Here is a 72,089-nt window from a genome sequence, read left to right on the forward strand (position 1 = left end):
GTGACCAAGAAGACTATTTTTCTGAGTTTTTGAAACTCCAAAATTACCAGGAAAACAAACTTGCTCCAAAATTTCAATCTCAACCTCAACTTTAGGGGCGACTTCTTCATCAACATTACCCTCAATGATGAATTTGGGGAAAAATCATGGGCCATTCTTATCAATCCATGCAATGGACCTTTGACAACCCACCCTCAAATCTATTTGCAATATTTGCAAAAAATCAACAAGATATGGTGAACTATCTATTACAACTTCTTGTAGTCTCTCTCCATGGAATCTTAAAAAAAAAATCCTCTCACAATAACAATCGACCCTCTACCAACTATCTCTCTCATGTGATGGAGTGAAGATACCACCAAATAGGTATTTGTCAGATGTGTCTTCCTCGAGTGAGGGAAATTCATGAAGAGAAGAGGAAAGTGAGACATGTAGTAGGTCTAAAAGAGGGAGATCAACTAGAGGTCAAAAGTTTAGAAGAAAATTCGATAAACACATGGAATTTTTTCTTGCTGAAGGGGGATCATGTTCTTATGATGATGAGAGAATAGGCGACATCAAGGTGCCCTTGAGGTACAAACATCTACAGAAACAATGGGTACCCAAGGAACTTCCTCCAATAAACACTGATTTTTGTGTTAATGAGAGGATATATCGTATAGCACCATCATCATTACATGGTTTGGGCCTATTTTCCATGGACGAAATAAAGGTATGTTACAACAAAGTTTCTGAATTGATGGAGTATGTCAAACCCTATTGTTAGATATTTGATTAGTCCTAAAGACACTGAGAGGGGGGGTGTATCAATGTTTAACTGGTAGATGAAAGATTTAAACTTATTTTCAACTTCACAACCCAAACTAATATACCGATAAGAAAATAATAATGCAGTAAAGAGAAACAAAAGAATAAGCATCAATGCACACCATAACACAAATATTTTTGGCGAGGAAACCTGGTAAGGGAAAAACCTCAATGGGATTTGTGACCCACAATATTTACTCACTGGCCAATATGAATAAATATTACTTAGTACAATAGGGGCATGCACATGCAGGAAGGCCAACTGCATAGAGCTCACTACTCAACAACAAAATGGAGCCCCATTGACTACAATTGAATGTTTAAATCCAATAACAATTTACTGCTCAAAATAGCATCTGCAATGCTGGATTCAATACTGGTTTAAGCTTTGTCTAATACCTCTGCCAAAACCTTGCTTCGCTCTGCTCTACTCTTATTCTCTCTCAAGATAAATACATCAAAGTGCATGAACAATTATTCGCTAGCATAACCTATCACATATTACTGCTTCCTTACATATCATATCCTATCATCTATATTGCTTACAAAATGACCTACAAGATCTCATACATAGATGAGTCCTTACAATACATCATGTCAGAGATACAAATAATATTACATTACAACACATTCCGCATAAACAATATTATTTCCAAGTCGGCTTGGACTGTCGGTATAATCTGTTGTCAGTGTAACTAGATGCTGGTGTGAGTAACCTTTGTAGTGATTGTCAGTGCCAGTAGGTGAAGTCAGTTTCCTGTAGAACCTGTGAACCATGTTACCAGTTGGTTTCCATCAATGAGAACATCAACCATTCTCATCTAAGTGTATAATGTCAACAATCTCCCCCTTTGGCATTGATGGCAACACTCATGAGAAAAATCCAAAAACTGATATCAAAAATTGAAGTCCAAAAACTGAGAGTACTCCCCCTAAGCAAGTGATCTCCTCCTGTATATTTTCTCATTACACTACTCCCCCTTTTACATCAATGACAATGACTGTCAAAAGAATCCAAAATCCAAAATTTACCAAGAAACTTGTAGCCGGTTATGTACAATCTGAAAAATGTCTGCCAAAACCAAGTTAAGACTTTGCAAAAACTTAGTGCTATCAGAAATTATTGTCTCTGGCTGTCAGATCATATCGGTGAGATAATGCATCTGTTTCTCCGGTGATCTGCCGCCTTGAATAGTTGCCTTAGATAGTTCATTCCAGTGTGTTAACAAATTGTCCAATCTAGGACCAAGTTTGATATTTAACTCCCAGATTTTCATTTTTAACCTTGCTTTCTCTCTTTCCAACTTCTCAATCTTTTCTTCATAAACAACCATCTCTTGATCCAAAACTTATGTGAGTTCTAAAGAACCAATCATATTATCAGCAATGTCATCAATCTCTTTTTGTGTTTTCTTTATTTGCTCATCAATATCTTTTGTTAGGTGGTGAGGTTTACATGCTTCCTTGTACAATTCCTTGTATTCCAGAATGGTGGAATTCAATGCCCATAACAATGAGTCAATCTATCATGTACAGTCCTTTATTGTTTTCTCAAAGAATTCACCCTTCTCCTTATTAACTATTTTCTGAATATTTTCTTCATTAATATTATCTATAGTTTGAATGTTAGAAGAAATGAATTTGGACAATGTGTCCAATTTACTTACAGACCCAACAATATGATCAACCTTGCACGTCGGTGCAATCATCTGCAAAATTGGTAAAGAATCATCAATAGCGTTAAATGCTAAGGCTTTGCATTCTATTATCTTCTTTATTGAATCTAGTAATACATCAGTAACGTTTGTTGGTCTGAAATCCATAGTAGAAGTGTTGGGAGGAATGGTGGGTTCTGCACTAACTTTCTTTTGTTCTCCAGATACCTGTTTTGTTACCTTAACCTTTTCTTTGTCCACTTTCTCTTCCTTATTTCCACTCTTTTCCTCATTCTTACTTACTGTCGGTTTTGATTGTGTATGTTATTGTTCCTTTTATGTTCTTGTCGGTATCTCAACATTCTGTTGAGTGTCAACAGTCTTGACCAGTGATTTAGGTTTCTCAATGTTTATAGCTTCTGATTTCTTTTCCTCATCAGTTTCCTTATCCATTACTATATTGATATCTTGAGTGTCAACATTCATAGTGAATAGAATGTCTGACTCCAGATCAATGTTATCTCCTTTTACTTCCTCTGATTTCTTTTCAGGCTCATTTACCATTTATGTTGATGCCTTTGATACTACCGGTGTGGTGTCCTATGCTGGTGGAGGTAAGTTGTCCTTAACCGTGATGTCAAGTACACTACCAACCTTACTTTTTCCCTTATCTGTTTTCTGATATACTTTTGTAAATGGTTTGTCAACTTTATGTCTATCTTTCTCTTCCTTCTTCTCCTTTTTAACAAAGAATATATCTAATTTATCAGTTGTTTCATCTGCTATCTCTTTTACTCTATCAGCCATAAGATTGACTTGTCGGTGACCACTCACAAAAACAATCTTGTTAGCTTCAGATATTAAATCATCTATATCTTGCTTGGAATTAACAGGATGCATAGCTAACAGTGCCTCGACCTTTATTTTCTTGTCTAACTCCATAATAGACATTCTTTTTGCTTCTAGTCTTAAGCATAAATCATTGGGAAGAACATCTATTACCTCAATAAGAACCTTCTTATATATATCAAGATACAAAATAATGCTTTCCTCAATGATGTCCTTATCAAAATCCTTAAAAGAATGATAAAATTTACTAATATTACTAAGATTTCATTAGGAATAATTTCATTAATCAACGCTGTCAGTGAAAGAGTATCCAGTTTCTTTTGTTCCAATTGCTTCAATGCAGCTGGTTCGATATACACGAATTATGCGTAGGTATGCACTATCAGCAAATTATATACAGCTAAAAGATAATAATCGAAGTAAAAGAGTGGCTATGTACATTGATGGAAAACCAAAAGCAATAGGGAATATTGCAGGGTTTATAAACAGTACATGACCAGGGTCAACTAATAGGCAACCCAATTGCATATTCGAGGCACGCGAGGGAAACCGTGTATTTGTATGTGCAATAAAATCAATAAGTGTAGGGGAAGAGTTGCTAAGCGATTACAATTTGAATCACATAGATATAAACAAAGTTACTATCATGGGGGTGGTACATACTATATACCATTTTTACCAACCTCCAATTAATGACTCCAATATACCATTTTATTATTAAGTTTTTTCGTAAGTCTATTGGTTTCATTTCGCTAATGTTTTTTTATATTTAATTTTTGTCACAACGCAACATTGATCATAGGGGGGAGGCTTTGACCCATAGCATAGATTGGGATGCATCTCTGGGCACTTCTACCCAACACGTAAACCTCATTGTAATTATACAAATTAGATACGAGCAAAATGTTATATTATTATGTTCTTTTCTTTAGGGTTTTGGATTAATTTTGATAATGTTACTAATATTCTTGTCACAGTTGGATGTTTGGGGAAAGACACCTAAAATAGCTGATAGCATCGATACAGAGGTGGACTCACTATTGTGCGATGATGACATCGCATATTCCACAAAACCTGCTAAAATGATAAGAAAGACGCAAAATAATAATAATAAAGAAATCCTTAAAATGTTATCCATAGTCCCTCAAACTGATGAGATAAAAGAGAGGGTGAAAAAATTGACTAAGAGATTACAAAATTTGCAATTAAGTTGTCATGAAATCTTTAATTATAACATAAGTTCATTCATGGTTTATATTTTATACTCTTTTATGTCATGAACTAAAATATGTACGTGTTGTTTTTACAAGATTTTTTGAGTCCTCGTGATGTTGTTGGCCATGATCAGGATACTCCAGGTAGTTCAGGTGGTGGCCATGTTCTTGTACATACACCACCTCATATTTTTACATGTTCATGTCCTTCTGTTAATGTGTTATTTCTCATATATTTAATGTATTACATATTTAATGTATTATTTAAGGTACTTTAGGTGTTGTCCATGTTCCTTTGCATACACCACTTCATCCAACCCCGTCATATGTGCCTATATTGTCGGTTGCAATGTCAACAACACACAACATGCAGGCATCGAGTAGTGCAATGGCCTATAGCTGCGTCGAACACAAGGCAGAGGGTGCAGCAGGACATGTACCTAGGGATGCAGAGGCCACTAGTGGTGATATTTTAGCAGTATTTCCTGGATCTTCCTGTATTACTAGTATGGGAATGTTGCCAGTCACATTTGTGGTGACTGATCATTTCATTCCCATAAAGATAGAGAAGGTTCTAGGTACTTTAAAATTATTATTATATATAGTCCAATTTTAATTTACTTATTGATCACTCTTTTTGGACTAATGATCCCATGATTTTTTTGCAGGCAATGATGTTTTTTATAAAAATCTAAATTATATTATATTGGAGATCTTTGGGCACACCATACATACACGGTGGAATGCCCAAAATCAATAATTAAAAGATGAACTCATAAAGCATTTAGTTGTGTTGTTCGAAAATGACACATTCAACAAAACCAAGGTCCTTCAAAATGATGGTAGATATCTAAAGTATGTGAGGGACCAATATAGGACACATTTAGAGAAGAACAAAAAGTATGAGCATCCACCCATGATTCCAAAGAGGGAGTCGAAGGACCTAGTTTCAGATGGAAAGGATAAAGTTGAAAAGAGAAAAAGGACATACACCACCAGGAGAAGGAAGGTATGTGATACTATCAACAATGTAATTATGTACCGGTTACTCTTTATTTTTACATAATCTAATTACATATTTCAAAATTTTCATAGGTTGCCCGAAACATCAAAGGCACCAAAGGCAAGACTAGAAAAACATGGGCAGCACAAACTTGGCTCTGGTGGTTACATGAAATTTGTCGCACGAATTGTAAGTATCAATAAATGAAATATCGCATCGAAATAATAAATTACAAACAATTTTTATTTAATCACACAATAGAAGCAAAATTCATGATATTATGCAAAAATGCAAGGCTCTGAATTCAATAGAGCACCCACAGAAGATGACATGAAGATTGCCTTCCAACAAGGCTATGGAGTCGTGGTTGAATGCCTAAGAGTCTTGAGTGGGCAAACACAAACTTCTAGTGCATGCGTCATGCAAGTAAATAACCTAAATGAAAATCATTTAAAATTGAATACTTGAGCAATAATCTATTCGATATTAATTTCCATCATAAAGTGACTATATTTGTTTTAAATAAGCAAGCAATGATAACAATGCACATGACATTGGAATGCAGTCTGTTGAGGGTAGAGCACAACATGAACATGATGAAGGTCGTGGTGTGCATCCCGGTACTAGAGGTATTCATGTGCTATACAAATTTTTTGTGTGTAATTATTAATACAATTAAACATCTTTAATTGCAATTGGTGTAGTAATTAATATAACCTTTTTTTTATTTTACTTTAGAGCTTGTAGAGCATGATCAAGCTAGACAAACATCAAGAACATGATGTGCCCCCATCAGGTAAAGAGGACCATTGTTATTCTTTTAAACGAATTTAATTACAATTGGTGTATTGATTAATGTAACCTTTCGTGTTTCAACTCTAGAGGATTTAGAGGGTGTTCATCATGTTGAGGATGAGGTTAGACAACATGATCAAGAAGATGATGTCGCCCCATTAGGTAAAGACCACCCCTATAATGTTCTTTTAATTAATGAAATACTTGTAACAATAATAAAAAACTTGTCAATTTAACCCATTTCTTTGTTATTGCAGCAAACCCCCCTTTGCATAGGCATCCAAGTCATGAGTATAGGACTAGACATACATTAAGATCACGAGAAGAGGGTACAACAACTGAAGAGGGGAAAAATGACAAAGAAAACAATGCTCCACTTATTATTTACTTAGCTTTAAAAAAAATGACTGTAATCATATTGTGTGTTAATGAAGTAATTTTATGTGTTAATGAATGTTATGTGTTAATAAATGTTAATGAATTCTATGTGTTAATAAATGTTAATGAATGTTATGCGATAATGAATGAATATTATATTTATTAATGGATGAAAGAATGAATGAATGTTATATGTTAATGGGGAATTTAGAGTGATGTTAGGGGGGGGAGGGGCCAAATGAGCTTCCACCTTCACGTGGTTGGCCCTGTTAAGTAGAGAATATTAAATTATTCATGAAACAAAGAGAAGCTCAATAAGGTAGTACACTTTTCAATATTTCATTATGCCCCATTGTTAATCTTATTGAATAATATGTATTGAATCTTAATTGCAGGGTCCAACAGAGCCAACACGAACAACGTCACAACAAGTTACTTAGTGGAGACCATAATAGGTAAGGTCCTTGATTAAGATTTCTGATTTTTGTTTATGTATCAGCTTGTTGTTTATCAAGCTTAATTCAACATGTAATCAGTTTGAAACTTTGATACAAATTGTATCAAATAGCATCAAATAACAAATGTATTGGCCATCATTCACCAATTATGTATCCTTCATCCTAATGTTGAGTATAATATTCATATGCCATTCATCCTTCCATCAAGTATCAACACCCTTATCTCTTATTCTTGTACATCATCTTGTGTGAGATCTTCTTCTACCCTAGGTTCCCTTTCTAAGTCTCAGTCTTCTATGACAGTGAAAGTGAAGGGTTTGAGTGGAGAGAGTGCAAGAGAAGGATAACTAAATTTTGGTGATTGCTTAGTAGGATGTGTGGGAAGTCCAAGAACATTTTCCCAACACTGATCACCCACGGAAAAGCCAACGGAACTAGATAACCTTAACTGCCCTAAAACTTCATACTTGACTGTCACAGTCTGACAGCGCATTGAAATCACTCCACTTTGCAAGGTTAGGAGTGGATTTGGTGTTGATTTTGATGTCTGAGGTGTAGAAGAGAAGCCATTGACACCATCACTATTGTTTGAATCCCAAGCATGGGTAATATTCCCACATAGTTGATTTTCCTAAAGTTGTTTTTGTCTCTATGAATAGTGTTAAGACAACAGGGCATTATGTTGCCTTCTAGGGTGGATGGGAGGGTTAAGAATTTTTTTTAATTATGGGAGAGAGAGTCATTGGCATTTCCTTGAGTACCCTTGGGTTAGTGTGTTCCTACTTGGGACTAGGGGTTGTGTCTACAAGCAACTAAGAGTCCTAATTGGAGAAGGGCTTGTGGGAGTAAGATTTTGTGAGTTGGTGAGATTCAAGTATTGGAAGATCTCAAGATGGATTTGGCAAGATGAATGTCCTAGGATGATGTGTGTCATTATTTGGAGCTAGGTAGATGAGCATGGAAGTGACTCTTGGGCATTGAAGCCATTAGAGGGCCTAGTAGCCTAGTGCGGGCTTGGAGTTTGTCACCTATTGAATAGGTGAGTTGGGAGAAAGAAATCTCCCTAATGTGGTTTTGGTGTGCATCAATCATGTAATCTATCTTATATGCTCTATGATTTGCATGCTTTGGACTGAGAACATAGTGAATGTGTTTACTGATGTTTTTATCATCCATGTTCATCATTCAATCATGCATATCGTCACTCATGCCTTGAGGAGAGTCAACTCGATAGGGTTTGACAAAGAAATCATGCAAACAAAGATAATAATATAAACCCATGTCACCTTCTAAAAGGCTTGGAGATCTTGCACCTTTATTAAGTTCCTTCTTTACAAGACTTAATTTTCACATATAAAATAAGAAAAACTCTCAAAATGCATGTCAATAACCATGATTCATGCATAAAAGACAGTAGTTGAGTCACCGACCTATTTGAAACTACTGAGATGAATAAAATTTGCATGATATGAGGTAGTACAATCAAAATTACTTTCATAATGTGCTCGAACCTTTGATTGACTGCTCCTTCACGTGAAAACCCCTTTCGTCTTTTAATAAACTGAAGATGCATGAGTAGAACAAGTTCTTGGAAAGTTCTTAAGCTTCCACCTTGGATTTGTGCATGAGTAACTAAAGAGCAATGTTCCCTTTGACAAAAAATTCAAGCTTTCTTCTTCAACTAAAACCCTAGTTTACCCACACCACGTAGACATTAGCTGGTTACTCTTGCAAGTAATGTGAATAACCCCCTTTTTTTGGATTTTTGAATTCCCTCCAAATAAGTTACTCTATTTTACTTAACTTTTGAAAATTCTTGCCATAAACATAATGATTTTTTTTATTGCTTTTCAAGATGATCTTGAAAATAAGAGGGAATTTGACAATTTTTAAACAAATTGAACCCTACTAACAATTATAAAATGTTTTCAACTGAAACTATGGGATTTTCTTTGAAAGTAAACATATTTTTGACATGAAAGCAAAAATAGGTGACAACTTTCTTCATGAATATTTCTAGCACTATTTTTACTCTTCTTTTTTCTAGAGTTCTATCACTGTTGATATCTATAAGGCTTGTCACCATTGTAGGGAATATATTTGGATAGCAAACCTATCAAAACGCTCAAAATATGGAAACAAACTAATTTCACTTTGTCATGGTGCTAACTGATACTAGTAACAACAAAATATGACTTGTACTTGAGCTAACCTATATGACTTGTGACAACCTTGGAGATTTAAAGCATATGACCTATTCACTAAGAGATACTCATTATTGAATTTCAATCAACCTAAAGTACAAAAGGCATTTCATGTGAATTCTACAAGAATTCCATATAGCTAGACTACTTGCAGGTTTGCTAGTTTTATTAGTTTATTTATTTGATATGTTGGGGTATATTTGCTTCTCTTGAGATTGAAGAGAATATTTGTTTCGCATATATTCAATCCTTTGCTTCATAATTCCCAGCTTTCTGCCAAAAGAAAAAAGAACCAGTTATTGTACTATTTTGTGAATATTGTTTTTTATTATGTTTTTGAAAGGAGTTTCACACTTGAAAAGTACTGGAAATATTCTCCTAGATAAATGCTTCCCATTTACAAGAACTCATTCAAGATGCTATTCTACACTAAATAACGTTTTTCTAGGTTTGAGAAGCCAATCCTTCTTATGATTGTTATGAGGGTCTAGCATTTATTTCCTTAAATCTAAAACATTGTATCAAGTCTGCTAAAGATTGTGACCTTTGAGCCGCTCTTTGGCTCTTATGATAGGGTTGTGATCCTTGTATTCTACTCATTCATTTTGTTTAATGGTCACTGTAATTCATGCTTAATATGCCCATTTACTATCTTCAATATAGACTACACCTTTTGACAATGGTATCGGTGTCTTTGTCCTCTATTACTTGACCCAGCTTCACTATATGTCATCTCTTAATGCTACTATAAGATATATTTGTATTGCCATCTGATCATGAATGCTGCAATACTACCCTTAAAGGAAGTGTTATACTAGCTTTGTGAAAATCCTCAGGTCGTGACTATCTCCACCTTGATGTAAACTTTCCTCCTTCTCATGGTTGCAATCTTGTGGATATTTTGCCCCTTCTTCATGGTAAAATCTCTATGACTGAATCATGGTATTATCATGTCACAACACTATTGTTTTCCAATCATGGTATTGTCATGTCATAATACTATTGTTTTATGTGTATAGATGCTTCTAGATGACTATGACTTGTGACCCTATGGTTGAGATCAATAGGGTTGCCTCTATGAAAACTCCTTTTGGACCTCAAGACTGTTATTTATCTCTATTTTCTTATACAAACCTTCTCTTTTGTAGTTCATGACTGTGTTCTATTTGTGGAGGGCTTGATGCAATATGAGTAACAAAGGTTGACACTTGTGTTGACTATTGAGTGAAGATATGATTCACATTGATACGAGACTACAAGATTCTTAAGAGAGTTGGGAGGACTAGAGAGTTTCTATTATTTATTGTTTATGTTGGGTGGACTGATTATGTTTTAAGACCTGTTGATTACATTTTTTCTTTTAATATTATTCCGATGAAAGTCACCAGTATGCTCTGACAAGAATGTTGAACTTGCGACAAAAAATTTTGTCATAGGTACAACATTCTCATCGTAGCAAACTGGCAGTTGAAAAACTTTCGTCCCTGAAATTCATCGCACGTACAACATGGTTTCGACAGGAATATTGTACGTGCAATGAAAAACTCTATCGCATCTAGCATGGTTTCCATTAGAGTTTCGACGATAATTGTTGCTTGGTTCTACGCAAGGTAGAATAGGTTTTCAATGGAAGTTTTGTCGGTTTTTCGACAAAATTTTTTGCGTCGAAGGCTCTAACAAAATTCCAATAACGAAAAGCTCACCGCAGTTTCATCAAACCATCAACACAAAACCGTCGGAAATTTGACAATTGTTCATCGGAAAATGTGTCCAAATGTGTTAGTGTATATAGTTTAAAATGGAGTGAGTTTCCTTTCGCTTTAGCTCCCATGTGAGCTCATTCCACTCATTCTAAGAGAATCCTAGTGATTCTTTGCTTACTCCTAAAACCAATCCATTGAATAGGTTATAATATTTTTCTTTGTATTCCACGATTCTACTTCATACCCCTAGGTTTTTTATAATCTCAATCCATTATTCCACCACCCTATTAGGATCCCTTTCCTCTTACTTGATTCTAAGGGGAATTGACTTTTTCCTTTCATGGTATTTTTGTAGTAACACACCTCTTTGATGCTCATTTTTAATAAATGATACAAGTGCTTTAATCTAAACATTTCCTACAAACATCAATGGGCTCCAAATGTTGTTGTATGATATGGCCATGTCATGCAAATATAACTTACAAAGTTGATCCAACATATTAGGGACATATCCCCTCAGTAAGAAAATAGAAATGAATTCAGTGTAATTAATGAAATGAGATCACTTATTAGTTGAATAAACAAGATACTCAAAAAATTCTCTTGTGGGAATAAACCATAGACCCTAGAAGGTGGTCTACTAATCAGAAGATAATCAAACATATAAACTATTTGTTCAATTTTGACCATCAATTTATTGATTTCTGAGTTTTCCTAATTGATTTCCCTTTCATGATTTGTTGTGATCTATGTTTTCTTCTTGTTCCAATCCTGTTTTAATTTAGCAAACTCTACCATTTTATTCCATAGGTTTATCTCAAGAGTTACCAATGTTGGAGTTGTAGGTTCTCTTGGAGGGTTGTTGTTATAGGCATGAGTTGGAGTTGTCTTATTTACTTCTATAATGACCATTTGAGGCAACTAGTGCAATCTTGTTCCTTGATGTTGGTAGACTTACAATGGATTCTCCAAATTTTTAACTTTATCCTCCAATCTAGACTCTTTCTGCTAATATTATTCCAATTGCTCCTATATTCCTTAATTATTTGAAGAGTTCCCTATAATTCACTGATTTCTTCTTCTTCTTTCAAAAGAAAATCCTTCTCACCTATTGGATATATTTGTTACTATTTACTAAGTTGTCATTAGTTTTATGTCCAAAGTCATTCTATATACTCTAGTCGGTTATTACTATCAAAATATTCAGTCGGTAAGCATAGAGCAGTCGGTTATAGAAGTTACAAGTCACAAAGTTTAGTATACACTGAACTGTCTACCGAGTAACGTTCTATGACTACCGAGTAGAAAAGATAGTATACTGTTTCAATACACACCGAGTGAAATGTGTTACCAGATTCATTGAACCTAGACACATATGGTAAATGTGTTACAAAGATCGAGGAACAAGAAACCATTGACACATTGGAAATTGCACTTATAGATTTTATATGATTTTGAGGACATCTATCCAATGAAATAATTTTGTATGGTTATTCATTTAATGAATCATGTTTGTAAGATTGAAGCATGAACAAGATCACTGTTACAAGAGATCTATTTATACAACATGAATTGAGGATCAAATATATGTGTGTGAAGCAAGACATATGTGAAAAGCAAAAAATCATGGGAAAGCACTGAGTGTTATGACTGTTACGATTGACAGAGACACACAGAGGTCACTGAGAAGGATTTCAAAGAATAGTTAAGGAACAGAGTAAACATAAGGGTTTACCGAGTTAATTTATGATTTACCAAGGTATTCTATAAGCGAGGTAATTTCATTTTGAGCACATAAAATCTGCTATAACATTTCAGATGTGAAGTTGTAGATATTTTGTAAGATTTTGATTGTAATATTTTGAGTTGTAAGAGAAACCTTTAACAGGGTAAAAGACTCTAACAAAGTCTATAAATTGTAAAGCCTTTAACCAGGTGCAACATTTAGAATAAGTGTTGTAAAATCCTTTAGCAAGGTAGATCTAAAGATCTTGATACTCCTAACAGGGTAAGCTATCAGAAATAGCTAAACATGTAGCTCTAACCGAGCAACCTTTATTATTGCAGTAGTGAAGTTGTGGGTGTCATCCCCACCGCAGTTTTTCTCTCTAACCAAGAGTTTCTACATAACCAAAATATATGTGTTATGGAGTGAAACATGTATGATTGTTATTTATTTGTTTTAGCATTATATTATTTTACAATAGTTTTTAGTTTATGTTTAATAGTAAAGTTATTGTTGAAGAAAAGTTTTGAAGTACTGATTCACCCCTGGCCTAACAATTGGTATCAGAGCTTTAATCTTGGAAAGGGGTTTAACTAACTAAAGAGAAAGATCTTATCAATGGAAGGCTATAAACAATCTTGGAGAATTGTGAATCTTCAAAATGAATTGGCTCATGCTAATCAAGTGATTGCAGACATGCAGAAACAAATGCAAAGATCACTGAAAATTAGAAGAAGATTGTCTGATGATTTGCAGGACTCTCAAGAGCTGGTGGAACAAATTGAGACATCATTTGAGAACAATATATCTGAAGAGACTGAAGAAATGATTGGAGCATTGAAAGAAAAGAACAAAGCACTGACTGATCAGCTAAAAGCAATGAAAAGAGAACATGAACATTTCAGAACACAGATGACGGAAAATCTTGATGCATTGAGGATGGCCGAGGATAACCTAAGAGATACAGAAAGAGAAAAACAATAGCTTGAAGCATTAGTGTCTGAAAAGAATGATGAAATGACAAGGATGACTGGAATTCAACAAAATCTATCTGATCAATTGGGTTATGTACATCATGAAGCAAATCTGAAAGAAAATGAGAATCAAGTATTGAAACTTGAAATATCAAGGTTGACCGATGAACTTGAAACAGAGAAGAAATCCAAAGAAACACTGAAGAAGAGTTATGAAGCATCAAAGATGTTGGATGAGCAACTGAATGCAAAAAGACCCAACAAAGATGCAGGACTCGGTTACAAAGGAAAAGACTCTACTGAGAAGTGAATCCACACTACCGAGAGAGGAGAATCATCAAAGCAAGATGGAAACAAGAAGAACATCAAAGAAAAGAAGCCTATTTGCAACTACTGTGGAAAACAGGGACATACTGCCAACATGTGCCAAATCAGAAAAGCTAAGCAACCGAATGTCACTAGGTCCAATGGTTATTGTTACAATTGCAATAAATATGGTCACACATCTAACCAATGTAGGACAAAGTCTACTAGCAATTATCAAAAGGAAAAATTTAAAGGGTTTTGTAAAAACTGCAATAGATATGGACACAGTACCAAGAAGTGTTGGTTTAAGCAGAAGAACTATATGTGGTCTGCACACCGAGGAAATATTAGAGGCTACCGAACTCACACAAATCTTAACCGACAGTATACTACAGTACCATGGGATTATAATACAAGGATATGGTGTGAATGTTGTGGAAGATATGGACATATAAGTGCCAACTACTTTATAAGGTTTGGAGTGAACAACCAAAGATCATGGAGAAATCCTGGTATGGCATGTTTTCATTCTCACAAAGTTGGACACTTGGCTAGAGATTGCAGAGATCAACCTAGAGGAGATATTGAAGAAATAAAAAGCAAATTCCAAATGATTTGGAAAAAGAAGGAAATTGTGTCTAATGAAGAAAGCACCTTACCTACTGAGTTAGGTGCATCTATTCCAAATTAGTTGGTAAAGGTATGAAGGGACTGCATTCTCTAAAGGTTAAACCTTAACAGTTCCTATTTTATCTTGTACTTAATTCAATATCTACATAGCTAAGATGCATTAGCAAGTTTGAAATTTTATCAAGTCTTTTGGAGCACTAGTTAAGTCGATAAATGCAGGAAGTTTGGCTACTCGATAAAAGCATAAAAAGGAAGGTAAATTGGTTTAGTGGAATCGAGTGCATTTAATGTTTTTTGACCTAACTGCACGGAGCCCGATAAGGTAAAATGTGTACTTAAAGCTTTTGTGTGGTCATTTTACACTTACCAAGTTTTCAAAAAGTAGAGCAAAGTGATTCAAAGGTGATCAAATCTCTTCCAAAGCGAAGTTCAAGGTATTTATATCAATCACAATGCATTGTCAAGAAAGTTAACCGATCATATCAGTTGTGAATGTTTGTTTTATATTTACTAAGTGGAAAGCATCCACTGGTTAAAAGTTTTCAAACCCTAAGGCTCTTTCGTTAGTGATTTTCCAAAGTTTGAAATGGCTCCTAAGATTCAGAAACCCATTGTTGTTGAGATCATTGAGAATCCCTCACTGAAATACTCACTACCTCCCAAAGTAGAATCTGAACTGGATGATAAAATTGCATTTTCACTCATTCTGGATAGGGTTTTATTAGTTGAGGATGTCAGATTCTTCACTAAATGTCATGTTGAGGAACTAGGTCACACAGAGATCAAGGACACGTATGATGAATTGTGTACCGATGGAAAAATGGATAGAAAGTTTGAACATATTAAAGTCAAGGGATTGACCGAAGCCCTAACCTACCCGTGATTCTTCAAACCCCAATGGATTAAATTTGTTTTGAGAAGAGTTCATGATGAATTTATGTGGTTAGAGGAGAAACCATTCAAGATCACCAAGGAAATCATCCACTTGATCACCGGTTACCCTATATTCGACCATGCCTGAGCTCAGAAAATGATTTCACAGAAAGAATTGATCACTTTAACAGGAGTTGAATCTGATTGCAGAGGTCTGAAACTGAGCAATGTCATAGATGCAGAGCTGAAGTTTGGAATTAGAGTCATAGGTTATTGTTTCTTTCAATCGGCAAGGGAAAATAGTGTACCCTGTGCTGCTGTTGATTTAGCTTATTAAATTGTGAAGAAAGGTATGAAGATTGATCTATGTGAAGTGTTGTTGAAAAATCTATTTGAAAATCTCAACACCATAAGGAAGCCGAAGAAGAAGAACTCGGCAAACACGCTGAAGTTTGGATCACTTTTGGTATGCATGTTTTTCTATTTTCAGAAATTCTTTCCATCAGACGGTAATGTAGTTTGGGAGCTACACTGACCAATCACCCATCAAATCAATGACTTCATCAAATAGCTAGGTGATAACTTCAATGAGATTATGGATGATTATTTTAGCAAGTTTCAGGAAAAGATGCATAACAGGTACAGGATACCACCCCAGTTAGTGGAAAAATACAAGGACAATATATGTTTTGAAGTGGACACCGACTACTTCTATGTCAATGTGGTAGAACCGAGAACTCAATCCTTGTTGCCTATGGGTTATGAGATTGATTTTAACATTACACAACAGCAGATAGATGCCTTTCTTGCACTGCCAAGACATGCTACCGAGATCAGATACGGTACATATGAAGAAGTTAAAGAAAAAGTCAAAATGAGAATTGTAGTACCAAAGGCTACAAGAAAAGAAACAAAAATGATTAAAACATTAACAGAGAAATTTGGAGAAGGTTCTTCCTCCACTCCTATCAAGAGCGTTCAAGTCATTACTGAGGAGGAATCTGAAGCCCAAGAAGCTGCAATTACATTGAGCACTGAGTTGCCAAAAGGCAAAATTTTGAAAAGGAAGAAATACGATACATCACAGGTATCACTGACTCCTCTAGTGAAGTGCCCCAACACTAGATCATCTGCAGTGTCACTGAGAAAGAAATAGAAAAATGTTGTAGTTCCTAAGCTAACAAAAACTTATAAGAAGTCTACTCGGAGACTTATTTTAAATAAAGAGTCAAGTGACACCGAATCTGGAGATAAAAATAAATTTCAGATTGTCAAAAGCAAAAAGGAAGATGTACATAGTGTTGACAACTTCTGTGCCAATCTGAAACAATATGGTGGATTTGGAGCGTTTAGGTATGTAAAATATGACTCTCAAACAGAAGAAGAAAAGAGGTGAATAGAAGAGTCAGTTGTATGTACACTTCTTAAATTCTGATTAGTCCCATTGGAAGTAACTAATTCTCTTCTAAAAGCATTATACTTACACATTGATAACAGGTGGAAATATGCTATGGACTCGGAAAAGAAGATGAGAGAAAGAAGTTTGGTACATCTCTTTCCAGACATGTCGGTAGATGAGATAAGTGAACATCTAAAAAACTACCAGACAAACTTCTTAGTCAAGCAAAGAGCCTTGAAACTGATGAATGGCCTTTATCTTGAACTAGAGAAAGAGACAAAAGAAAAATGGCAAGAAATTTTTCAAATCAAGAGTGCTGATGAGCAAAGTGAAGTTGAAATAGTGGATATTACCAAGCAAGATCCCACTAAAACTATACAACCTGATGAGGATTTCATGGATACTGAGGTACAGGAACAGGAAATGATAGAAGGGAATGCTTATGCCAAACTGGTATCAAGTGAGTCAGTTTTGGAACAAGTCAAGTCCTATCCTCCAATAAGTCAACATGTTTCAACCGAGACACCTCAGGATACTGAACATGGAAAAGAGGGTCACCATTCTACAGAAGGAGAAGCTACTTCTCAGGCCACTGAGGAACAGACTTCTCAAGCCCCTTCAAGTACTGACAATGTTACAACTGAGACCCCGAGCAAGGATTCACCGAAGGCTACATCTGAGGCTAAAGAGACCGACAAAAGTGTTGCCTCTACCGAGCAACCTACCGAGGGTGAACAAGCCTCCCAAGCCATTGTATTAGTTCAACCGGTGAAAGCCTCCTCCTCTAAAGAAAAGAAAATGAAAAAGCATAGTTTCAAGTTAGATTTGTCAAAACCAATTGTGTTGCCGAATGTAGACATATCCAAATTAAAAGGGCAAGCACTTATTGAATTCAGTGAACTATGCAAAGCCAAAGCCGAATAAGAGAAACAAATGGCTATTCAAAAGAAAAACAGAGTACTTCAGAAGGTCAAGGCATTCTTAACAGAAATGCTACCTGAAGCTACAGTGACAAAAGATGCAGCCATCAATATTCAACTGGATGAACTCCTCAATAAAATAGAAGCATTTGGAGTAGATGCATATGAATACTTGAGCAAATTTAAGGACAAAGAGCTCACTACAAAAATGATTGAAGAGGTCCAGAAAGCCATTGCTATCGATAAAGTAAAACTTGTCAAATTTATTGCTGAGTTGTCCCCTCAACTCAAGCACATTCTTTATTTATTTCAGAAACTCTGTACATTTTCTTTATTCATTTAAGATATCAAGAAATAAATAGAAGTGATTGAGAAAGAGATTACTGATTTCTCCAATAAATTGACCACTAAGCCAAATTCTATTCAGAATTTCTATACCAAGTTACAAACGCTCATGGCTCAACAATTGGAACTTAGGAATGAAGAGCACAAAATAAGGATGGACATTATGACTCTTAAAACCTTATTCATTCCACACTTGTCCTCCATCCAAGAACAGATCAACAAGGCTACCTCCTTATCCACTCAGCAAGAGGGAAGCACTTTAGATGGTCTGATTTCACTGTTAGTTGATATTACAGCTCAGAATTCACTCATGGACAGTGTCAAGGATGCACTCTCTGCCACTCTCGCTGATGCAAGAACAAAGTATAAATCCATTTTTTACCAGTTGCCTCCACCAAATGGTAACTAGTTTTGATGTTTGTCAAAAAGGGGGAGTATAGTGTATACAAGAGAAGTATACCGAGTAGTTCAGCATATTTGAGTATACAAATAATTTTGATAGGGGGAGATCACTGAGCAGTGAACCAAGCAGTGAATACAAAATATTGATCACAACACATGCATAATCAGAGTATTGATAAGGGGAGTATATTTGAGTATACTATTTTAATGACAATTGTATATACTGTCAGTTTAGTCAAATTTTGTAAGTATATAGATTTTTTTTGAGTTATGACTTTGAAAGAAGTTTTGTCAAACATTTCAAAACTAATGTCAAAAGGGGAGATTGTTACTATTTACTAAGTTGTCATTAGTTTTATGTCCAAAGTCATTCTATATACTCTAGTCGGTTATTACTACCGAAATATTTAGTCGGTAAGCACAGAGCAGTCGGTTATAGAAGTTATAAGTCACAAAGTTTAGTATACACCGAGTTGTCTACCGAGTAACGTTCTATGACTATCGAGCAGCAAAGATAGTATACCTAGTTAATACACACTGAGTGAAACGTGTTACCAGATTCATTGAACCTAGACACATATGGGAAACGTGTTACAAAGATCAAGGTACAAGAAATCATTAACACATTGGAAATTGCACTTATAGATTTTATATGATTTTGAGGACATCTATCCAATGAAATAATTTTGTATGGTTATTCATTTAATGAATCATGTTTGTAAGATCAAAGCTTGAACAAGATTACTATTACAAGAGATCTATTTATACAGCATGAATTGAGGATCAAATATATGTGTGTGAAGCAAGACATATGTGAAAAGCAAAAAATCATGGGAAAGCACTGAGTGTTATGACTGTGACGATTGCCAGAGATACACAGAGGTCACCGAGAAGGATTTCAGAGAACAGTTAAGGAACAAAGTAAACAGAAGGGTTTACTGAGTTAATTTATGATTTACCGAGGTATGCTATAAGCAAGGCAATTTCATTTTGAGCACATAGAATCTGCTATAACATTTCAGATGTGAAGTTGTAGATATTTTGTAAGATTTTGATTGTAATATTTTGAGTTGTAAAAGAAACCTTTAACAAGATAAAAGACTCTAACAAAGTCTATAAATTGTAAAGCCTTTAACCAGGTGCAGCATTTAGAATAAGTGTTGTAAAATCCTTTAGCAAGGTAGATCTAAAGATCTTGATACTCCTAACAGGGTAAGCTATCAAAAATAGCTAAACATGTAGCTCTAACCGAGCAACCTTTATTATTGTAGTAGTGAAGTTGTGGGTGTCATCCCCACCACAGTTTTTCTCTCTAACCAAGAGTTTTTGCGTAACCAAAATATATGTGTTATGGAGTGAAACATGTATGATTTTTATTTATTTGTTTTAGCATTATATTATGTTATATCAGTTTTCAATTTATGCTTAACAGTAAAGTTATTGTTGAAGAAAAGTTTTGAAGTACTAATTCACCCCTCCCCTCTCAGTACATTAGCTTTCCATATTGGGCCTAACAATATTGTCATTGACATCAAAGGTGAGAGGATTATTATCATTGATGTCAAATATATCATAATAGACTTTGTACAAACATTATATCTAATTTAGAGTAGACATTATTATTGGCCATTTGGTGGAATTGATTATGTGTTGCATTAATGTTTTGTCATTGATGTCGACACTAGTTGTTTGGATTCTTTACCGACACCCTTCTGGTCCCGGTAGGTTGAGTAGTTTTTGGTTAACTTGGATCTAGAATGATCTGGTTGACTCCAGTACAATCTAGTGATGGAGTCAGCTTGTTCATGATGCTTATACTCATATTTGGTTAGTTGGTTTTGGTCTAATGATTGGATGTTATCCTACTTAGAAGATTGGTTTCTGGTTTCAGCGAGGGTTTCACCAATGGAGCTTTTGGTGGAGATCTTTGATGCATTGCATAATTGGTGTTGGTGCAACTTTTGATGGAGTTTCAGGATGTTGTTGGTGATCATGTTCGAGACTTGACATTTTGTGATCATTGTTGAAGCATGTGGACCTATACTTCATCCCAGTTGATTTAGGTTATGGACCGGCATTGATGTAACGTATGGATAGGACCTATTGTTGTATTTTTGTGATGTCTTATGTGTTAGGCCGACATGGTCTGTAATTATGTAATTGGTTTATTGTTTGGTGGCCGACCTTATTGTTTATGGTCGAGGATTTGTATAAATAAGATGTAAGATCTCATGGTAGATCATCATGGTTATTGTATGAGGTCATGGTCAAGGAATGTAATGTGTGAATAATGTAATATCATTTAGGAAGAGGATTTGGTTGATCATTGGAGATCGAATTGGGTCTAGAAGAGGATTTAGTCCTCCGGTATTGAGCTTAACCTCAACTGTAATCAAGCATAGGAGATGCTATCTTTTGCAATTCAATACTTCTCCAGATTGTAGTTCGGATTTATATGTAGTCAATGTGACTCCTCTTGTGGTGAGCAGTGTGCTCTAGGTTTTTGGCCTTACTGCAAGTGTAGGCCCCTTCATTGTAAATTCACATACATACTGCAGAAGTATTATCCAACTATGGGTAGACTTCCCACCATGGTTTTTCCCTTTACTGGGTTTTCCACATACAAATCTTGATGTTGTATGGATGGCTTTTATTCTCTGATTACTGTTTATGCTTAATTGGATTAACTGCTATTTTGGTATTATTGTTTTGGGTTCTAGTATTGTTGTGTTAAATTGCTAATGCTTCTGATAGTCTGTGACAACTGATTCAAGTTATTTGAACTGTCTAACAATTGGTATCAGAGATTTGGTCCTCTCTACAGAAAGCTTAACAGCTTGAGGAAGATCCTATGGCGACTAACAGTTCAAGTACATCCTATAGTCACATAAATCTATCCACTTAATTAAATGAATATTTAGTATTTATTTGATTATTTAACCATCAATCAATAATTAATTAAATTAATATTTAATTAATTCATCTTAACCCTCTTCTCCTATTAATTAAATAAATTATTCAATTTATTCGATTTAATTCACTTAACCAAATTTAGACCATTAAATAAATAAATAATTCATATTTGTTTAATTAAATCTCCTCTCACATTTAAATAAATTAATATTTATTTAAAACCCTCAAAATCCCATCTCTCACATTTAAATAAATTAACATTTATTTAAATCACCTTTATCTTCCACCCACTTGCATTTTCCTACAAATGCAAGTTGCACAACTATTTTAAATAAATAAATTATTTATTTAAAATCCTATTTATCCTCACCCACTTGAAACCTTTAATGATTTCCCTTAAAGTCTTCAAACTTAATGGCTTCCTTCTAGAGTCTTCTCAAGCCTCTAATGGTTTCCCTTAAAGTCTTCAAACTTAATGGCTTCCTTCTAGAGTCTTCTCAAACTTTAAAGGTTTCCCTTAAAGTCTTCAAACTTAATGACTTCCTTCTAGAGTCTTCTTAAGCCTTTAAAGGTTTCCCTCAAAGTCTTCAAACATTTCAATGCTTTATCTTCCTTTTTTTCATGTAAATAAATTAAGATTTATTTAAATCCAAAATTCACATTCACATTTAAATAAATTAATATTTATTTAAATATCTATCCAAATGCAAATTACACCATTTAATTGAAATAAATAATTTTATTTCAATTGAAAATCCCAAAATTCCTCCCACTTGCATTCTCCTACAAAATCCACTTGCATGCCTAAATCTCTTCTAGATTCTTCTAACTCCTTCTAATTAGCCTAATCCATCTCCTAAATATTGTCACATTCCTAAGCAACTTGGAGTCACTTCTCAAAGTCCTCAAAGTCTTTGAAAGGCATTTAAGGCTTTATGTCTTCAAATGGTTAACCTCTAAAGTCTTCCAAACCATTAAAGGCTCTTACATAACCATTTATGGTTAACTCACCTTCTACCTTTGGTTAGAGACTTTCCTCTAACTTAACCATCCTTTTGACTCATGGGTCTCTTCAAAGCATTTATTTCTTTGACTAAGGTAACCATTTAACCCTTGCACATTCCTTTATCCCTTGGATAAAAGTAATATCCATTAACCTAACCCTAACCCAACCCCCTAAGGTAACCATAATGTCCCCTCAAGCATTTAATGCTCCTTATCTCTCCTCTCAAGCATCCTCATGGTGACACTTATCAACATGGGATTGGGTTGAAAGTCTCACATGGATTGAATATCTTTCAATCCTAACCCTTGTTAAGATTGCTCAATCTTAACCCTTCATTTCCCCATTTCTTCTATAAATAGAACCCTTCTCCTCAAGCAAAGGAGGAAGAATTAGAGTATTGTTGTTATATTGGTATTAGCATAGAGCTTTTTCATAGCATCATTATCCACACTTGCATAGCATTTGCTTATCATATTCAACCATCTTGAATCTCCATATGGCATCCATGGCTAGTGCTAAAAGCTGAGAGCCACACTCATATGGAACTTGAAGGGGAGAGGAATAAGGGAGGAGCAACTATGAGCATCTTGATTAGCATTTGGAGGAGTATAGTTTATCTATTCTATGTTTGTATGCTTTCTATTTCATGCTTAATATCTCTCTTGATATGCCTATTTAGGATAATCTTTTGTTGCTAACACTAACTTTTGTTTCTTGTGCTCTTGTGTGTGTTGCTATCAAACAGATTTTCTAATCCTTTTTGCAGAGCATCATTTGGTGAACCCGAAGTGAATCAAAGAGAAATCATTTTGAAGACTACTATCTTTTGAATGTTTTAATTGACACACAGGTCATTCTCTTGCGCTTTTGTTCTCAGTTTAGCGCCTTTGCAAATTCATACTTTAGCGCTATTGTCTATACTGTTGCTCTTTCATGTTAAATAGCGCTTCTGTTTTCACATAGAGTAGAGCTATTGTAACAGAGAGTTGTAAGAAAATTCCTTGTAACCGAAAACCAAAATTTTTAGGCTTGTAGAAGCCCACCAAAATATGTGGATTTTTCTAACTAATTATCTTTGGTGCAGGTTCTAACTAACCCCTAAAATAGGATTTTCTTTTAGCAATTTTAGCTTAGGAAATTAATTTGTTCATATTGCTAACTTTGTCTTTCAAGTTAGGATAAAATAAATTCATTTTCCTTTTGGGTTAAAATCAACTACACTTTCATTTGGAGTTTTAAAAAGAACCACATCTTTCGTTTAGAGCTCTAAAAAGAATCACACTTGTTCAAAGTTAAAAAGAATCACAAAAACAAACACACAAAATTATTTTTTGCAAAGTTAGGAACAAATTCTTTTGGTGCTTAAAATCAACAAGGCAAATTTTATTTCTTGCATCAAACTAAAATTCACAATCAACACTTCATTTTGTGCAAGTTAAAAAGAATCCCCAATTTGTCAAAGTTGTTCTCAAATCAATTTACTTCAAGCAAAATGTGCTCTTAATTCAGTTGACCAAGATTTCCAATTCCTAGATTACAACACATTTTGCCATTGAAGGATAAAAAGAACACCATGACTGTTGGAGCAACATCTCCAATTAGATAGAACATCATTGCAATGACAAGCTAAAAAGAACAAGTGCATTTGTGCAAAAAGAGTTTGTCGAGTGGTCTTACTTCTAACACACACTATCCTCTCCCTTGGCTCTCGTGGTCCTAGGTGCAAGAGAAAAGTGTTAGTAACACTCAAGTTTTATCTTTTTAAGAGAGGTCTGCCAAGAGATGGATCACTCTTGGGAATGACCTCACGCGGTAAATCCTTCGAGCCGCTATAGAAATCAAGTGAGAGTGAAAGTTGTAGCCTTGGGTATAGTTGTTCCTAAAGTGTAACTTGCCTAAAGGACAAATGGGCCCCACCACAAGTTACAAGGCTCTTAAGTGAGTCACTGTAGAATGAACTTATATGCAAAAACATCAAAAAATACTAAACACCTTTAAGTAGTAGCCCACCCATTCTATTGATTGAGGATATTTGTGATAAATTCAGTGCAAGAGCATAGAAGGTTTTTCTCCCAAGACACTCACCATACATATTTCCTTGAGTAGAAACATAGCTTTTTGAAAGGTTACTTGTAGCCTGATAAAAGTGGTGACTCCCCCATCATATGGATCATCTATTTGTTATGCTCGTGCAAGACTTAGTATATCACATCCTTACCTACCATGGTGGAATTCATAAGGTATGTAGTACCAAAGTCGAAGAAATATCAAGATGTGGGCTAAACTTATCGCAACTAGCCATTTGACCTTAGGGATAGAGTGTTTGAAGTGTTTTCGTTTTGAGTCAAGACTAGTGCAAATTGAGCCGACTTCAGGCTTTGGAAAACACCTAAAAAACATTTAAAGGAAAGGGTCATAAAAAGTCCAAGGATTGGGTTGATCTAGACCCATACTTATTTGTGCCTTTTTGAGGCAACATTATTGTGTTTATGTGCTTGCTTTGTTTTCTTGTCAAAAGAAAAATCAAAAATAAATTCCAAAACAAGTATTCATCCAACACAAACATTTTTCAGAAACCAACAAAGGATCAAAATCAAATAGCAAAAGTATCAAACTATATGACCATTCTTCACATCTTGAGAAAGAAGAATCTTCATCAACACATCAACTTGAAGAAAAGACCATTGAGCTCAAAGGCTCTTATCAAAAGGAGGAAATTCTTCTATCTTAATAGACAAATCTTTGTCTCTAATAGAGCTTTTCTACATCACATGTGTCTCTATCTTCAAGGGAAATCAAACGAGTTTGATCAAGTCATTAAACCACCGAGCTTTTATGCAATATCGCGCTTTGAGTTATCACAAGAACCACCAACTCCAGACATTTGCATCACTTATAACATAGCTCGGGAAGAACCACCAACTCCCGAAAGAGAAGAAGAAGAATTTGTCCTCTATGTGACACGGAGTTTTTATTGAAGCTAGCATCTCATCCATTCCCACATTCACATCATCAATCCATTTCAACTCTCAAAACATTAAGAGGTTCTTGTCCTAAGTTCTATTTCAATATTGCTTGAATCAAACACAAATACATCACTTTTTAGAGTGTCTCGACATCTAGGATAAACTCATCCTAAAGAGGCATTTCTACGCAGGTTAAAACTAGTCTTTGAGTAAATCCTCTCATTACTAGGTAGTTGAATCTGTAACACATCTCAGATCCCTCTGAACCTTAACACACCAAACTTTGTCAATCAAACACAACAAGCAAATCAAGAAAGAACTTTGGTAACATCTACCTTTAGTGCTGGAGATCCATATGCAACACACCACACCAACCATAAATCTCTCATTTCATCAACAACTCATCATCATTTTCACCCAGCTTCAAAAAAAACTTGTAAACAAAATGGCTCAAACTAGATCTAGAACAAGACAAATAGAAATTGAAGAAGAAGAGTAAGACAATATCAATGAATTCCAAGAAGCCCTAGGAGGAAATGTAAATAACAAAAATCCAAGTACTCCTACTCCTACGGCAATAGAAAGGGCACAACATAACCCTCTCTTTAATTGACTGTTTGATGAAATACTCAGGAGCAATGTTGATGCTCACTTTTTAAGACTTGCTCAAGAAGGAGCCAAACTACCCTCTGACTTTGATGTTGCATGACTAAGGCAAGCATCAAAATGACAAAGTCGCAATGAGGAAGAAAGAGGTCGAGATCCCATCAGATACAACCTTCATCAAGGTAATCCACCTCCTCCTCCTCCTCCAAATGAAATAGAGATGTTGAGGCAACAAGTTGAAAATCTCGCCCAACAACTTCATAGTGGTGTGAAAACTAATCAATTTTCACTCAATGACATTTGTCCCTATCCCTTTGATAGGAATCTTCATATGCCACCTTTTCCACGAGGGTTTGAAACACCCAAGTTTGAAAAGTATAGAGGAAAAGGAGATCCTCATGATCATGTTCGAGAATTCCATTCCGCTTGCCTTGAAGTGGCATATGAGGATACATACCTAATGCGCCATTTTCCCCAAAGCTTGGGAGGAACAATCACATCATGGTTTTCCCGATTACCAGGTGGCATTAGGACATTTAAAGAACTCATCCAAAAATTCCTGGCACATTACTCACACAACATTGAATGTGATATCACCATGGCTGATCTATGTAACACTAAACAAAAACTAGGTGAACTATTTTTAGTCTTTCTACAATGATGGCATAAAATGTCTAGCAGACGTTCTCTTCAATTACCTGAACAAGAACTAGTGGAAATATTTATTTCCAACTTAAATGAAGAAATGGAATTTCACCTAGACGTAAAAGACATAGATTCTTTCAATGAGATGATCACCAAAGGTTTAAAATGTGAGCGGGCTCTCATCAAGAAAGGACTTATCAAAATCTACAATGAGCCAAAGGATGGCCCTCATCCCCACTTCAATAGTGACAAGCCTAACTTCTGGAACAAAAACAAAACTATCGTCAATGACAATGTTGTGGATGCAAGAACTATCAAAAGTGCACAACCTATGGTATGATTTGCAGGACAGAACCCCCCACCCAAGAATAACATATTTGCTCCTCCAAGTCAAGGATGCAATACATCTCAAGAGGAACCCAGACAACGTCAACAAAATTTTAAACCAAAACAAACATACACTCCCTTAAGGGAACCCATCGAAATAGTGTTACGTCAATTGGATTCGAAAAAATCTGGTGACCTTACCCAAAACATCAAATTATGAACCTCAAGTCAAACCTTCATGGTGGAGGGATACTGAACATTGTGATTTCTATCAAAGGAAAGGGCATAAGACAAGCAATTGTCATAGATTGAAAGATCTTATTCAGGATCTTATTGACCAAGCTGAAATCAAAATCGAAGGACATGACCCAAAGACAACAAACAATGATCATATCATGTTTAAAAATCTAGTTCCATCACAAGATCAAAGGGGTCCTTCCACTTCAGGTGAAACACAGATACCATCAATTATACGCAAGCCGCGTATAATTACACTGTGAATCACCTATACGATGCCAGTGAACAAATTGCAACTATAACCATCAAAAATCCCAACTCCACCTGCAATGTTGTTACACGTCGCGGCAAGATTACCATAAAAGCAGCTCCACAAGGCACCCCATCTATCCCAAAGTAGTATAACATTGTGGACCAATTAGACAAAACACCCGCACTAATATATATCTTATAGCTATTTCACTTATCTCCATCCCATAAAACAATCTTGGATCAAGCTCTCCAAGAGGCGTCAGTCCCTGCAAACCTAAATACAGATCAATTCCAAGCCATGGTTGGAGATCTAAGATCATCACCTTGTCTCACTTTCCCTGAAAGTGACAACTCATCCTTCCAACAACCTCACAACGCTTCACTCCACATTGAAGGGTTTATCAACCAACATAGGATCAAGCGAGTCTTGATCGATAATGGAGCAGGGTTGAATATCTGTATACTACAATTAGTCATAGCTTTGGGATATGCAATTGAATCAGTGGATCCCCGCAAGAAGATCACAATCAAAGCTTATGATGATGCAGACCGTTCATCCAAAGGAGTTGTTGTACTACCAATCCAAATGGGCCATGTGGTGAAACACATCATCTATCAATTCCTCGACCTTCTTCTACCATACAATTTGTTGTTGGGAAGATCTTGGATACACACCATGCAAGCCATTCCATCCACTTACCATCAGTGTATCAAGTTCCTGCATAATGGTGTAGAAATCACAATCCTAGGAGATGCAAATCCCTTTGCATATTGTCATAATATAAGTCATCAACCAGAGATTACCATTCCCAACAATAGAGAAGCCATCTCCTCCACCTCATACATAAGTCCAGCCTCTCTTTCCAATTCAAACACCACTATACCCAAGCATGAGAAGCTCAAGATGAAAATAGCAGAAGAAGGTCCTGGAGAGTACAATCTAAGCCAACTCTTTGTGTTGGACAAATGCCCACTTCTCCTAGAACACATGGCAAACCTCAACAGGTACTTCAAACACCACTGGTCAAACCAGCATGTACTTTGACACCTTTTATCCTTGGAAAAATTCAAGAAGAGGAAACCAGGTATGATGACTTAGCAGAATGGATCAATAAGGATCCTATCACCACAAACATCCCACAAGTTAAGCTTCCCATGGATCAGTATGGCAAAGGCCTTCTCATTATGCAAAGATTGGGTTATGATGGTCAGAGTGCTTTGGAACCTTGCAAGCAAGGAAGACATGAACTGCTGTAGCCGGAATTAAAGCCCAAGGATAATACAGGCTTAGGCTTTCAAAAGGAGATCCTTCCTAAGCTCAGATTCAAAGGAAAACCCAGCCAACCTCTATATCAGCCTAATACAAATAGGTCACCTTTGATTATAAAAGCAACACCATGCACCATAGCAATTGCCCCATTGAGGCTTAAAATCATCCCACCAAACAAACCAGTAACCCCATCAACAACAGCAATAACATTAAAAGCACCCTTAATAGCAGCAACTGTATCAGAACCCATAGCAATATCTACGACATCAGTAGTTCTAGCAGAAGCAGCAGAATCAACATTACCAATACTCCCCGTATCGGATTCACTGATCCCCATAATCCTTCCTACAGCACCGATCATTTCATCTACAATGGTACATCAATCGATCACACCTGTAGTGTTTAACTCAAAAGATATCCCAATAAGAGACTCAGAGATCGACTCACATGAGTGGGAGTTTGATTCAGTACATCTGAATACTTCAGATGAGGAAGACACATCACCCCTTCCACCTCACAAAGACATCCCTGTTTATGGAGAAGCGCAGATTAAAACCTCTTGGGTTCCTGAACTGGAAACATCTTCCACATACCCTACATCATATCCTACACCCGATTCTGACAGGGAGAGTACCATCAATGACCTTCACCACAACGTCTTAACCCTCACTGACACATCTAACAAACTTAACCTAATCGATGAAGTAATGCCCATTATCCATACTGAACTCATCTAATAGAACCAACCTAATCCCCCATGTCTTGACCATTTCCAAAATGATGAGGTGATCATTGACTTTTTGGAACTACGAGATAACATACCAAGCGGGGATCACAAAGTTGGATTCGCCATTGAACTTAATAGCACAGCATACTTTGGGGCAGATGACAAACCTTTCAACTGCAAAAATATAACAATAAAACATGGATCTTCCAGTGAAAACCACATTGTGGCACTGTTGGATCCCATAAAAGTAAAAATAAAGAGTGTATCCAATGGTGAAAACCTCTCTGAGGTTCCTGAGGATGAAAGGTTTGACATCATCCTCTCTAGTACACAGTAGGAATGATCAATAATTCTCATTGAGGAAACAAAAGAATACAATGTGAGGACTCCTGAAATGCCTCACCACATACATCTGGCATCTCTTTTAACTCCAGAGGAATAGCCTAAGTTTTTAGAGTTCTTCCAGAAGCGTCAAATCAACTTCGCATGGTCATATGCAGACATGCTTGGGCTTGATCCTAATTTAGTCATGCATCACCTCACCATAGTAGAAGGAGCCAAACCTGTCAAGCAGAAGCTTCGCAAGATGCATCCTCAGATTGCAGTACTAGTCAAAGAAGAACTTAAGAAACTCCTGGATGTTGGTTTCATTAGACCAATTGATTATGCAGATTGGATATCCAATATTGTGTCTATCAACAAGCCAAATGGGGTCATTTGTATTTGTACCAACATTAGAGATTTGAACAAGGCATGTCTTAAAGATGACTTCCCCCTACCAGACATTGACATAATAGCAGACCTAACATCAAGACATGCCATGCTTTCTCTCATGGATGGCTTTCCAGGATACAATCAGATAAAGATCGCACCAGAGGATCAACATAAGACAACCTTCACATGTCCATGAGGCACATATTGCTGGAATATAATGCCTTTCGGTCTCAAGAATGCAGGAGCAGCCTATCAACGAGCAATGGCCACCATATTCCATGAAATGATGCATACCATAATGGAAGATTATGTTGATGACTTACTGGAAAAATCACTCACAAGAGAAAGTCATCTAGACATATTGGAGAAAATCTTTGACAGACTGGAACAATATCATGTTCGGCTCAACCCAAAGAGATGTGTCTTTGGAGTAACCTCAGGGAAGCTTCTAGGATACATTGTCTCAAGAAAAGGCATTGAAGTCAATCCAGCAAAGGTCAAAGCAATCATGGACATGCCACCTCCAAAGAACATCAGCCAACTAAGGACACTACAAGGGTGGCTTCAATCTATCTGAAGATTCATTGCACAACTGGCATATAAGTGTCACCCCTTTACACACCTGCTACATAAGAACATCCGTTTTCAATGGGATGCCAGATGCCAACAAGCATTCCAAATGCTTAAAGACTATCTCATGAATACACCATTATTGGTCCCACTAGATCCGAGTAGACCTTTATTACTCTATATTTCAGCAACTAATACAGCATTAGGTGTACTACTGGCACAACATAATGCAGAAGGGAAAGAGTGTGCTATTTACTACATCTCTCACACACTGGTTGGCTATGAACTCAATTACACCCCTATTGAGAGAGCTTGCCTAGCAGTAATCTTGGCAGCCACTAAACTGAGGCACTATCTGTTAACACACAAGGTACAGCTCATTGCAAAGATTGATCCACTCAAATACTTACTCAGTAAAGCAGCATTGACAGGTCGCTTGGCCAAATGAGTGATGATTCTAAGTAAATTTGACATCGAGTATGTGGACCGTAAAGCTATTGAAGGACAAGTCATTGCAGATTAGTTGGTTGATGCACCACTCATAGGCGATCATCCCCTCATTTCCAATTTTCCAAATGAAGAGATATTCATGATCACAGCAACACAACCATGGAAACTATACTTTGATGGTTCATACACTAGGCATGGCTCAGGGGCAGGCATTATGTTTATCACACCTCAAGGTGACAACATCCCAAAATCTTATAGACTCACATTTCCATGAACCAACAACATAGTAGAGTATGAGGCCTTGATCACAAGACTCAGGCTAGCCATACAATGGAAGTTACAAGAACTACAAGTATATGGCAATTCCCAACTGGTCATTCAACAAGCAAGTGATGAATATCAGACAAAGGATGACAAACACATGTCGTACAAACAAATGGTGGAAAAATTAAAGGCATCATTCACTACTATCACCTTTGAGCAGGTACCCAAAGATCATAATCGAGCTCCTAACTCTATGGCTACCATCGCATCTCTCCTAGATCTTCCATAGAATTCAACACACTATAAGTTCTTAGTAGAACAGCTTTGGATTCCAGCTTATGATATCCCCAAATCCAAGATGATATGTTGCCTTATCGGTTATGAATCCCCATGGTATGGTGAGTTCTACACCTATCTCTGCAATCACACACTTCCTCCTAACCAATCAAATAACCAACGTAAAACCTTCATTCGCCAAACCGCTCGATATACCATTATTGTTGAAACCCTATACCGACGCAGTCTTGATGGTACTCTCCTTCAATGTTTGGAACAAGATGAGATAACAAAGGCCTTGGAAGAGGTACATGAAGGAATTTGTGGAACTCATGCAAGTGGCCCGTCACTAGCCAAGAAGATCATATGAACTGGATACTATTGGCCATCCATGGAAAAAGACTCCTACTACTTTGTCAAAAAATGCAAGAAATGCCAAGTTCATGGAGACTTGATACATGCAGCCGCACAAGAATTGCAACCAATCACAACACCATGGCCCTTTTGTCAATGGGGACTTGACCTTGTGGGTAAAATCCATCCCTCTTCATCCAACGGCCACAAATTCATTATTACTGCCACTGAATACTTCACAAAGTGGATCAAAGTAGGTCCACTTACTCAAGTCACCGGCAAGAAGATCACCTCATTCATCCTCAATAACATCATTTTTTGGTATGGTGTACCCATGTCCATCATCACAGATAACAGTCTTCCTTTCAAAAATCAGGATGTCCGTGAACTCTATGAGAAATTTCACATCCAACACCGCTTTTCCACTCCCTATTACCCACAAGGAAATGGTCAGGTTGAAGCATCAAACAAGAACATATTGAGAATCCTAAAGATGACAGTCAATGATGTTGGCTATTATTGGCATGTTCAATTGAATCCAGCACTATGGGCGTATCAAACTAGCATTCGAACCCCTACAGGCGCAACTCCCTACTCATTGGTCTATGGTGCAGAATCTATTTTACCTATTGAGGTTGAGATACCATCACTATGGGTTTCCTTGCATAATCTTATAGATGATGAGGCCTACAGGGTCTCACATCTTCAAGACTTAGAGCTACTTGATGAGAAATGACAAGCTGCATACAATCACCTCAAAGCCTATCAGCAGCGTATGAGCAGAAGCTACAATCACCAAGTTAGACCTCGTACATTTGAGGTAGGTGATCTTGTTCTATGAGAAAATCCTCGTAACCAACCCAACCGAGAACATCAAGGAAATTTTGAATCAAACTGGATGGATCCATATGTTATCACTGGTGTATTTGGGTCTGGGGCATATCAGTTGGCTACTTCCGAAGGAGAACCACTAGCAGATCCAATCAACAGCATGCACCTCAAATGGTTTTATACCTAAAAACTATATAGAAAAACACCAAAAACATCAAAGTAGTAAAGAAAAATCATGCATCCAAATGGTGAACAACCACTTCAGTGGCACCTTGGGTAAGTGCGATGGTGAAAACCTGGCAAACAGGCGCCACTCGTAAAGGCTATGGCTCCATTGTCTTTTAGACTTGTTGCGATCACATTCATTACATCTATTCATCCATCTATCCAAATTCATGGCTTGTTATTGATCTACAATCAAGGATAGTACTTTATGCATCTGGCATCCTGCTTTTTCATAGTCATGTTTAAATTGGGGGCAAAACCCTTAATCTAGTTTGATGGAAGTGGATAATACATTGTTTTGTGATTCACTGAGTTCTTCATTGAAAACTGTCTCACAAAATACCAAAAACATTCAAAAACAATCACAAAATACCAAAAACATTCAAAACTATCTCACAAAATCCAAAAACATGATAAAACATCAAGACAAAACAAAAACATGGCAACACACTAAACATACATTTTTTTCAAAACAGATACCAAACAAAACATTGTGAAATAATCAAACGATGACCACTTATCCAATCAACCAAACAATCAACATCAAACACGCAAACTGTCTAAACAAGGATGCATCCTTCCTTACCAAAACAAAGACAAGATGACATTTTCTTTGACAAAAAAAATTTGTTTAAGATATCAAGTACTTGGTTGATTTGTAGGTTATTCATTTGTTTATATATATCAGGTTCCTATAGCATTGTTTGTGTATCTTCTATGAATTATTCCGATGAAGTATTGGGGCATGTACTAATGGTGTCTAAGTGAGAAGTTTACCAAGCTACGTGATCATAGGTAAAATACAGTCATAGATCACTACGGCTTGCTGACTACAATGTATACCTCGACCATATGAGCATGAACCATTATTGAGGGTCCATATTCTTTATTCTTTATATATGATGTTTGCTTACAGGTACAATACTCCATCTTTGGTTCCTACTGCCTCATCCAAGATCGATAATGGTTTTATCTCTTACTACGGTATGAACTTGTCTCAAGATATGATCGGCAAAAGATCAAGGAGGACGTTCCAAGTCATGCATGAAAGGAGATAATACTTGTCTGTTCTGCAAGCAATACTCAGGTCAACTTGATCCATTATATCAAGTTGCTTGTATTAACTTGCTATATCAAAATCCATGTAAGGAATACTCAAGTCATCTTGAATCATTATGTCAAGTTGCTTGTATTTTTCTTACAACATTTTAAAGCTCAATGATGAAAAATAAAGCACTATGGATCGTCATTCCATCTCATCTATATATATTGCATTCTATTGCATTCTATCCATCCATACATTCATAAATAGTTGCATATCATTCATACATAGTAATGACAATGGATACTCTATTTTCCTCTTCTTCCATAGGAATGCATCATAGGTCCTCCATTTCTTCTATCTAACATCAAACCCCCTCTCACCCTCCCCATTTTGATAATCAACATCATATACCCTACATCATCTCCCATCAACCCAATCAAGCCAATTACTTTGTCTACACAGGCACATCGACTCACACACACCTAGACTATCAACAGATACTCTGATCAAGTATCTTCGGGTCTCAACAGGTAATCGATTATGGCAACCCTAGACTATAACAGGCATTTATCATAATGACCTAGTCTCAACGGGGCTCCTATGATTCACCACAACCATCCATCACACGCACACACTATCAATTGATCATCCACTCAAACACAATCCAACAGACAATTACATCAATTGTCTAAGTCTCAACGAGTATTTTGCTTCAAATACCTTGACTTCATCGGGAAATTACATCAACTGTCTAAGTCACAAAATGTCACTTTGATTCACTTACTCGGACTTTATCCTGTCCAAGGGAACAACTAACATCAACTATCACACTTTGACTCGACCAGGGTAGTTTAACCAATTGCCCCAGATTGTTCAACCATTTTGATCAATTGTATAGCATCAATCAAAAGCACAACACCACATTTGCACTGTATCTCCTGCATAACCTACGGGTACTCACTAGCTTGCCATTTCTCCATATTCACTTTGTTTTCTTCCATTCTTTCACCGTTATTGCTAATTTCTTCTATTCTACCTCCCCTCCACTTCTCATTCTTTTTCGAGAGATCGTCCAATTTTTTGAAATTTTTTAGCCCATCTCTCGAGGGGGCATACCACCCACTAAATTAACATTTATGGGGCATATTTCTTCGCACCTATTTTTCTTTCTTTGAAACGACGCGATAAAATCGCACCATCTCAAAGAGGGGCAAATGTAGTCACATAAGTCTATCCACTTAATTAAATGAATATTTAGTATTTATTTGATTATTTAACCATCAATCAATAATTAATTAAATTAATATTTAATTAATTCATCTTAACCCTCTTCTCCTATTAATTAAATAAATTATTCAATTTATTTGATTTAATTCACTTAACCAAATTCAGACCATTAATTAAATAAATAAATCATATTTGTTTAATTAAATCTCCTCTCACATTTAAATAAATTAATATTTACTTAAAACCCCCAAAATCCCATCTCTCACATTTAAATAAATTAACATTTATTTAAATCACCTTTATCTTCCACCCACTTGCATTTTCCTACAAATGCAAGTTGCACAACTATTTTAAATAAATAAATTATTTATTTAAAATCCTATTTATCCTCACCCACTTGAAACCTTTAATGGTTTCCCTTAAAGTCTTCAAACTTAATGGCTTCCTTCTAGAGTCTTCTCAAGCCTCTAATAGTTTCCCTTAAAGTCTTCAAACTTAATGGCCTCCTTCTAGAGTCTTCTCAAGCCTTTAATGGTTTCCCTTAAAGTCTTCAAACTTAATGGCTTCCTTCTAGAGTCTTCTCAAACCTTTAATGGTTTCCCTTAAAGTCTTCAAACTTAATGACTTCCTTCTAGAGTCTTCTTAAGCCTTTAAAGGTTTCCCTCAAAGTCTTCAAGCATTTCAATGTTTTATCTTCATTTTTTTCATGTAAATAAATTAAGATTTATTTAAATCCAAAATTCACATTCACATTTAAATAAATTAATATTTATTTAAATATCTATCCAAATTCAAATTACACCATTTAATTGAAATAAATGATTTTATTTCAATTGAAAATCCCAAAATTCCTCCCACTTGCATTCTCCTACAAAATCCACTTGCATGCCTAAATCTCTTCTAGATTCTTCTAACTCCTTCTAATTAGCCTAATCCATCCCCTAAATATTGTCACATTCCTAAGCAACTTGGAGTCACTTCTCAAAGTCCTCAAAGTCTTTGAAAGGCATTTAAGGTTTTATGTCTTCAAATGGTTAACCTCTAAAGTCTTCCGAACCATTAAAAGCTCTTACATAAACATTTATGGTTAACTCACCTTTTACCTTTGGTTAGAAACTTTCCTCTAACTTAACCATCCTTTTGACTCATGGGTCTCTTCAAATCATTTATTTCTTTGACTAAGGTAACCATTTAACCCTTGCACATTCCTTTATCCCTTGGATAAAAGGAATATCCATCAACCTAACCCAACACCTTAAGGTAACCATCATGTCCCCTCAAGCATTTAATGCTCCTTATCTCTCCTCTCAATCCTCCTCATGGTGACACTTATCAACATGGGATTGGGTTGAAAGTCTCACATGGATTGAATATCTTTCAATCCTAACCCTTGTTAAGATTGCTCAATCTTAACCTTCATTTCCCCATTTCTTCTATAAATAGAACCCTTCTCCTCAAGCAAAGGAGGAATAATTAGAGTATTGTTGTTATACTGGTATTAGCATAGAGATTTTTCATAGCATCACTATCTACACTTGCATAGCATTTGCTTATCATATTCAACCATCTTGAATCTCCATATGGCATCCATGGCTAGTGCTAAAAGCTGAGAGCTACACTCATATGGAACTTGAAGAGGAGAGGAACAAGGGAGGAGCAACTATGAGCATCTTGATTAGCATTTGGAGTAGTATAGTTTATCTATTCTATGTTTGTATGTTTTCTATTTCATGCTTAATATCTCTCTTGATATGTCTGTTTAGGATAATCTTTTGTTGCTAACACTAACATTTGTTTCTTGTGCTCTTGTGTGTGTTGCTATCAAATAGATTTTCTAATCCTTTTTGCAGAGCATCACATCCAGTTCTTCTACAGCTATCTTTAGAAGAGATATACTGAGCCTTGAAGGAACAAATTATACAATATGGAAGATTCAGATGGAGACTCATCTGAAATGTCTTGGCAAGAAGATTTGGGAGATCACACGGAATGGTCTCACACCCTATAATCTAGGATCTGGCAATCCTCCTCCGGCAAACTTGGACAAGGAGCTTGAGAATGATTGTAGAGAAAGAGAAGCCCTCTTGTGTACACTTTCTGATCAGTAAATAATGGGATTAACTAAAAAAGCATTTGGAAAGGCTATATGGGATAAATTCCAGACTCTTAATGAAGGTGACCCTACAGTGAAGATTGCTAAACTTGATGGTTACCAGGTGAGATATGAAAACCTAAAGATGGAAAAAGATGAAAGGATTACTGCATTCATGGAAAGGGTAAATGAGATTGTTATGGGAATTCAATGTTGTGGTGGAACTCTGAGCAAAGATGAGATTGTTTCTAAAGTTCTGAGAGCCCTACCACCGACTTATAAAATGAAGGATACTACTATTAACGAATTGAGAACAATGGCTAATACATTTGTCAACAGAGATACTTTGGTTGGGAAACTATCTTCTTTTGAGCTTGAGGAATTCGTACCTTCTAGAGTTTTGAAGATTGGACCTACTTTTCATGCATCTAAATCTAGAAGCGGTAAGGAAGATTGGAGAGCTTTATATGCAAAAGAATTAGAAGACATGAAGAGAGAAGATGATGAGTTTGAGAAACTTGAAGCACCATTTTCTAGAAGAGTACCGAAAGGACCGGTAGGAAGTAAGTATGAAGGAAATGTTGGTATATTGGTATGGTTTTGTCATTGATGTCAACACCTACTAAAACAGTAGCACTTTGGAGATCCAGAAGCATTCACCGGCAAGAAAGTAACTATTGCACAGTTACTGGTATATGGTTCATCGACAGGATATAATGATCACCAGCACTCGGAATTATGTGGAAGACACTTGGTAATGTCAAAGACATCTTTTGGATATCTTGTCCTGGAGTTTTGTTCATTGGTATATTCATATTTGCATATTTGCTTTTACTGGCAAATAGGTCCAGGGTTACCTAGGGTTACACCGGCAGGTTTATCTTTTCCAAATCAGCATGGCATGCTAAGGAAATGATTAATTATTGTTGTAAATGCATTAAGCCAACATGTTCAATCGGTTATTGCATCGAACATTATATTGTTTGTAAAATGTTTTTATTGTAATATCTTGTAGAGTCGACCTACTAAAATTGGTCTTAGGTTATGGTATAAATGTAAGATCTTAATTATAAGATCAAATGTGGAATGCGAAAAATAATTGTGTGAAGGTATATGCGAGATTAAGCAGAACTATACATGAAGACATCATTTGAAGGTGAAGTTATGTTTTTGTGAAAGCATATCAGCATTACACCGGTACTGAATCTAGCATATGAAGATGCTATTTTGTGCAGTACATTCTTATTGGATTTAACCATCCAACCATAGTCAGTGTGACTCCCATTTTGTGATTGAGCAGTGAGCTCTAGGCTGTTGGCCTTTCTGCATGTGCAGACCCCATTTATGTACACTTACTATCTACAGTAGTATCATCTGATTGTGGGTAAGGTTTCCTATCGTGGTTTTTTCCCTTACAGGGTTTCCACATACAAATATTGGTGTCATATGTTATGGATGACTTTGTGTTTATGTTTCATGCATTAATCTTTACCGGTATAGCTAATAACTGTTAACACTGTCTACCGACATACTTAACTGATTTACCGGTATTAAGCATTAAGGTGGTTAAGTTATCTTTTGGTTTAAAATTAGTTGACAACTAATTCACCCCCCCCCCTTTCAGTTGTCTCCGGGACCTAACAGGAAAAACACCTTTTAAATGTTTTGCATGTAATAAGATTGGTCATTTTGCATCTAGATGTCCTGAAAGAAATTCAAGATTTGAAGAAAGAGTTAAGAGAACATTTAAACCTAACCCTGGATAGCAGAACAAGTATAGATTCAAGAAAAACAAAGACAAATCATGCTACATAGCGGATGAGGAAGGCATTATTGATTCAAATGATGAAACGACAGATGACTCTGCTAGTGGATCCAACAATGCGAAAGAATGGGTATTCTTGGTCATCAAGGAAGATGATCCAGTACTGGAAGAGAATGTACCTGAGGAGAAGGCACTTGCTTCTAAAATTGAGGATAAGGATGAATGGTTAATTGACAGTGGTTGTTCATATCATATGATTGGAGATAAAGGGAATTTTCTGTCTTTGCAAGAAATTAATGGTGGACTAGTTATATTTGGAGATGACAAGGCATGTATGATTAAAGGAAAAGGAACTATATCATTGGATGGTAAGAACAATACTGACAATGTTTATTATGTTGAAGGTTTGAGGCATAATATTTTGAGTGTAGGACAATTGGTAGATAAGGGATTTCAATTACAATTCAAAGATGGAAAATGCAAAATCAATAACAGATATGGCTTGGAGATTTCAACCGGTAAGGAGACAAAAGGTAACATATTTTATTTGAACTCCGGTGAGAAAACATGTTTTATTACACAGATTGATGAGAGTTGGTTGTGGCATAAAAGGTTGTGTCATGTGAATTTTGATTGCATTGTGAAGATCAGTTCAACTAAGGTTGTTAGAGATATACCAAAGATTATGAAGCCCTATAATCCGATATGTAAAGAATGTCAAATGGGTAAACAGGTCAGAACCTCTTTTAGGAGTATACAAGATAAATCAAATGATGTTCTTGATCTTATTCATACTAATTTGTGTGGCCCTGCTAGAGTTAAAACTTTTCATGGTGATAGATATTTCATGCTAATCATTGATGATTATTCTAGAATGATGTGGGTTACTTTTTTGAGAGAAAAATTTGAAGCATTTGAAAAGTTTAAAATCTTTAAGGCTAAAGTGGAAACCCGAGATAGTATTGAAGATTAAATGTTTGAGATCAGATCATGGTGGACAATTCACATCTGGTGAGTTTAATAACTTTTGTGACAAGCATGGTATTAGAAGAGAATTTTTTGCTCCCCGGACACCTTAGCATAATGGAGTTGTGGAAAGGAAAAATAGAACTATCTTGGATGTGGCTAGAACAATGATGATGGAAGCTAATCTACCTCATATCTATTGGAGAGAAGCAGATAGTACAATGTTTTACACATTCAACAAATTACATATCAAAGGAGAAATCGGTAAGACACCTTATGAATTATGGTTTGGCAATACACCTATAGTTAAGTTTTTTATAATTTTTGGTAGTAAATGTTATATTAGGAGAGATGATACTATTGGAAAATTTGATCCTAGAAGTGATGAAGGTATATTTCTTGGTTATTCTAATGAAAGAAAAGCATATAGATGTTATAACAAGAGATTACAGAGAATAGTGGAGAGTGCTAATGTTAAAATAGATGAGCTGAGAAAAAGTCAAATCAGAACTTATGAGAAGGAACTGACAATGGAAGTGATTATATCTAAACCGATAGCACCTTTACCAAAACATAGAGGTGAACCAGTTACTCCGGCAATATCAGAGAATTATATAGTAATTGAAGAATGGGGAAGACGAATAGAGAGTTAGAAGACTCCTAGGTATGTGAGATTGAATCATTTTGAAGATCAAATCATTGGGGATAAGAGCAACAGAGTGATGACAAGAAGAAGACGTGTAACTAATGAGGTATGTTTAATTTCACAAGTTGAACCGGTATCAGTAATTGAAGCATGTAAAGATGAATTTTGGTTAAAAGTTATGGAAGATGAATTAGATCAGATTAAGAAAAATAACACATGGACTTTGGTTCCCCGGCCTAAAAATAAAAATGTTATTGGAACTAAATGGGTTTTTAGGAACAAATTGAATGAGGATGGTAAAGTTATAAGGATAAGGCTAGATTGGTTTGTAAAGGATACTCTTAGAAGGAAGGAATTGATTATGGAGAAACCTTTGCACCAGTAGCTAGGATTGAAGCTGTAAGATTATTTATTTCCTATGTTGCTTATAAAAACTATAAGGTTTATTAGATGGATGTTAAATGTGCATTCTTGAATGGGGATCTTGATGAGGAAGTTTATATTGACCAACCTGATGGTTTTTCACTATCAGATGATATTATTATGGTTTGTAGGTTAAGAAAAGTTTTATATGGATTGAAACAAGCACCTAGAGCTTGGTATGCAAGGTTGGATAAATATCTTTTGAAGCTTGGTTTTACTAAGGGTAGTGCTGATAGTAATCTATATTATAAATTTGTTGATGATGACATACTAATTGTTGAAGTATTTGTTGATGACATTATTTTTGGAGGTGAAGATGAATTATGCATAGAATTTTCTAAGAAAATGGAGAAACAATTTGAGATGTCTACTTTATTTGACTCAAACTAGGCTTGACATTATGAATGTTGTTTGTATTGTTTTAAGATTTCAGAGTGATCCTAGAGAAAATCATGAGATGGCAGTGAAAATGATTTTTAGATACTTGCAAGGTACATCAAAATATGTTTTGTGGTATCCTAAGGATGATAACTTTCTTTTATGTGCATATACAAATGTTGATTGGGCTGGAGATGTTGATGATCGGAAAAGTACTTTCGATGGAGCTTTCTTTCTTGGAAAGAAGTTGGTTTCATGGATCAGCAAGAAACATTCATGTACTTCTTTATCAACTGTTGAAGTTGAGTATGTTGTTGCTGCTACTAATTGTACACAAGTTTTATGGATGAAGCAAATGTTGAAGGATATAAAGGTGGATTGTGATGCACCGGTAGTTATTCACTGTGATAACTCTACTGCAATTGATATATCAAAGAATCCGGTATTTCACTATGAGACAAAGCACATATCTATCAAGTAGAAATTTTTAAAGGAGAAGGTGGAAACAAATGAAGTTAAACTGGTTTATGTGAACACTAAAGAACAGATTGCAGATATTTTCACTAAACCTTTATCCAAGGAATCATTTGAGTACCTAAGAGATAGATTGGGGGTTTCTGCCTCTTTGGAAAAGACTTGATTGATGCGGTTTGGTATCAGTCTGACATGCATTTTTAGATATACTATTCATTTCTGCACTAATGTGGGATGCTACTACCCACGGGGAGTAATCAGCTTTGAGATTCAGAGGCTTAAAATTTGATACTTCTGTCAAATTTCTAGCATTGATGTCAAAGGGGGAGAGATAGTGATGTGAAAAAGAAATTTAGAACTTTACAGAGATATTATTCAAAGGGGGAGAGTTACTAATATTCAGAGCTACATGCAGGAGATTGTTGGTTGTCTTCCATAGGGGGAGACTTGTTTGGCATTTCTTGGTACTTAGATGTTTTTCACATCTAGTGTTGCCATCAATGCCAAAGGGGGAGATTGTTGGCCATTTGGTGGAATTGATTATGTGCTGCATTAATGTTTTTTCATTGATGTCAACACTAGTTGTTTGGATGCTTTACCAGCACCCTTCTAGTCCTAGTAGGTTGAGTAGTTTTTGGTTAACCTGGATCCAGCATGATCTGATTGACTCTGGTACAATCTGGTGATGGAATTGGCTTGTTCATGATGCTTATGCCCATATTTGGTCAGTTGGTTTTGGTTTGGTGATTGGATTCTATCCTACTTAGAAGATTGGTTTCTGGTTTCTGTGAGGGTTTCACCGAGAGCTTTTGGTGGAGATCTTTGATGCATTGCATAATTGGTGTTGGTGCAGCTTCTGATGGAGTTTTGGGATGTTGTTGGTGATCATGTTTGAGACTTGATGTTTGGTGATCATTGTTGAAGCGTGTGGACCTATACTTGGTCCCGATTGATCTAGGTTATGGACTGGCATTGATGTAACATATGGATAGGACCTATTGTTGTATTTCCGCGATGTCTTATGTGTTAGGCCGACATGGTTTGTAAGTATGTAATTGGTTTATTGCTTGGTGGTCGCCTTGATTGTTTATGGTTGAGGATTTGTATAAATAAGATGTAAAATCTCATGGTAGATCATCATGGTTATTGTATGAGGTCATGGTCAAGGATTATAATGTGCGAATAATGTATTATCATTTAGGCAGAGGATTTGGTCGATCATTGGAGATCGAATTGGGTCTAGAAGAGGATTTAGTCCTTAGGTATTGAGCTTAACCAGAACTATACTCAGGCATAGAAGATGCTATCTTTTGCAATTCAACACTTCTCCAGATTGTAGTCTGGATTTATATGTAATCAGTGAGACTCCTTTTGTGATGAGTAGTTGTAGCGTCCTAAAATTGTAACACTTGCAATTTCGATTTCATTTGGGTCTTCACGATGGCGACGCAACACTAAACCTGAATGGAGACCCCGAAACTTGTCCATGACATCAAAAACTGCATTTTTCCAGCACCCTGGCCTGATCCTCCTTGCACCCTGCTGTCTCGAGAGGTGGGACCAGAGCGCCCAGCACCCTGGTCCTTCAGGACCAGGGTGCCCAGTACCCTGGTCCCCTAGGACCATGGTGCCTAGCGCCCTGGTCCCTGGCCCTATTTTGGGCCCGGTCTCCTATGGGACTTCGGGTCTTTTTGTTTGCAAATTGGAAAATAACATTTCCTGGTCGGCCTAAGGTCGGGAAAATCAGTTTATCAACCCTAATTGACAAGTATATAAACTACATTTTCCTCTCTCATTTGGGATGAATGGAAAAAGGAAGGACATATGTGTACAAGGCGTGGAAACAACATTCAAACATTTAAGCATTCAAGCATTCAAACATTCCTTCAAGCAATTGATCATTCTAAGTCTCCATTCAAGGCTAAGTGTTGCATTCAAGACAAGGATTCAACCATTGAAGAGGAGATCACATACTACAACATACAACATACAACATACAACATACAACAACATCTATACCTTCACATATAAGGATACAAACATCCTTACAACAAGGTATTAGTACTTGTTTTACATTACATTTACAGCATTTCTCATTTCTCAGTTAATTCCAAAACCAGGGTTTGACCTAAGGGCAAACCCCTAATCCCTAACCCCCCAATCGTCTTCGCTTTTCTGTGTGTAGGTTGCAGGTACGCGACTGAAATTGAAGATCTGGAATCCTTGTGCAGAGACGAACAGATCCCCCTTCGTTTCGCGGATTTTTCGGAGGACCGTGTGCACGTCGGGCGCCATCGTCCCATCAACTTTTGCTCAAATTTGTAGGACAGCACCGTCTCGACATTTTACTGCTAATTCCAGGTCTGCAGCGTCATCCTATATCCCTATCTCAGTTTATAAGTGAATCTTTCTCACTTTTCTATGCATTCCTAGCTTAATCATTATATCCACAATCTTTACAAAAGAGGGTAGCCTTGATGTCTTAACCCTTGAAACTCATCTAGAATCCAATCTTGCATTGTGTGGGATTGGATCTTGTGGGTTTCAACCCCTCTTTTGAATGTAAAGTCTCCTCTAAGTGAAAACCGTCAACCCTAGTGACCTCCCTTCTCTCTCCTTGGAGTTGGAAGAGGGGAGAGCAACTAGGGTTCGTGATTTTTCTGCTTTACATTTTGGTGAACCCGACGTGAACATCCTTTCTGATTATTCATGGTTAGATCTGAAAATTTGCTCCCTTAATTACATTTCCATGTTTGATCTTTTGCAAATTTTAGAGGTTGATTGCATGAAAACCCTAAATTTTCTTTTTAGTAATTGAACTTGCGAAATCTCTAAATGTTAATGCTTGTTTCAGATCTACCCTTCTATTGCAAATTATCAATCCATATTTGTGCTTTAATTCTGAAAGTTAAGTGGTTAAGTGTCAAAACCCTAATTTTTAAAACCCTCTTGATTCAACCTTTGTCCGACAATTTCACTGATCAAAACATTTCCAAATCAGCTGTAACTTTGGATTCCGCAATAAAATCATAATATCTTTCATCCCTGAAAATTTGGAAAAAAGTTGCAAGGAACGTGTGCACTCCGAGTGCCATCGTCCCCGACATTTTTTCCGAAATTTTGAGAGCTAGATCTTACTGTATTTTCTTGCTAAAATCCAGAATTTTGGCTGATTTTATCAATTATAACACTTTCAAAATTAAAGTCAAAGTTGGTCTTGTGGTTGCTTGGATTAAGGCTTCTAAACATTCAAAAATTGTCAAAACTAAAATTCATGTCAAAATTGTGTTTCTTACTATCCTAAATCTGAAAAGTGTGTTGGCATTCATTCGAAATTTCAGTGCTTTATTCAAATTCTTGCAATTTGTGACTTTTGAAATTAAGTGCTTAATTACAACAACTTTGATTTCCGCTTTCAAAATTGAATTTTGCGTGAAATTGAGTCAACTTTTAAATTTCAAAACTTGCATTGCTTTTGATATTCCCTCTAAAATCATAAAATTCAAAATTTCAGTTTCCCTCTCTTTTTCAAAATTCAAATTTTGCATTTTTTGACAATCTTGGTAGGGTTCAATTTTGAGATTGCAACTTTAATTTGGCCTATCTACAGATCGTAAAATCACTCAATTTTTTCAGGTTAGCTGTAAAATCATCATAACTTTCATCCCTGAAAATTTCAAAAAAAGTTGCGAGGACCGTGTGCACTCCGTGTGCCACGGTCCCGGACATTTTTTCCAAAATTTCGGGAGATTGTCCTGATTGCATTTAACAGCTTAAATCTAGGAGATTGGCTGATTTTGCTGAAATTTGCTACCTCTAAAATTCAAAATCTTCTCTCTCTCTTTAGTGCATGAGTTTTACAACAATAAGCCCTACTTACACTATTCCCGTTAGGCGAAGCCTTAGAATTAAGTCTTTCCAAGGTGTAATTACCGAGGAGATGGAACCTAATTTGAATGGCCTTTTTAACGAGGACATGGGTAATTCCTCTAATCCTCTTAATGATGAAGAAGCTCTCCATGAGGTTTCTGAAGAACAACTTTCAAAATTGGATATCCAATTTGACGATTTTCGACAATGGATGTCTCAAGAATACCCCGATAGTCAAGCTCTTCCTTTAATTGAGGGTCTAAAACGTATGCTTCAAAGTGATAAGAATGGAATTGATATTTTGCGTGGTATTGCACACATTGTAGATTCGAATGTGATGCCTATGAAGAGTTGTGCTGAAACTTTAGGTTATACACAACCTCCTACACAAGTCAATCATTCTATTCCTTTGACAACTCCTATTGCTAGCGTACCTACCTTTACATCAAACATAATGACTACTTCAATACAAGACATTCCTCCTATGATCACCAGTCATGGGGGCAATCCTTCCTCTTCAATCAACCCTATTCCTTCATTCAATCCGACTTCTTCATTCATTCCTTCAATGAGCGTCCCTATTACATCTTCACAAATGAACATGGCGCAAGGGGGCAATTCATTTAACCATTCCATTCCTCCTTGTAGTGTTCCTCCATTCCAATCCTCTCCTATGACTAATTATCATAATGTCCCGCCACCTTACTCTTTACCTTCTTTCAATAATATAACACCTCCATCTCAATCTAACACATCTAATATGAATTCTTCGACTGAAGTGACCATTAACAATCTTGCACAAACTGTCTCTTCTTTAAAGCAACAAATTGCCTCTATGAATCAATCTAAGTTTAGTGTGCCCACATTTGATGTTGCGAGCCCACTTTCTCTTGACATTGTTCAAGCTATTCCCCTTAAACATGTTGAAATTCCACATTTGGAGCTTTATAACGGTAAAGGTGATCCTCTAACACATGTTAAGACTTTTCAAACAATATGTACTAATTTTGCTTATGACCAAAGGTTGCTTGCAAAACTGTTTACTAGAACATTAAGAGACAAAGCCCTACAATGGTATTGCTCGTTGCCTTCTTATTCTATTACTTCTTTCGAACAACTTGCAAATGCTTTCATTCAACAATTTCAAAACAATATAAGTCCTAAAGTTACTTTGATTGATTTAATGCATTGTAAACAAGGTGTTAAAGAAAAAGTGACTGATTTCATTGGTAGATATAAGCATTTGTATGCTCAAATTTCTTTTCCAGTGCCTGACAATGATATTCAAAGAATCTTTATTTCTAATTTACAAAAAGATATTCGAGACAAACTTCTGTTTTCTGAGTTTACTTCTTTCCAACAGTTGTGTGCAACTCTTCACAATTATCAACTGACTGTGAGTCAAATGGAACAATCACATCCTATGACTCTGAGTGATAAGGGTGATAGTAGTCAACAACCATTTGGAAAGTTTAAACCAAATAGAGATTCCATCAAATTCAATGAAAACATCATCAACAACAATGTGAATGCAGCATCAGGTGTGCCTCCTATTTCTAAGTTTTTCAAGAAAGAAAGAAAGTATACTCCTTTGAATGAATCATTGCATAGTATTATGAATAAATTATTGGAACAAAATGTGCTTACTCTTCCTCCTATAAGGCAAATTGATCCTCCAAAGATTACTTCACCTTATTTTGATAACAAATCTTTTTGTCAATTTCATCGTCAACCTGGGCATGATACTGAAAAATGTTTTGCTTTAAAGGGTAAAATTCAAGATTTGATTGATAATAATACTATCTGTGTTTCTGGAGTGAATGATAAAGGCAATACATCTGTAGCTCCTCCTAACCAAAATCTTCAGATTTTCACTGATCCATTACCTTCTCATACCTCTAATGCGATTGAGACTAATGATTCCTCTTTCTCATCTGATGGTCTTGTGTCTATGACTCCGAATGTGATTAACTTTGAAGAGCAGCAAGAAAACCCTAAAGAACCTTCCATCACATTTGATTCTAGTGAAACTATCAGGGCACCTAATGGTCCTTTATACATAGTTGCAAAAGTCAAGAATACACCTTGCCATGGAGTGCTTATTGATCCTTCGTGCATGGTTAATGTTATTACTGAAGAGTTTCTTTTTACTTTGCAATTGAATCAAGTGATCTATGACAAAACAGATGTGGTTGTGAAATTATTTGATGCATTTTCTTCTCCTGCAATTGGTTCTATTACATTACCTATTGAGGTTCATAACAAATCCCTTGATGTGAGCTTTGCTATTATTCCTTCATCCGAACAATTTCATGTGAAGCTTGGCTATCCTTGGCTATCTTCCATGAAAGCTATTGCTTCTCCTATACATAAGTGTTTGAAATTTCCCCATAATGGTGAAGTTGTTACTGTCAATCATAGTCTCTTTAAACCAGCTGAAAGAACTTGTAGCGTTCCTATTGATTATTTCTGGCCTAAACAATTTCAATCTCTTCCTCCGCGAAGTGATCATCTTTTCAAATCTTATCAAAAGTGGAAAACAGCTATGATCCTATCTCTAAGTGAACCTAGAACACCCAAACTTGATATTCCTATCGTTCTTGAGAAGGAAGTTCTTCCTTTGAAAGATAAAACTAATGTCTTTCCTCAAGAAGATTCCCAACCCATCCCTATGGATGTGACTATGTCTATGCCTAATAAACTTTCTAAAAGTAGACCTATACCTCCTCGTCATGATGGACTTGGTCTCCTTCCTAAACCAAATATTCCTCCTTTGTATGGAGCAGTTCCTCCTCCTTCTTTTTATAGAGAGAAGAGACCTTCTTCTTCTCCTATTATCCAGCCTAAGAGACCACAACCTAAACACCCAAGTAATAAGGATGAGAACATTCTTCCTCCTCAATCTTCTCCACTTCCTACTAAGACTAGACGAAATCGTTCTGCACGTGAACGCCGACGGAAGCGTCGTCTTAGAGCTCAGGCAGCTGCTTCTCAAACTTTGCAATCTCCAAAAACACCTTCAACAAGCATTATTCCATTTTCTCCAAAATCTCCTAAACATAAGATACATGATGATCTTGATCCTGTGCAAGTTAAAGATCCTATTTTTATAAATCTTGATGATGATATAGATGAAAATGTTATTCATGATGAAAATGTTACTTCTCTTGCTTCTGATAGTGAATATGAACTTGTTGATATTGATAACCATTTATCTAACGAATTTTCTAAAGCACTTATCCTAGCTCCTAGACAAGAACAACGTGGCTTGGAACATGAACATAGCCCTTGTTTGGATCTTGTGATAGCTCCATCTGCTGTGTTGGATGTTCCTCCTCTAGCGTGTTCCCTACCTTCCTGAAACATTGATCAGCAAGATCGGGGGGTAGATGACGTGCTAGACTAGTTACATTAGCATAGCAGATTCTCTCCTCCTCTCTTTTGTTACTTCTTCTATGTGTTATTCTCATTCTTCTATTTTTTGTCCTTAGTGTTGTCTACTTGAGGACGATGCAAAGCATTGAGATCTCTTTCGGTCTCTCTCATGTTGACTCAAAAGACACATGTGTTCCCTTCTTCTAGGTGACCTTCCTTGATTGGGGAATGAAGAACAATTATGCATACATACATATTATATACATGACTTATCATACAGCATACTGACCCCGAGGAAAACGAAGTCACCTCGTGCTTTGTGTTTTGTGTCTATTATCCTTGGGTTTATCTCACACTTGGTGGCTAAATCTTTGTGATAACGTGCTCCTTTCCTTCTCATTTCTTATATGTATCACTACGTTAAAGCAATCACCCCCGTTGAGGCATGTGCGATCGCTTTAACGTAGGGGGGCATACATCCTGTCTATCCCTTCAGGATACTTGAAAATTTCTTGGCGAACTTAGCTTTGCCTTGAAAATTTTTGGTATTTCTCTTGCATGACTCATAGTGAGGGAACCTTACTACTAACAGTCATGGTTCTCTCTCGTGATCTTCCCTTTTACTTTGTCAATCGAAGTCGTAAGATCCTTAGTCCACTGGGGGCTTGGTGTGTCTTGCCTCCTTGACGTGGTGAAATTTTTTCAATGTTGTTTCCTTGTACTTTATCGGAAGTATGAGCGTACGCTTATACTCACGCTAAAGTGGGGGCTAAATGTAGCATCCTAAAATTGTGACACTTGCAATTTTGACTGCATTTGGGTCTTCACGATGGCGACGCAACACTAAACCTGAATGGAGACCCCGAAACTTGTCCTCGACATCAAAAACTGCATTTTTCCAGCACCCTAGCCTGATCCTCCTTGCACCCTGCTGTCTCGAGAGGTGGGACCAGAGCACCCAGCGCCCTGCCCTGGCCCTATTTTGGGCTCGGTCTCCTATGGGACTTTGGGTCTTTTTGTTTGCAAATTGGAAAATAACATTTCCTGGTCGGCCTAAGGTCGGGAAAATCAGTCTATCAACCCTAATTGACAAGTATATAAACTACATTTTCCTCTCTCATTTGGGATGAATGGAAAAAGGAAGGACATATGTGTACAAGGCGTGGAAACAACATTCAAACATTCAAGCATTCAAGCATTCAAACATTCCTTCAAGCAATTGATCATTCTAAGTCTCCATTCAAGGCTAAGTGTTGCATTCAAGACAAGAATTCAACCATTGAAGAGGAGATCACATAGTACAACATACAACATACAACATACAACAACATCTATACCTTCGCATATAAGGATACAAACATCCTTACAACAAGGTATTAGTACTTGTTTTACATTACATTTACAGCATTTCTCATTTCTTGGTTAATTCCAAAACCGGGGTTTGACATAAGGGAAAACCCCTAATCCCTAACCCCCCAATCGTCTTCACTTTTCTGTGTGTAGGTTGCAGGTACGCGACTGAAATTGAAGATCTGGAATCCTTGTGCAGAGACGAATAGATCCCCCTTCATTTCGCGGATTTTTCGGAGGACCGTGTGCACGTCGGGCACCATCATCCCATCAACTTTTGCTCAAATTTGCAGGACAGCGCCGTCTCGACATTTTACTGCTAATTCCAGGTCCGCAGCATCATCCTATATCCCTATCTCAGTTTATAAGCGAATCTTTCTCACTTTTCTATGCATTCTTAGCTTAATCATTCTATCCACAATCTTTACAAAAGAGGGTAGCCTTGCTGTCTTAACCCTTGAAACTCATCTAGAATCCAATCTTGCATTGTGTGGGATTGGATCTTGTGGGTTTCAACCCCTCTTTTGAATGTAAAGTCTCCTCTAAGTGAAAACCGTCAACCCTAGTGACCTCCCTTCTCTCTCCTTGGAGTTGGAAGAGGGGAGAGCAACTAGGGTTCGCGATTTTTCTGCTTTACAGTAGTGTGCTCTAGGTAGTTGGCCTTCCTACAAGTGTAGGCCCCTTCATTGTAAATTCACATACTTACTGCAGAAGTCTGATTGTGGGTAGACTTCCCACCGTGGTTTTTCCCTTTACCAGGTTTTCCACGTACAAATCTTGGTGTTGTGTGGATGGGTTTTATTCTGTGATCACTATTTATGCTTAATTGGATTAACCTGCTATTCCAGTATTATTGTTTTGTTATGTTAAATTGCTAATGCTTTTGATAATCTGTGACAACTGATTCACCCCCCCCCCCCCTCTCAGTTGTCTTTCGGTTATTTGAACTGTCTAACAATTATAGCATCATTTAAGAAGTCATAAGTACAAAATTAGATCAGACATAATGCAAAAATCAAATCAAATTTGGCACTCAAATCGGGAGTATTAATTTAAATTGAATAAAATAAAAAATAATTCATTCCTAGGGCTGACCCATGTCTAGTGCCCCACTTAACTTACAAACAAATAATATATCATTTTATGGAGTCAAGCCAATCAAGGAAGCAAATAATCATCATTTTATGGCTAGCCCATGCCTTTTTTAGTGTTGCCTCTACTTAAGGACTCAAAATAATTTAAATATGCTTTATATTAGGTTGACCTCTCTTGGAGAAAGCCACCTCTTTGTAAGGTGTTGCCCCTCTTGGGTGAGGGGGCACATTGGTAAGGTGTAAATATAGAATTAAAGGAAAGTTAAAAGATATATTTTAATGCAATATCCTTTTCATAGAATCAAATTTATGAAGTATATTTATACAAATTTATGAAACATATTTAAATAGATTTATGGAGAATATTAGAGTAGACTTATGATATAATATTCCTCTTGGGTGAGGGGGCACATTGGTAAGGTGTAAATATAGAATTAAATGAAAGTTAAAAGATATATTTTAATGCAATATCCTTCTCATAGAATCAAATTTATGAAGTATATTTATACAAATCCATGAAACATATTTAAATAGATTTATGGATAATATTAGAGTAGACTTATATATACATACATGTATACATATATGTGTGTGTGTGTACATACATACATACATACATATATGTGTGTGTGTGTGTTGTTAGGGTTTCAAGCAGATCCAAAGCAAATATGAACTAACAATTATATGTAGATTTAAATACAAAAGATAAAGAAATAAAACAGGACACAGATAACACAGAGATTTAACGTGGTTCACCCAGAATGGGTTATGTCCACCATACACAGCCATCCAATCTTTCTTATTATCCAGCAAAAATAGTACATCAACCTTGCAATGCCTTAAGCATCCCAGCCGCTTATAACATGCATTTCTAGGGCAACAAACAAAGTCGGCTTTTTTAGGGTTTTATAACAATGTCGATTTTCATCAACAAAAAATGGCAAAAAAAAAATTCTCGGGGACTGCCGCCCCCAAACCCCTGCCCGGGGCCCAGCCTAGCCCCGGACCCCGGCGAGGATACGTGCTGAGTGTATAGTACTTTGCTGATCAGTCACCACATTTCAACAATCTCCCACTTGGAGACTGATCAGGCTCCACACCGAACAATCTCCCACTTGAAGACTGATCCTACACGACACCACTGTACATGCAACATTCGCTGGATAAAACACTAGGACTTGACTGGTATAAATTCCACAATTATCAATCAAGAATACCAATTGAAACTGATGAAGAAATCAGCTTCTCCTGTGGAACTGCCTTCGTGAACATATCGGCAGGATTCTCACTTGTGTGAATCTTCTCAAGCCGTAACTGACCCTCCTCCAAAACAGTCCGGATGAAGTGGTACCTAAGCTGAATGTGCTTTGTCCTTGAATGAAAAGCAGATTTCTTTGCAAGATGAATGGCACTCTAGCTATCAGTATACAAAGGGTGATCCTCCTATGTCTGACCCAATTCCTCCAGAAAACATTGTAACCATATCATCTCCTTGCTGGCTTTTGTAGCAGCAACATACTCAGCTTCAGTGGTTGAAAGTGCAACAGCCTTTTGCAGCCTAGAAACCTAACTGACTGCAGTTCCCCCTATAGTAAAAACATACCCTGTAGTACTCCTCCGTGAATCAATATCACCCACTAGATTAGAGTTAACAAATCCACTCAGAGCAGCATTAGATCCTTTGAAACATAATGCCTTCGTAGTAGTTCCTTTCAAATACCGAAGAATCCATTTCATAGCATTCCAATGTTCCATACCCGGATTACTCGTAAACCTGCTCACAACTCCCACTGCATGTGCAATATCTGGCCTTGTGCATACCATTGCATACATCAGACTACCAACAGCTGATGAATACGGGATGTTAGACATTTTATTAACCTCTTCTTGTGCCTTTGGGTACATCTCCTTAGTCAATTTGAAATGACTAGCTAAAGATTTACTAACTACTTTTGCATCCTGCATGTTAAATCTTTTCAACACCTTCTTTATATACTCACTTTGGGACAAATTCAAGGTTCTATTTTTCCTATCCCCTGTAATCCTCATACCGAGAATTTGCTTAGCTGCACCCAAATCCTTCATAGCAAATGACCTGGCTAATTTCTGTTTAAGATAATTTATATGTTGCATGTTAGACCCAGCAACAAGCATGTCATCAACATAAAGCAACAGGATAATATAACTACCATTATCAAATCTCTTAAAATATACACAATGATCAGAATGACATCTATGATAACCGTGTTCAGCCATGAAACTATCAAATTTTAAATACCATTGTCAGGGTGCTTGCTTTAGGCCATACAGACTTTTCTTCAACTTGCACACCAAGTTCTCCTTACCTTTGACCTCATATCCCTGTGGTTGCAACATGTAAATTTCTTCCTCCAAATCTCCATGGAGAAAAGCTATTTTGACATCTAATTGTTCAAGATGTAAATCATTTGCAGCCACAAGACTAAGCACAGTTCTAATTGAAGTCATTTTTACAACTGGAGAAAATATTTCATCATAATCTACCCTTTTTCTGTGCAAAACCTTTTACCACAAGTCTGGCCTTATATCTTTTCTGACCTCCTTCCTCCTCCTTCAGCCGATAAACCCATTTGTTAGGCAAGGCTCTTTTTTCTGCAGGTAAAGGGACTAAGTCCCAAGTCTTATTTTTCATCAAGGAGTCCATCTCCTCTTTCATGCCTAGCTCCCATTGTTGTTTGGCATCTACCTGCATTGCTTCTTCATATTCTTATGGTTCACCAGAATCCATTAATAAAATAGAATACAAAGAAGGAGAAAATCTTTCAGGGGGTCTACTTGTCCTCGTAGAACATCTAACACTTGCAGGAGTTTGTGGGACAATCTATTGTTGCTGAGCATTAGGTACCTGTGGCATTTCATTTTCAGGAATCTCATCCAACACCACATATTCTTGTTTGTCCTATTCATGCTTCTTTTCTTGCATCTGTTCTTTATACATAACCTTCTCATTGAATATAACATCTCTACTTCTAATTATTTTCTTATTTTCAAAATCCCATAACCGATAGCCATATCCATCTATCCCATATCCAATGAAGGTACATTTTTGAGATTTAGCATCAAGCTTGGTTCTATTTTCTTTATCAACATGGACAAAAACTTCGCAACCAAAAGTTTTTAGAAAAGAATAATTTACCTTTTTACCAGTCCATGCCTCCTCTGGAATACCACCATCCAAAGGGGTTGAAGGTCCTCTATTTATCAAATAGACAGCAGTATGTACAGCATCTACCCAAAAATGTAAGGGCAATCCAGCATGCAATCCCATGCTCCTCGCACGTTCCATGATGGTCCTACTCATTCTCTCTGACACACCATTTTCCTGTAGAGTTCCTGGAACTGTCTTCTGCTTTCGAATCCCATTTAAGGAACAGTAATCTTCAAATGCTTTGCTGCAATACTCACCTCCATTATCCAATCTGAGACACTTCAACTTTTTTCCTGTCTCATTCTCAACCAAAGCTTTCCATTTCTTAAAAGTTTCAAAAACATCTTATTTTTGTTTTAGGAAATATACCCATGTTTTTCTGGTTGAGTCATCAATAAAAATAACATAATAACAAGAGCCACCAAGAGATGATACCTGAGCCGGTCCCCATACATCTGAATGTACAAGCTCTAACTTCTCACTCTTCTTCTCTTTCCCAACCTTGAGAAATCTGACTCCTTTATGTTTACCATAAGCACAGTTTTCATAGAACTCTAAATCAATCTTCTTTAGTCCTGGCAATAGATTTTTGGAGTGAAGGATTTTCATCCCTTTCTCACTCATGTGCCCAAGCCTATGGTGCCACATTATCGAATCTATTCTTGCAACATTTATTGTTGTTGTCCCTACAGTAACTTTATCTGTAGCAGCTAAGGTAGAGTAAGTGTTACCAGTACACAGATATAATGTGCCTACCTTCGCACCTTTAGCTACTACTAATGATCCTTTAGTGACCTTCCACATACTGTCTGAGAAGGTAACTATGCAACATTCACTACTTAGTTGCCCTGTAGAAATTAAATTTCTTCTTAAATTAGGAACATGTCTTACCTCCTGCAGAAACCAGTCATTACCATTCTGCAACTTGATCTTTATCTTTCCTTTTCCAACAATTTGACAGGGCTCATCATCACCCAAACATAATCTAGAAAATATTTTCTATGGGGTGTGGCATGAAATGAAGCCCCAGAATCTATTACCCAGGAATCATTAACATTATCCAAACATAAGATTAAAGCATCTTGTAAAGTATTACTTGCAATATTAGCTTCCTTACTATCATTTTCATTTTTGTCTCCTTCTTTGTTTTTCCGAGACCAACAGTCTTTCTTTAGATGACCAGGCTTTCCGTAGTACCAGCAATCTTTCTTTCCTCTAGATTGAGAGCGTCCTTTCTTTGACTTCCCTCGTGACTTCTCATTCCCAGGGCCTTTTCCTCTTTCCTTTGATCTTCCTCTGTTCTCCACATTCAAAACACTACTCGATGATATTGAAGTCTCACCTGTGCTTTTCCTTCGCATTTCCTCACTTAGGATAACACCAACAATATCATCAAATACCAAAGTATTTTTACTAGAGACAGAGTTACTTACAGCCATAACCAAGCTATTCCAGCTTTCTAGCAAAGAACATAAAATCAAGAGAGCCCTAAGCTCTTCTGCAAAGGTAATTTTTACCGAAGACAATTGACTAGTAATTGTATTAAATTCATTTAAGTGCTCCACTATAGATCCTCCCTCACTCATTTTCAAATTAAACAAATGCTTCATAAGAAATACCTTATTCGAAGCCGAGGGTTTCTCATACAACTTAGCCAATGTTGTCATCAAATCTACAGTCATTTTTGCTTCTATTATATTGAATGCTACAGACGACGCAAGGCACAATTGAATGGATCCCAGTGCCTTTCTATCTAAAATGTCCCACTCTTCATCTGATATTGTGGTCGGTTTCTTTGCCTTTCCTTCTAATGGCTGCCACAAATCCTTTTGATACAGGTAATCCTCCATCTGCATTTTCCATAACTGATAATTCTAGCCGTTAAACTTTTCAACCTTGAATTTGGAATCCTCCATTGCTCCCACTCAAATCTGAAAGTCCTGCCAATTTACAGAAAACCTCGCTCTGATACCAATTGTTAGGGTTTCAAATAGATCCAAAGAAAATATGAACTAACAATTATATGCAGATTTAAATACAAAAGATAAAGAAATAAAACAGGACACAGATAACACGGAGATTTAACGTGGTTCACCCAGAATGGGTTACGTCCACCATACACAACTGTCCAATCTTTCTTATTATCCAGCAAAAATAGTACATCCACCTTGCAATGCCTTAAGCATCCCAGCCGCTTATAACATGCATTTTTAGGGCAACAAACAAAGTCGGCTTTTTTAGGGTTTTATAACAATGTCAGTTTTCATCAACGAAAAATGGCAAAAAAAAATTTCTCGGGGACTGCCGCCCCCAAACCCCTGCCCGGGGCCCAGCCCGACCCCAGACCCCGACGAGGATACATGCTGAGTGTACAGTACTTTTCTGATCAGTCACCACTTTTCAACACGTATGTATGTATGTATACATACATATGTGTGTGTGTGTGTGTGTGTCTAAGGAGAAAATCAGAATTGTGAGGAAAAAAACAATAGAATGTCATTTGAATTTAAGTAGATATTGAGCATAAATAATTTGAAGGAGAACATTTAAGTAAAAATGTTACAAGTAGATTTGCCAAAGAAATCATGTATGATACATTTCTTTAAGAGCATATTGGTGAGATAAATTAACATGTTATAACAAATTTATGTAAGAAATTATATGATTTTGGAAGGAAGTGTTGAATGGTAAATAATAAACCAATACAAAGACAGAGGTATATGCAGATTCAAATGAGATATATCTGATTGTGAAAGAGGAATAAGCATATTTATGCATGAAGAAGTTATCATTCAATATGTAGGTTTGAAAGAAAAGAATATGCATGATTTGAGTGGAACAATATAACATATATAGAGAACACTCAAAGAGATCAAGTGAATATGAGTTTTATGTGAGAGATTTATGAAGGAATGTATGTGGAGAATTTATGTTTTGGTAAATGAAGAGAATCATGGAATGATTAAATGAATGAGATCCTAATATCCATCATCCATTGAAGAAACTATACTTGAGAAGGTGAATTTGAACAAAAGAGGTTGGTGCCTACCATAAGAAGAGAGTGGTGTCTCTTAGTGTCTCTTATTGAGTTAGCACTTAGTTGTAGGGTTTGGTGCCTCTAGTGTGTTGGACCTCACAAATTGTACAAGGGGGAATTGGCATCTCATGTGGGTTGGTACCTACAAAGATTGTAAGTGAGATTTACATATAAGCAATATTTTGCCATGGTTTTTTCTCATAAGGGTTTTCATGTTAAACTCATGTTCTTCTTGTGTCATGTAATTGTTGCATCTTATATTATGCAATCTACCATCACTCATATAAGTAATTTTATGTCAAAACTGAAGTGCATAAATACAAAAAACCACATGCATCTAAAGATCAACATGTCATCTCGATAAGACATGCAAAAATAAAGAAAAATAAAATACAAAAGACCCCAAAAGCCCATAAATCAAAAACCAAAATTAAAAAACTATTTGGCTTGCAAAGAAACTAATGAAAGCAATGCATCTCAAAGCACAATCAAAACATGAATCCAAACTTGCTAATCCAAAATATTCCTCCACTCCCAAATCCTCCAATCCTCTATCTCCTAGATCAATTTTTGGTCCTTATATCCTGAAATTCTATCGGCATTGAAGTTGTCATTGATGTCAACATGTGTGTGTAGGGCTGATTTGTTGAAGTTGTAGAAGATATCATTGTGTTTCCATTGATATCAACAAGGTCATGTTGCAGGTTGCAGATGAGATGTGGGGTAGTGAATTGCAGAGTGCAGATTGATAGAAAATGTGCAAAGGAATAACTTGACACCCACTGGACTATGATGCAGAGACATGCAGAAATTAGATTGGATAAAGATGGAAGATGATGAGGTATCAAAGGAATATCAGAGTGGTTGATATGGTGTTGCATCAGGATAGCAGAGTTGTGCAAGTTAAATCAATATGCATGGAGGTTGCATGGAGACTATGGCCTCAAATAAGATAGAGAGAACAAAGGAGTTAGCTAATGGACTTGCAGGTGGCTAAAGGACCAAGGCCATAGAGTTGTGATGGCATGGGGAAAACAAGATTGATCAAAAGCATAAGTGTTGTTGCAGCATCATATACCACATCGTGTTAGTCCCACATGGAGATATAGAAAGCAAGCATGGGATGTCATATTGAGATTGAACCAAGAAATCATCAGCCATTGAGTTGGCAAGGGATTGTGGGGAAAGGGATTGTGAAATCTGGTCTGACTTAGAATAAGTTAGCTATAGTTGTGTATAACACAGCATGTTAATCGCATGTAGTTACAGGGAGTATATGTCACAGTTTTATATAACATATCATGTTAGTTATACAAATGTTACAGGCAAACTGCATAACATGCAGGTTATCACTAGTTCTATCTCATGGTCAACTCGCTGCATTGACCAAAGGGTTGTTGTGAAACTGTGTTGATGAAGTGCATAACATGATGGTTATGCAGCAGGGGATGTCAATAATATGATGGTTATTCACCCTTCCATCCCGTAGCAAGAAACACTTAAGGCAAAACATGTTGCGGGGTAGTCGCCAAACTATGACAAGGAACGTCAATAACACGATGGGTTAGTCACCTTGCCATCCCACAACAAGATGGACCAGCAATAAAATTCCCTCTGGGGTAAGGGTAAACTACATCGGGGATGTCGATATTGTGATGATTATGCGACCTCAATTATCCCTCAATATAAAGGATGGAAGTAAAATAAAACTGTAGGGTAACACTAAAGTGTGGCAGATGACGTCAATAATGTGGCAGGTTATGTGACCCTGCTATCTTGCGACCAAGGAGCTTAGTAGAAGACTTCCTTGCAGGATAACAAGAAGGTAGAAGTGTGAGGTTATCCTACCATCCCATGACATGTTATCCAGGAGTAATATAACCCTACGGGGTAACATAAAAGAAAGATGAATGGATTCCCCCTCTATCCCACACCGAGGAAGACCAAAGTAAAAGGGTTGTGCGGGGTTAAAAGAAGAAAAGGCAATTATGGCCCCCGCTATCCCGCACTGAATAAAATGCAAGTAAGATGTGCTCACAGGGAAACAAAGAACGGGGTAAGAGGTGCATCCTGCTAGCTGTCATAGGTAAGATGGCCTGAGAGGAAACAACGCGAAATAATGAAAAATGGTAGACAACGTGTTATCCCATCAGCCCACAGGAAGGAAGATTTGGCTATTAGGCGACATGTATAACACACCTAGGGAGCACATCAACACAACCTGCAAATCCAATGTGGATTTCCTTCACACGTGGACCTTTTTAGGTGCAGATGATTATTTAGACAAGTCCCACTATTCATCAAGTGGGAAAGTGACATGTGGATGCTTTGTGGGAAAAATGTTTGATTGATTTTTGAAGTCAGGAGCAAACATATCAAAACAAAATCTTTCAGTCACAATAGAAACAAGATATGAAATAAATGTTGAGCAATTATGGATTCGAAAACTTCTTTTTCAAATTGGGAGTTGAAGAAAAAATCAATTTGTAAAGATTGTCGAGAAAAGGAGAAAAGGTTCATTAAATGTGGGCAGCTACAAATCTGAGATGAGGTGACAAAAAATTATTTTCTGTTGTTGGAACATTTTTTTTAATTTTTCTTTTGGAGGGAAATGTGTGAAGCACGTAGATTTCCATGAAATGTAAGAGATGCTATGTGTAGGCAAATAACACAAAAGGTTAGTCATTCAGAATGGGGTAGAGAAAGTGAACAAAGTAGAGCAGAGATAAGAGAGCTAAATGTAGAGATGAGAAGCAGATAAAAGACAAAGTGTAGGGATTGATAGCTGAGATAAAAAATTAGAGGCTAGAGATTGAGAAGCAAAGAAGATCCATATCAATCCCAAGTGCAAAAAACAAACTATGAGTTACAAAACCTCTTTTGTAACAAGGTGTTTAACCTATTTTTGAATATTTGTTCATTGTAAATCTCTGAGTGGGTGCTCACAGTAGGGGTAGGTGATCCTTTGGGTGGTGCCTATAAAGCTAGGGGTTAGTGCTCATTTAGGTTGGTGCCCATAAACTTTAGGGGTTAGTGATCCTTGGGTTGGTGCCCCAAACATTGTAATTAGTTTTATTTATGAGGCTGGATTGGAGCAGTAAACTCTGGCAACATTTCTCACCGAGGTTTTTCCCCACTATGAGTTTTCCTCGTACATCTAGTGTTATGTGTTTGCATTCTATGTGTGTGTGCAAATGATTTTTATGTCTCTGCTCATAGTCTTTTGATTTATGTTAATGTGAGGATTTGATTATTTAGATAGTTCAAGTTTTTAATGACCACTGATTCACCCCCCTCTCAATGGGCCATTTGTGTTCTTCAAATCCACATCCACTCCCCCATCTAATCTCTAAATCAAAAATCAAATTCTCCTCTACCACTACACCATCCTTCGAGATGTGTTTCAATATTGGTCTTGCCAACATTTTCATCCACTCATTCACAAGTCTTCCACCACCTCATCCATTATCTAACATATATTTTACATCCTTCCACGGACCTCTCATCCAATCCTTTTCATAATCCTTATCCCTTGTCATGGCCCCATCCATTTCTTCCCACTTACCATCATTCTATAGAAAATCTATGAGCATACCTCCAAATATCATGGTCTATATAGCATTTTTCAAGAGATACCATTCATGATAAAAAACACTTGATTCCTTTCTCCATCTCCCTATCATGCATCCATAATCTTCCTAATCCATTTATCCACATCCTTACCCAAATCCTTCTCCTATTCCAAATACTAAAAGAGAATATTTTAAAAAAATAACAAAATGTCATCATGGTAAAAACGTGGAAAACAAGTGTGATGTTTGATTAAAAAAATAAGAAAAAAAAAAGATAAATCATTCTTCCAATGGTAAAAGCATTTTTGTGGTGCCTTAGAAAAATACCATGATGAAAACCTGGCAAACAAGTGCCATGTGTAATCTATCATCCTCTTTCACTCTTCGCTTAGGGGAAAGCTTCATCCATGTTATCCCACCTACCACATCCTTCACTATCCCTCATTCTTAATCCATCATCCTTCTAAGTCCATCCTCCCTTTTCAATATATGATCTTGACAAGGATAAGGATATTTATAACATTGTTTATTTTATATACTTCACAATATCGACACCTTCCTTTTTATATCCCTTATCTTATTCATATCCTATATCCATCCTCTACATCTCACACCTTTGTTATTAATTATCTTATCCATATCATATCTCCTTCTCTCTTCTTACCTTTTATATTGATGGGGTAAGTGAAATGTTGTCCATTCTACCCCATCTACAACATCTTATCCATAACCTTCAATATCCTCTATCCCATATCCCTTATCTTAATCTCCTCCTATCCTATCAAATTTCATCCTTTGGTCTTCATAAAAGAAACTAAAGGTGTATACTTCAAAAATGTTTTTTGTAACACACTTTACATGTCCATTCCTTTCAAAAACATATCATGTAAGGCACCTTGCCATCACTTGCATTTCCCTATCCAACCACTTATTTTAGATAAAAACATGTTATCCCATGATGAGATAGTCCTTGAAAATGAAATATACTCCAATTTTGTAAAATAAGTCATCCTCCATCCTTTACCTATCCATTTTTATCACATTAGTCCACTCATCCATCCATACTATTCCTTGCCTTTCTAGACAGTAGCAGCAAGCGGTTACATCTTGCTTTGGAATACATATTGATATGTATCTTCTAGCTCACTTAGTGATCTAGATACCATCCAAAAATCTAATGTGTGTTTTGGAATGGCTTCTAGCATAAAGAATTATCCATTGCATATAATGTAATTCCATACCTTTTTTGCATTGGGACTATCATGTTATATGTCTTACCTCCTAACATATATCTAGAAAGGTTCTATTATGTCTAGTATGAATAAGGATAACCCTTTTATATGCAGTGTCAAAATCCATGTAAAGGATAAAAATTCATCTCGATTCCTCATACCTCAGTGCATAACATTCATTTGCCATATCAAAATAAGGTTTCTCTTCATATGTCAACATAACACAACATTCCTAATGACCACTCATCCCTTGTTTTCCTTTCATCTATTCATATTCTTTTATCAATTATCCTTTCATCATTTATCATTCAATAGCTCAGTTGTGTCGTATTTTGCATGACTTCCCTCTTGAGGGGGCATCATCAACTCGCTATTTATTCATCATCATCTCATCATTTCCTCATCATTATATCGTCACTTTATCATCTCATGGTTGGGCCATATCATCACTTTCTTCTTATTTCATCTATTTCATAATAATTACTTTTTACTTCTTTGAAATAATTATGCTTTGAATATTGTCTCAAAGATGGGCAAAATGTAAACACCTCAAAATGTTATTTTCATCTAATCACTTGTTTCATGTCATCATATTATTTGATTCATTCATTTCTTATATCATCTAATCATCACCAAGTCCTAGCATCATCTAATTTATTTAATCATCATATCACCCGGTACACATATGACACCACCTTATCACATAACACTTGATCAATTAATTAAATAATTCCTAATCTATTTAATTAATATTATTCATCAATTCATTATTTTCATCCTCTTTAATTAAATTCAAAAAAATAATCCATTAATTTAAAGTTCTAGTCCATTATAATTAAATAGTTGTAATTATTTAATTAACTAACATTTTCCTTACAATTAAATAAATTTATTTTATTTTTCTATTTTTACTTCTAAAAATAAATAAAGTTAATATCTTATCTATTTTCCTAACCATGCACATGAATTAAACAAATGTATTTTTTTAATTATATTAATAATTCTCCACTCACAATAAATTTTTAAAAATATGAAGCGAATGAGTCGAGCAAATTTGTCATCGTGATTTCCTCTGCGAAAATCTCCAGACCTTGATCAATAGAGATGGTTCTTTGAAAGAACCAAATATGCACTCAAGGTCTGCAACCCAGGGAATAGGGCTCCCCTACCTCAGGCTAATTCAGAATGGCAAGTGGTGAAACCTAGGAGGTTTCGCAAGGTAACTGTGAAAAACCCTTTGTTGGCTGGAATTGGCGAGCAGAGTAAAATGAACAATTGCTGCCAAGGAGGCAATAAGCCGGTCATCTCCAATAGGTTTAACCATTTGCAGAATCTTGAGGAAGGTTTCATAAAACCAGTTCCCTGGGTCAAATCTCATTCTAATAATGTTAGAATCAGTGGAAATAAGGTTTATAGTAGGTCGACTGGTATTCATACCAGACCTAGGGCTTCTGAGGGAAAGGGAAAGAAATTTGCGATGCCTCCCAAACCCTTAGGGGTTGAGCTGGTCACAAATATGTGCTCTAATTCAGATTCGAAAAATATTTTGGAGATTAACAACAATTTGGTTAAAAGGATCCAACAATCTTGCAAGGCTTTTGGTGTTTTCGCTAGATGGCGGGGACTTGGAATCCCATCAGAGGCTATTGCAGACTGGTTCAAGTCCTCCTTCAAATGGATAGTAAGTATAGTTATCTTCACTGAGGGTTTTTTGTATATTGATTGTGGAAATTCGAGGCATAAGGAGGAATTCTTAACAGGTAAATCTCCAACTTTCAAAGGTTTTGATTTTATTTTTTTAGAATGGTAATCGGATTTTAATCCAAACAAACTAAAATATTTTAAGGTAGATAGACCGGTTATGATCCCTAAACTACCAATAGAATTAATGGACATGGAAATTATTAGGAAAATAGGTAATCACTTGGGTAAATTTGTAGAGATTAGTGATAAAAATAGGAAATATTTGAACTGTGTAATGATAATTAACATGGATATTAGTGTTAAATCTTTAAGGCCCATTGAAATTAGATCAGGGGTGTCATCTTTCCTTATCTACACTAAATTTTATAAAGGGTTTCTAGATTTAGATCCATCTCCCAATCCAATCTTATAATTCCCATCTTCTCAATCAAAACCTAGAATGATCCCTGAGGTAGACATCAATTTCAATATGGAGCAAGGAGGGTTTGTGATCAAGGAAATCTCTTTGTCGACTAGGCAACCTGATGAGGTAGAAGAGGGGGAAATTATAGCAAACCAAAGTAGGGATGTAAGGATGACCCCCTCTTCTCTTCACTTCCTTGAGGATATATCGATAGATAAGCTAGGCAGGACGGCTTATCCAGAGATACCCCTTGTCATGAAGGGAGAACTTATTCCTGCTTCTAAGGATGGGAAGGGTGGAGAGAAGGAAGCCCTTCCTCTTCCCCCTAATTAGGTTACTAGTTTGGATGGTCGAAAAAACTCTAATGGCTCTCCCCATCTGGAGGAAGACCCCTTTAGATCGGAAAGGGTTGATCAAGAGGGTGATCAAGCCTGCAAAGAGGAAGAGGTAAATTGCATTATAAACTATTTATGTGACTTAGTTACTGAGGAAATTATGGAGAAACTACTGGATAAAATAGTAGACAAGGATGAGCTCGATCTTCAGAAAATTTTGCTTAGAAAAGAGATTTTGGGCTTTTCTCCCCCCCCTGTGGCCTCAGATATGGAGAAACTTTTTTTAGATTTAGACAACAAGGAAAATTAAACCTTGGGAATCTAACTCTAAGAAGATGATAAATCTACTCTGGATTGTGCCAAGCTCTACAAAAAGAGAGGTGAGAAATCCTTAGCGGAGCTAAGCACTAATGATGATACTACGGAAGGTCGGGTTAAACTCACAGACATGTTTCATGCAAGGAAGGGGAAGTTCCTCCCCAATGCATCATGAAAGTAGTTTCATGGAATGTTAGGGGCTTAAATGCCCCTAACAAACAAAGGGTAGTCAAACGATGCCTATCCTCTTACAGTCGAGACTTAGCTTTGTTACAGGAGACCAAAATAGGGAAGGAGGATTTAGCCTCCTTTGGAAAGAAATTACGCTTTAGACTAATTAAAGGGGCTCCAGCCAAAGAGGCCTCTGGAGGACTTTCTATGATTTGGGATCCACACAATATCATCTTCTCGCAACAATTGGATGAGTGGGAGGGTCACTAGCCTGAAAAAAGGTCTAGATTTTATCATTATTAATGTGTATGGGCCAATCCTTAATGAGGATAGAAAGAGAGTTTGGGAGGAAATTGAGAATTTCACGAGCACCCTTAATCAATTATGCATTTTAGGAGGTGACTTTAATGCAATTTTGCATCATCATGAGAAGCGAGGAGGCTTAGGTAAAAATTCTCGTGCTTCTCTTGACTTTGTAGATTGGATCCATCAATGTGGCATGATAGAGATCATAATGGTAAAGGATGCCTTTACTTGGAATAACCGAAGGTTAGGTTTCTGTAACATAGCAGAGAAACTTGATAGATTCTTTGTTTTGGGTAGCCTCGTCAACTTCCCCTATACCTTGGAAGCCTCTATTCTATCTTTCTCAGGATCGGATCTGTTGTTCTCAAAAAATGAGCAACCCAAGTCCACCTGCAATTGATCTATGAAATAGCCAATTTCAATCTATGAAATATTTCAAGGCTTGGACAACATAACATAGGATCCTAATGATCCTCCTGCAGTTTAGGTTCTGCTAGACCTAGGGGGGACACCCTTTGATGCATAGAATTAGACCCATTACACATAAGACAACATCAAAAAAAGCAGATTGATCTAATTAAAGGTTCAAAAACAAGGAGGGTACTGTAGATGGGCTAGATCTACACTTACAACTCAGCAATGTTTGAATCATGAGATGGATGGAACACTACCACATAACAGAAAAAGAAAGATATTCTGATTTTGGATTTTAAATTTTGATGTTCTGACAATCCTTCAACATTACAAAAGACCAGTGCCTTATCCTAGCAACAGAGTCATGCATAAAACTGGAAGAGAAATCTCAGATGCAAGCTACTTTCAACATTAAATTTTCATGTATTAATGCATTACATTAATACAATCCTTTGCTTTGTCACAAAATCATACTTACATATCCAATATACACATTCAAAATCATTAATGGTGGGTTTCAGGATTTAAATCCTTCCTTGAAGAATACCCAAAAGACAAACATTACACTCTCAGAGAAGACTGAAAGAGACACCTCAAATTATCCTTGATAAGATGAATCTGTATAAATTCAAATGGTATTTTGGAGACAATTTTGTGGAAACTTGCACATGCCTTGCATATGTGTAAACCTGCAAACTGAAACGAAAACCCAATAGAAACACACTGTTATTTGCAAAGAATGAAAAATGTCATCACTGGAACCTGCAATTTCAGATTTCTCCCTTGGAGAAAATTGCCAAAAAAAATTGGGAACCGGGAACCCTTACAAATGAGAAGAATAGAGAATATAAAGAAGAGGAGAAAGATCAGATCTGCATCACAAATTGTCAAGTGTCTTCTTTCCCCAACTGGAAAATTCTTTGCATCATCCCCCATAGAAACTACTCTCAAAATATCTGATATTTATTGAAACTGATTGCAAAAACAAATTCCTTGCTCCGAGAGCTTTCCGACGACATATAACACTTGCATATTTGTCTAAAAAATAACCCCTCAACCATTAATCTCTCTCGGATGCAGCCAAACACAACTAGCCATTTAATTTTTTGAATTTTCGCACTATAGTCTGAACTATATTAATTAACTTTGATTTTTACTTGATTTTCACCTTCTGTGCCCCGCCACATGGCACCCTATGATTTGCATGCAAATCCACCTATTCGCCACCTCATCCGCCACTGGACCACCATTTCACCTACCACCAGACCTTGCCTCTTCTTTGTCACTGATCCGCAATGGGTAACTGGTGAGCATCTTCATCTTGCAGTATAGCGACAATCGTTGGATCGACCTCGGACTTGCTCACCCATTAACTCGCCCGAGCTGCTCCCTTCTATCGGGCCCACCATTCAGTCATTCGGTCGCGATGGATAACCGTCGAGCTATTTCATCTTGCGAATCAGCGACCACCGTCAGATCATCTCCAACGTGCTCAACCTTTAATTTTCCCTTTTGTCGCAAAATTTGGGCAGCCTCTTGTCAAAAGCCTTTAAGCTTTGACACTATAGATGTGTGTGGCATTGCTTTTAAATATACAAATTGCCCTCCTCACTGCCAATGTGGGATAAATGTCTATGCCTGGTGATTTGCATTTACTTGAAAATTCTATGGTAACCACGCAAAGAGGATGTTGGTTTTGGTCATGGACCTGGGCTTTACACTTGGCAATGCATTTGCCTGAAGGTTAGTACAGTCCTTCAATGCCATGCAGGCCACACTAATTTCATTTGTTTGAAGTTTTAAAGCTTTCCAAACTCCACTCCATGCAGGGAGGACGTTGGCACTATGCTTGCCAATTGAAATTGCTTAGAGGTTTCTATGCCCTTTTCCATATTCCTCTTCTCACAAGGCCCCTTGCATTTGGTGATAATTTTAATGCCCCAGTCTGCCATGCACCACATAAGGAGGAGACCACACCTATCATTTACAATTTGTTTGAAGTTTTAAATGCCCTTTCAGCAACGCCTTAGTCACGCCACACTCCACCTTTTATCTGGCATGCAGGGGGGTTTTGTCTTTGAGCCTGCCCATTGCATTTGGTTGAAAATTTCTTTTTAAAACCATCGCCTTCCAAAAACCATGCAGAGGAAGGATGCAGGCAAGGTTCGTGGAGGTAAATCAACACCTACCAATTTTCATTTGCTTGAAGTTTACTAATATGCCTCTCATCAACACCACGCAGAGCAGGGAGGAGCTTGGCTTTATGCCAATAACATTTGTAGAAAAGTTACTAAACCTCTCCTCAGTCACCATGCTAATCATAGCCAAACCTCACGCGAGGGGGAAGAAGACTATACTCCAGCCAATAGCATTTTGTTGGAAGTTTCAAAGCCTTTGTCATGCCATGCAGAGAAGACATTGGGTTTAAACCTGCCAATTTGCATTTACTTAGAAACTTATAAGCCTCCTTCTACACCAAATTGGGGAAACTCTAGTAATACCCCTACTAATGAATTTTCTTGAAATTTATAAAACCTCCTTCATTGGTATTACACTTGCAGATTGCATTTGTTTGAAAGTTTCATCGCCCACTGGAAACTCCACTTCAAAATGGTACACACAATAACCTCTCAGTTATATGCCCACATAATGAAACGAAATCATCTCTAAATGAACCAAGTTGCCAATGTGCATTCGAGCTGGTATTGATATACATTGTTATGAATTCAGACCACTTCACCATAAAATTAATGCACGGGCATGAGCCAGGTCGGGCCCCAAAGTGGGTCCGGCTAAAAAAAAATTCGTTTTCATGTCACTGGCCCTCGAAAACTTTCAGGCATCTTGAACATGCCTCTGGAGTTGATTTGCATAATTTTCTGATCATTAAAACTCAACTTGCAACTTTCAGGCGCTTGTGTCACATTTTCGCATTTAAACCCAAAGATGCATTTTAAAAACTCATCAGAACATCTTTTTGTACCTCGCCCACTGGAAGACATACTGTCTGATATACTACCATTCACTCTACAAAATCATCTCATGATGAATCTCGAGTGATGAGATATTAATGCACAAAGATGACCATTTGGCTCTATCAGCAAAGGATCCTAATAAAATCAATGTGCAGGGACCACAAAGTGCACACATTAAAAATATCAAATGGTCTCTATGGATCCCCAAATCTAGGGCATAGATACTTTGAAGTACAAGGAAGAGCATGGAATGTTCAATTTTATCGGGAAGCTGATAAGGTGCAAATGGTGAGTTCATGAAAATAGCCACGTTAACAGATGAAACAATGAAAGTGCAAAAAACTGAACAAAATGGCTCAAGAAACCATCTTGGAAAACTGATCAAACGGATTGGTAGGAGCTTCAAACTGGAAACATAGCTTGTCTTTCATACTATCAGTAGCCCAGAATAAACATTCTGATATGACACTCACCGGGGCATCTTTTACACAAGTGCAAAGTGGGGCTCTAACTAGCTATTAAAATAGGGACTTTTGCAAACAATACAAACTGCAAATGGATTGAGCTTACCAAACTGAGAAAATGGATTCATAGGGACTTGAAATTCGGCATGTGGACTCACCTATATGCATACAATTCAATGCACTTTGAATTTAAACATGATGATTTGTTGGTCATAAAATGCAAAGCCTCAAAGTAGGCCACTTAATAAAATCTGAATTTGTGCATAGAACAACTTTCAGTCCACCCCTTGAAATGGGTACTTGGTAAACTAATCTAAACTGAAATCTTAAAGTTGTAGAACACTGCATAGGATAAATGAAAGGTGTAGGACACATTTCCCAAGCCTTACCCCTTGATAATCAACTGGCTCCATTTTACCCTTCTTCAAAATAGGCCTATCAGGTTGACTCATTAGGTGGTCCTTTGAAAGTGCAGGTGCAAAATTTTGAATTGGGCCTCTCAAATTCCTCATTTTTTTATGAGTCCCAACAGGATCATTTCCCAATCCAACTAGGCATTTTGGGCGAGGCTGGCCCAAAAGGATGCCCTTTTAAATTCGAGAATATGTGGCTAAATGATGATAATATCCTTAAGCTTATAAAGGATTGGGGGAATGCGGCCGAGGTTTTTGGGTTTGGGATCTACAAGGTTGTCAACAAACTTAAGATTACTAAGCAAAAACTCATCCATTGGAATAAGGAGCACTTTGGCAATATTTTTGACAAAAAGGCCCTAGTGGAAGTTGAGTTGGCAGTGGTTAATGAGAAAGTCATGAGGCATGGGATGGATGAGGCCCTATTTTTAAGAGAAAATAAGCTCCTCTCGGATCATGAATCTATTCTTGCTAAAGAAGAAATGTTTTGGAAACAAAACTCTAAAGAGACTTGGTTGGAGGAGTGTGACAAGAACACCAAATTCTTCCACAATAGTGTGTGGTTGAGAAGAGTCATTAACCATATCTCCAAGATTAAGTTGAGTGATAGCTTTGAGGTGGAAAGCCCTAAAATCATTGCGAAGGAGGTTGTAGATTTCTTTTCTCTTATTCTCAACTCTGACTAGAGCCCTCATGGCTCTGTTTAGGAGAAGTTTATTAAGTGTATCCCAAAGCTTCTGAGTAAGGACCAAACCAATACTCTGACTGCTAAATTTTCTTTAGTAGAAGTAGAAGCAGCTCTTATGCAGATGAGTCCAAATAAATCCCCTGGGACAGATGGCTTTCCGACCAGTTTCTTTCAAAAATGCTAGCCCTTCTTATGTGAGGAAGTGACGGCAGCTCTTGAAGGTATGAGGAACTCAAGTAATATCCTCAAGGAAATCAATAACATTTTTTTCGGCCCTTATCCCAAAAAAGGATAAACTTGAGCATTTTGATGAGTTTCAACCCATAGCCTTGTTCAACACTATCTATAAGCTTTTTTTCTAAAACTTTAGCTAATAGGCTTCAGAAACTCCTTCCCCTTTTGATTAGTGAGGAACAAACAGGTTTTGTTCTAGGAAGATCTATTTACGATGGGGTTATTATAGCTCAGGAGGCAATCCACTCTGTCCAGAAGAATGGAACTCCCAGTATACTCTTAAAGCAAGACATTGGGAAAGCTTATGACAAGGTGAATTGGAGATTTTTATGCAGATTCTTAGAAGCTTTTGGATTCCCCTCTGCCTAGATTAATTTGATTTTTGAGTGTATCTCTATGCCTAAATTCTCAATGTTGGTTAATGGTACCCCTGAAGGTTTTTTTAGCTCCTCTAGGGGCTTGAGGCAGGGGGATCCCTTATCCCCTTATCCCCTTTTCTCTTCATCATTATGGCAGAATCCTTGGGGAGAATGTTTTCCAAAGCTAGGGAAAACAGTCAGATTACAGGAATTAGAATTACCAGCAACCTTGACCCTATAACGCATCAGCAATTTGTGGATGACACTATGTTATATGGGCTTAATGATTTAGGTGAGG

The sequence above is a fragment of the Cryptomeria japonica genome, chromosome 8, assembly GCF_030272615.1.
Source record: "Cryptomeria japonica chromosome 8, Sugi_1.0, whole genome shotgun sequence".
In the NCBI taxonomy this organism is placed as follows: Eukaryota; Viridiplantae; Streptophyta; class Pinopsida; order Cupressales; family Cupressaceae; genus Cryptomeria; species Cryptomeria japonica.